The following is a 60,948-nucleotide window of genomic DNA, read 5'->3' on the forward strand; positions in this document are numbered from 1 at the left end:
TCCATCTGCATGTTTGTGCATTACCTGCAAACAGGCAGCTTTTGTAACAGCAGCAGAGATGTCATTAGCTGACTGCATAGGGGTTGAGGCAGGTTCCTCTCTCTCCATAATATTTATTCCTCCAACCCAATGGGGTTTGTTAGGAGGGTCTTGTCCAAGGTGCAAAAGGATACTCACACCCCTGTCCCGGTTTAAAGGATAGCTGCCTGCCAAGGAAGGCAGGAACTTCCCTTGGAATGGAAAATGTAGACCCCTTCCCTCCAAATTATTATAACTTTGAAATTACAGGACTTTCAGGCAAATTTATGGGAAAAGGAATAGCAATTTTTTACTAATATATATGTCTAACAAGACAGACAAACAACAACAGCAGCAACAACAAACAAAACCAGAATCCAAATAACAGCCTTCTCTCGGCTGTCAGGTACTTTCCCCTTTGGTGTAGTTATAGTTGCAACTGGCAGGAGTGCTGTTGGCTCCCAACCGGGCAAGGCAGGTGTGATGATTCCCCAGTGGCTGCAGGGGGCACTGTGGTATGAGCTCAGCCACCATTTGCCTCGCGGTTAACGGTGGGCGAGCTAGCGGGAGAAAGATAGAAGGGGCTTCCTTTACAAACCCGCAAAGGGCAGCTGGTTCTGTTGCCTCTCTGTATAGCAAAATAGACTGTAGCATGAACCTCAGAGGAGTAAGCTGGAATGGCAGAGGCGGGCACACCTGGGGTGACAAACAAAATATAGCAGAAACTCTGCAGCCATAGCAGGAGCTGCAGGGGGTCAGGTAGACACAGGGTATCAGGTTAAAGTGTAGCAAAAAACCTGAAACAGCGGCAGAAGACATTGGGGCTGGATAGTGGCAGCCGGGTTTCTGAAAGCAGCCAGGAGGCACTCCCTCAGAGAGGACTCAGGGGCTCGGGGTCCCACATTTTACCCTGAAGCATGCAAGTAGATTATGAAAATCCTTCCCAGTGAGATTGGGTGTTCAATAAGGTCCCAGTTCAACGGCCACTCATATAAGCAAAGCCTCATTCATGATAGAAGCAGTAAAAGACGAAACTCTGAGGTGAGGCCAAAGTGTCAGGAGGCGACACTGGTAATTGGGTTCTTTTCCCCAGGACTGAGTGACGAAATAAACATGAAAATATGTGAAAAGGCTACTCTCAAGGATCAAGCTAAGATCCTAGCAGCTTCCAGAGTAGTCTATGAACATATTTCCACTAAGTGGGACTTTGAAACTCAGGCAGGGGACACTATGGATCCAAACATAGGATGGGAGACCCTGATGAATAAGCCAGAGAAGGCTGGGTCTACCCTATTTCATTCCGTGGGGATCCTGGCACCCCTGACTCAGAAAACAACACCCTGAGTGTTGGAAATCCTTTCAAAGGATGAAATTACAACGGTAAAAGCCAAACAAGACACTTTATCTCCTACAAACTCGGTGGAGATGGGAGCCAAGGGCACAACTACAGCGTATACAGGCTCAGATAAAGAACAGGTGGGTGGGCTCATCCCAGCCAGCTGCAGAACTCCCACAAACCGCAGAATCTGTACATGCCTTCCAAAACTCTATCTTGGCAAAGGGCATGGCTCAGCCTGAGGACAGCCCAGTGCAACAGCCACGCAGAGACTTGGGGGCGATTTCAAAACACAGACAGCAATCTCATGCAGTTGACCCATCTCCCAAGCTGCCAAAAGGGGTTCCGACGGCTGAGACCCGTTGCAAACTTATCTGAGCCCTCTTGGAGTTGTGCAGGCTCCCAAGATGCCGCCGGAGGCAGAAGAGGGAAGGGAAAACCCCTTGCTTGCGTGCCAGCAGCCAAGCCCTTTTCTGGCCCTTGGGGGGTGGAGTGGATAAGGGAATGGACAGACCTGTCCCCCCTGGTGTCACACTATATTGGGAACAGCGAAAGTAATGACACGGACTCTCTTGTGAGTTGTACAGGAGAGCAAGTTTTATTATTCCAGATCATCTTTTATAGACAAGCCCGAGAAGGTCCGAGAGGTAAAACTTTCATTGGTCATTAAACCAACTCATCACCATCATTGGTCAATTGGGTACACCACCCCTTGACTGTTTCTTGCAAGTAAACAACAGTGATCTAAACAACACCTGCAAAGGTTGTTGTCCTTCTCCAAGGACTGTTTGGATTCCTCCTTATGCTTTCTCAGGCCAGAGTGAGAAGCTTGTGTGACTTAGTTTCACACAGGCTCTATGCTCCCTGCCTGCTTTCAGAATCTATACCCTGGGATGGCACGGGATGGTCCAACCCGCCCCGGAACAGCACGGGACCCAGACGGGCACGGCAGCTCCTACGCCCCACTTGCCAGGGGTGTGCTTTGAGCCACGGCTGCCAGTCAAAGTGACATCAGCAGTGACGACGGCACAGACAGAGCCCTACACCCCGCCTGTGCCAACGCGCCCAGCCCAGCCCTCGACAGAGGCATTCCTTCCAGCCTCTGCACCGCCTCTGCACCGCCCACTGATGACGGCAGAACCGCCCAGTACGTCAGAGGCAGGTGTGGTCCTCTCCCTCCGTGCCCAGCCCAGCGCGGGGGGGGGGGGGGGGGGGGGGGGGGGGGGGCAGACGGAGGGATGGGCGGAGCCGCTGCCCACGCCAGCTACTGTAGCGCTGCTGCCATGGCAACCACCCTCGAAACAAGGAGCAGCCGCGACTGAGCTGACAGCCACTGCAACAATTTGCCAAGCTGAGAAGCAAGAGAAACTCCTCATCACTGTCCAGTACCGGCCAGCCGCAGCATTGCAGCAGAGTCAGCTTTGCTCAGAGCCTGCAAAGTCCAGACTGCTCAGCAACACAGCTGCATATCAACAACAGCAGCTTGAAGAAACAACAGTTTCACCACCGCAGATGGCTTCACTGGATGCTACACAGAGTCAAAAAGCCTTTGACCACAGACATGCCAACACACAATTCCTTCAACGTACAAATCCTACAGCAGACATGGACCCGGGGATATGGGACATGTCAACACGAGGTCCAGTATCCCTGGAACTGTTTCAACAAAACAGCCAAGAGGCGAAAATCAAGCAATAGGAAGGAGAAAGCTCACAAGCAGATAATTCAGGCTTGTCATTTAAAGGTGCAAATGCTGAGGACATTATAAAAATCTCAGTTGGTCAAGATGTTTCTATGAATACACCCCTGTCTTCTCAAGCTACAGGGTTTAGCACAACTGCTTCAAGTGCCTGGTTTGGCCCTTCATCCATGGGACAATCAGTCAACTCCTCCTCTGGCTCAATCCCATTGGTCACATATTCAAGAGAGTTCCTTTGGAACCCCATTTTTCAAATTAAGGACTGTTTAGGGGACTTTCTTATGGCTTCGGATGGCAACTCAACTTCTGTAAATAATCCCTATACCCCACAGCCAGTGTCATCTCATGGTCAACAAGAGGTCCAGCCTCCCACTGGAGTGCCACCTGTGGTGAATCTTTGTACTGCATCCTCCATAGTATTCTCCATGCCTTTTAATACAGGACTGCAAATTACCAACAGGATGGACACAGCATTCAGGCAAGAAGGAGGAGCATCTTTGCAAGATGCAAGTAGAGTTCAAGTACCACATCCTCCAGTTGTAAGATATGAATCTAATTTGACAAATTGGGCAGATATCAGGAAAAAAGCACTGAAGGAAGGAAATTTTGACATAGCAGAAGCAGAAATCATGGCACTGCCAGTGAGATATGGCAGGCAAAATGCAAATCCTAGATGGGAGCCTTTGACTTATGATGTCATGAAGGACTTAATGCAAGCCATAAAATATAATGGATTAAATTCTCCATATTTCAAACAACTTGAGAGGCACATTCAACAATTATGACTTGGTACCTTATGACTAGATATATTGCCTCCATAATCCTGAAAGACTCGCAGTACATACTATGGGATGTGAAGTGGCACAGAGCTCTCATGCAATTGAGAAACATTTGTGCTGGAGGCCCAAATGCAGCCCTCACATTGGCTCATCTAGCAGGAGATGACCCTCATGACAGACCTGAAGATTAGGCTGCAGATTTGCCTCAAGACATGATTGCAGATATCAAGGAAACAACACAGAGAGCAATTCTGCAAATCCAGCCAGCTGGAACCCCAAATGATATTTATACAAAAATAAAACAAGGTACCTCTGAGCCCTTCACCTCATTCATCGATCATTTCACACAAGCAGTGGAAAGACAATGCAGTGATGAAGCAGCAAAACCACTCCAGATTCAGAGTCTCACTTTTGCAAATGCCAATGCAAAGTGCAAGTGCATCATCAGCGCCTTGCCTGATCCACAGCCAACCTTGCCTCAGATGATAAAAGCCTGCAGCGAGGTAGGCATGCCTCAGCACATTGCAGCAATTCAAACAAATGTCTTGGTAGACAGATTCAGCAAACTCCTCAAAGCACAAGATGAGAGACTTGCAAGAACTCTTGCAGCGCTCAATGTAACTCCTCAACAAAGCAATTCTTCACAAATCATGGCAACAGAATTATACAAGAAGCCAGTTTTCAAGTGTGGGAAACATGGACATGTAGAAAAGAATTGCCCAGAGTCTTCAGGAAACGCGAAAGCACAAGGTCTTTACCCAAGATGCAGAAGAGGAAGACATTATGCAAGTCAATGTCACTCTAAAATACATGTGTATGGAAAACTCCTACCCCTTCCAGGAAACCGGAAGAAGAGCGCACAAGTAATGGTGGTGACTCAGCAGTCCATGACCCCTCAAGGAACACAGTCTGCGGGGAACCCCAGTCAAACTCCATCTGCAGAACCATCTACAACTTCCCAAGCAACCCAGAATTGTTAACCCTAGGAGCGCAATATGAATTGGCAGCTTCCAAATTAATACACTTTATGAATGAGAATCATGCAGTGATTCCCACGGGTGTCACTGGAACATCATGGAAGAAGCAAGAATTTTTAATTATAAGCAAGGACAGAAACAGTACTCTACAGCTCATTGTCTATCCCTCAGCCATCTCAATGAACTGTGATGAGGAGTTAACAGTTTTAGCCCAGCCATTGCATTTGCCGTTGATCATTCCAAAGAATACACCAATAGCCAAGGCCATTGCTTTGCCCTCAAACAGGGCACGAAAAATAAAAGTGGATTTTTGATGGGGGTCACTACAGCACTCACCACCTTGAGATTGACTTGAAAGACAGACAATCTTGTCTGGATAAACCGGTAGCCCCTGACACAGAAGAAATTGAGTGCGTTCAAAAAACTGGTGAAGGAACAATTGTAGAAAGATCACATAAAGCTGAAAAATAGTCCCTGGAATTCTCCAGCATTTTGTCATCCACAAGAAAACCTCCAACTCATGGAGATTGTTTCACTTCAGCTTGGACTGCTCACTCTCCTAATGATTCCAAGAGATTGATTGCTTGTGATCATTGATCTGAAAGATTGTTTCTTCAGCATTCCATTTCATCCAAGATATGCAAGAGGCTCCTGACAGTGTGATTGCAGAAGTTCAAAACGCAGAATGGGAAATTTGCACATCAAAAATTCAACAAACCTCGCCATGGAAATACCTGGGATAGTTGATCACAGAGCAAACAATCAAACTGCAGAAGATAAAAGTTATGACACGGGTCCACAATCTGCCAGACTTGCAGAGACTCTTGGGAGAGATCAATTGGATAAGGCCAATTCTGGGAATCACTAATGATGAACCTCCACCACATTTCGACCTACTGAGAGGAGAAAGCAACATTAAAACTCCCAGAACCCTCATGCCTGAGGCTCGAAAAGCCCTTGAGAGAGTCACTGAATCCCCTCAGCAGAGATAAATGCATCGTTATGCAATGTCACAATGATTCTTTCTTGCAGTGTTGGGAGAAAACATGTAACTGTATGGTCTCATATTTCAATGGGACACTTCAAAGAAAATTTCTTTGTTAATAGTAGAATTAATTTTTTTCCTACAGGTCCCCCAGAAACAATTTTCACAACAATAGAAATGATAGTACAAATCATATTTAAGGCGAAAATGAGATGGTTGGCAATAACAGGTGAAAATTTTGTAACGATTTATCTGCCTTTGCAAAAAGGGTCATTTTAATTAGTCAATGCAAAAATCAGAGGCATTGCAAATTGCATTGCTGGCTAAGCCACAAGTTGTTGCAGTCACAAGCTTCAGAGAGAAGCCCATGTTGAATGAAGTGCCTTCAAAATAAATTAGAATGCTTATGGATATTGCATAATGGATTACATATAGATATTGCATTTTTGATAATATCTGCTGGTTTTGCTTTTTATAAATAACATGAAAAATTACGATTGGCATTCATATTAAGAAGTTTAAAAGCTTTTTTGTTTCAGTTTTGTTGTTGATGCAGGAATGTTTTGAAAATGTTATCTTCTTTATATATTTGCTGCTAATGTGTCATTGTACAATATAAATTTGCGGATTTTGTATGGTAAGTATTGATCATAAGGTATTATTACTGTAATTACAGCCAGTTTCTCATATGTTCTATTATTTTATTCTCTAACTGTAAAATGCATTTTTTTGAGCAGATTGCATAGTTAACCCTGTGCAGGTTTCTTTCATTCTCCTTTCATTCTTTAACCTTTTCCTTTGTTTGAACAAGTTTGTTCTGGATTTAATCCAATGCAGTTTTATGATTTTTCAATACTCCCAAAGTTAATCTTTAAAGAGACCCAAATAATAGATGTTTGATTAAATTCTAATTGTTAAGAGTTTTGTTTAAAAAAGTAAGCTAGGAGCATCCTTCCAATTTGAAGCCCAGGCCCTGGTCAGGCCTTGACTTTACCTGGATGGAAAATTTACCAACAGACCCAGAGGTTTTCTGCATCAAAACAATATTCAAGTCGGTTTGACTTGGAAATTTGACCTTATTAATATGGCAGCTGGATTGACCTTTAAAGTGAGCTTGGAAAATTGTTATCCGGATAATAATTTTCCAGTTCATCACTGATTTATCAGCTGTTGCAGACTCTGGGATGATAGTACATCTAGTACATTTAGTAATTAATGATCTTATAATTTCGCATATTTTATCAATTATGTATCTTCTTAAAAATTCCTAATTGCTGTAAGTTTGTTATTTGCTATATGTATTATTTTACTTTGATTTTTTTTCATGTTTATAATGCGAAAATGGATATTTTATCTTTAAAAACAAAAAAGGGGGGGAGGCAGAGGCTACGCCTCAAAAGCGGAAAAATCTTATATATTTTAAATTTTCTGAACAGTTCTTTCTGAACACTTCTTTTACAGAACCAACTCCACCAATTATCAGATATTTTTCTAACAGTACTCAGGCGAAGTTGGGGGAAGACCCTTTGGTTCTGATCAAAAATCCAGAAATAGGACAGATTGAAGGTCCATTTCAGTTAATAACCTGGGGAAAAGGGTATGTTTGTGTCTCCACAGGTTCAAGGCAGAGGTAGCTTCCTAGCGAAGAATATGAAAACTTATCAGCCACAGAAACAAGTGGACAACCCCAGGAGCAGAGAGGCGAGCACGCAGACGTGAACTGCATCGAAATCGCAGTTGACAATGAACATTTTTCATCCCACATGCAGAAGCAGTGAACTTTGGGTTTCACGTAAAAAGTGTAGGAAATTGTTAATATTGTAATGCCTCGTTTCTAAAAGCGTGGTGTGAATCGTGTCAAGATTCAGAATCTTGCACAAGAGATAAAGCCATTGAACATGGAGCTAAATCACGGGTTACCCTTGGGCCTTATCACTTTGTTGATCACTTTAAGTGATGCGATCTTGCCCATGAGTCAACCAAAAGAAAATGTTTGGGTGACTCTGGCCAATGCATTGGGCCTGGACACCATCTGCTTGACTGACTCAAGTCCACAAAAGCAATTCTCAACATGTTTGGTGGGCTTGCCAGTGGGTGAATGGCCCATTCCAATAAATATCCCTCCAAAAGCTTTCACGATTCATTCTAAATCCTACTGATGGATGGGGCCTCTAGACCAAATTCCTCCCTGAGGCACCCTATGAGCCTCAAGAATAGAAATTCTTGGCTCAGTGAGAAGGGATTTTTGTATAATATTAAATTTTTCTGTGCCAAAGCAAATCAAAGACAAAATTACAGATGTCACTCCAAATCATACTTTATACAAGGAGGCAACATCTTGGTGCAACTTCACCTCAGTCCTAGTCATACCACCCAACCATGTTCCATTGCAATTACCAAAAGGGGATTTCCTCATTTGTGGAGATAGAGTTTGGCCCACCATTCCATCAAATGTTAATGGTGGTCCATGCAGCATTGGAAAACTCTCTCTGCTGACACCCAACATAAAAATGATAAATGAAGTCACAGGAGGAAGTGGTTTGTCGATCAACATACACCTGATTGCAATGATGAGTTTTATTCATGGAATTTTGGATGGAGATTCATAGCAGCTCTCCTTTCACCTCAAGTAGCTTCAGCAGAAGCCTTGAAGCAATTGGACAGATTAGGTTGCTGGTTAAGCAAACAATCTTATTCCACATCTCTCGCTTTGAGTGATTTGTTAACTGACGTTCAAAGCATGAGACACGCCACTCTGCAAAACAGAGCAGCAATCGGTTTTCTCTTGTTAACACATAGACATGGGTGTGGAAAAAGAGGGAATGGCCAAACTTGAAGTTGAAAAGGGGTCATGGTTGGATGGTTTGTTTGGATGATTGAGCTTTCCACCATCGTGGAGGGAACTTACAAGGATAGGTATATTCATATTGATTGTTATCGTAATCTACCTGGTGTTTGTACCTTGTCTGCTTCATTTGATCCGACAGATGATAGACAAGGCTGCTAAGGAAGTGCTCTTGGTTCAAACAAGAGGGGGAGATGTTGGGTCAGAGGTACAGAATGTGTGCCCTTATCTGTGATGCCTGGCTCTGACACCCAAGAGAGCACTGAGTTTCACATAACACCATGGAGACAGCATTTAAAGTTAAGTAGAGAAACTGGAAATGTGAGTGTGTTAATTACAGAGTTTTCTTAAGTCATTGGGTGAGAAAGTTAAAGGTTTAAGCTATTTTAGAAAACAAGAGACAAGATGGAGGACTTAGGGCATTATCCCTTTCTCCTTCTTCCTTCTTCATCTTCTTCTTCTAAGGGTTTTTGGATAATAATGAGTAATTAGATAGAAAATGCCGCAGTGCAGCACACAGGTATCAGGTCATTGGGTCACTAAGAAAAATAATTTACTTGGCATTTGTTAATTGGACAAATATACATATAAAAGACCTTGAAGAGGTTCTTTGTTAGCCATTTTGCACCTCTATCTTAGTGTATATAGCTCCTTGTACTCTGTATATATGTAATATAGATAAGAAAAGAATAAACAACCAAGTCAGAACAAGAGAAAACTGCCTCTCTCTCGTCACTCTCAGTCCTGGGGAAAAGAACTCAATTACCAGTGTCACATGTTGCTGCTGAAGATGAATAGATCACACGGATACAGGTCGAGGTGTGGTGAAAAGAAGAGTTTATTTTTCCTCCCAGGATTTATAGGCTTCTGACCACAGCAAGGGATTGGATGGTCAAGATAACACTTTCTCACTGCACTGGCCATGAGAGATGCCCATCACAAGACGTCTAACAGAAAGAATGTACACATATCTATGTTTACAGTTACTGTCCTGGGAAAGTCTTTATAAATCCATGTCAGCAAGCTCAGAAGCTGAGTTTTCAGGACAACAGTCGCATCTTGACAGCAGCGAATTCTTCCCACAGCAACTTCAGACTGCCTGTCTCCCCTTCAATCCAAGAGCCAGAAAGAGCTCGGAGCTGAGCCCAACCCCTAACCCCCCATCCAAAATCTCGCGGTAACTCTGCCCTTCCCAAGAGAAAGACCCCCAGCTAAGAGAGTAGCCAGCACCCTTCTCCCTCCTCCCCCTCCCAGCCACATCTTTTTTTCTCTTAAGTACCAGTCATTATCATATCTTAGGCAACAAATGGAAAAAAATTCCCTGAGAGAAAGAAAAGAAACAGAAAAGGAAAACATTCCAACCTCCAAGAGCTCTCCATGTTCTTCTGTTCTTGCTGCACTGCTGACTGCAGAGGATACTGACTTTCGGGTTCAGCAGATCTGCTGGTCACCAAAAGGATGTGAGACTTACTTCAAATTAGGTTATTTGCTACTGGTATTCCTTTGTGTGTTTTGAATGTTATCTCTAGGTCTAATGAGAGATATGGGAAATGCTGGGGTGGGGGGTGTCAGCCTGAGATTGAATCTAACCCACTGCAAGGTCCTTACTGGTGGCCATAAAGAAGCATTGCTGCTTCTCTGAAAATCTTGGGCTGTAGCAATGACATATGTACGTGATAGTTTCTGGCTCTGTAGAGGAAGAGCCAGATGCTTCTTTACTTTCTGAAGTGATGGATTTATTTTAAGCTGATATGCAAAGTTACTGTGAAAGCAGCAGGTGTGCAGAAAATGTTAAAAAGGTCACAAGTTCTGTTTGGCACTCCATGCTTCACCTTGTCTCATTTGGAATTGCTAATTCTGGGAGATGCTCTCATCGGTGGAGAATAAGTCCTTTCAGAACACTGTGATAGTCTTCAGTCATTGCACTGAGTACAAGTAGAGCAGACACGTGTTCTGGCTTTGACTGTTGAATCAAGCACTCTCAGCCCTCACTAGCCCTCCTTCCTGTCGTGACATTTAGCTGGGCTTATCTTTTCTGTGCTGCATGTTGAAAGGCATATGCTGGGTTTGTGCATAGGCTGGAATACTTTCTTAAGCGTGTATTGAAAGCACAGACTTCAGAATTGTCCAGAGATGGAAATATATCATGAAGATGAAAAGCATGGCTTTGTTTTTCCAAAAATATGCTCTGGGCGATCAGTCCTTCATCAGGGACTTCCCACTCCTCTGTTCTTATGCTCCTTCTTGCTCCTCCTGCTCCTCTCACGTGTCTGGAAAACAAAGGAGGGCTCTGAGTCATCATCATTGCTGTTTATTCTTAGGCCCTAGCCATCTCTGTGTATCATCATACATTACAGAGTTCCTGGAGGGCTCCTTCAGGGCCTGATATGCGGAATAAAGGGACTCTATAACTAGCAGAGTAGTTATAAGAGCAGGTATGAATTTATTCAGTGCTGAGGTGCATGGGGATATCTCCTCTAAAAAGCATGCACACCTTTTTGATTTGGTTTTCCCTTTTTATCTTTTCCAGACTAGGTTTACACAATACGCCTAATACATATTCATTTCCTAACCCCGCCTGTCCTCACTTCATATTACAATTAGATCCATGCCCCTTTCAGTCCTTTGGCCACCTTTTGGGATTTTAAATTCGTTCCTTCCGGCTTAGGGTCCGAGGAATATCCTTTATCTTGTGGTGCCTCTTGTTTGTGTATTCCAGCTCTTTATCTTATCTTGCAGTCTGACCCTTTTCCTGTCCTTGTGGATCAGGGTGTCAGGGTATGGTTTTTGTCAAACACCCCTTTTAGTCAAGCATTTCTTTCTAATTCTTAATTTCTCTGTTTCAGGCCCTTTCCACCCTGGTATGCTCTTGTTCTCCTGACTGAAACATGTCTTGGGTACATGGGGACACATGGCTGTGCTTAATGTTTATAAGCATCTTTTAGCTGGATGTTTCTCAGTAGTCTTCTGTGAGGTGCCAGAGCTGCACACCACAGTTTCCAGCAGTTCTTGAAGTGCTGAGATGTCTTCACAAAGAACCCCATAGAGCAATGTGTTTCAGCTCTTTCATCTGCTTCACATGAGACTGAGCCCTGTTTCAGTCTGTACAACACAGTCTAAGACTGATGAGTTTGTCAGGCATCTCCTGGAACCTGCTTTGTTTTCATGGCCTGCTTTGTTGCTAGTGCCTCTACCAGCTTTTGTTTTCTATTTTAAAGAAGCTGCAGAATTTTTTCCCATGCACGGATTCCCTTTATCCTTATAGTATTTCCTTCACTGTGGGTCTTTGTCCAACTTGAGCAAAATTGATGTACCCAGTGGACAGGTATGAACTTCCCATTTCTAGTTCTGTGTGCCTGTCTGCATATGGTATTGCTGCCTGTTGGTTGAACATTTCTGTAGAGGAGGTAGACTTTGAACAACTAGCTGCATGGCAGTTAGATGCTGCAGATTAGACTCTGTGCTAATTAAGCACATACAGCCAAATGGTTATTTGATCATTGGCTGACTTGACACAGAGACCTCAAGCATAGCTGACTGATGATCCAGTGCAGCCTGCTGTATTAGATGGGAAGAGATTATAAAAACCAAAGAGAAAATTAGGAGGGTTCTTAGCTGTGGTCAAGGATCATGTTCAGCAAGATTGAATTAATGATAAAATGTCTCTTCACTGTGGTGGATGAAAGGAGGATGAATCTGTTGTCTGAAAGGTGGTACTAAGCATATGCCACTTCAAAAAAACCCCATGACTATGCTTTTAACAGCCAGGTGGATTAGCTACTGGATCAGTTGGCACGGGATACTTTTCCAATCTCAGTCTTCAAGTATAGTTTTGTTATCTTTCCAGGAGCGTGTTTCTGTTTCTCCATGTATACTGCCTCACAGAATAAACTGCTCTAGGGTTTTAATCCTGCATTAGAGGCTTCCTGCTACTCTGAGTCAAACAGAAATAATATAAGACCCCCAAAGCCATATAATTATGTCTCCCTGACCTAGGCATTGTGAACTTGGGCTATGCAATTCCTTGTGTTTTTTCATTTCAACTCTCTCTAGCAGCTCCCAATGATTGGGACATTATCTGCTGCATCACACATTTTAGCAGTCCAGTTTCTTCCCTCTCTCAGGATCTCCTGATTCCATGGCACACAAGATCCTAAGATGTAGATAGTATTTTAACAGAAGGTGGACATGATATATCAGTAAAGGCCTATCTGCACAAACCAGCCTTTGGTATAAGTCATGATATTAAAGGCTAAAGTCCTTGAAACTTTCCTGCAGGAGAGAGAATAAAGCAAAACAATATCCTTTTGTATGAGAGAAAATACGTAAACCTGTGTGTATTAGCCAATAGTAACTTGCTTAGCCCGCGGACCCTGTAAAACCCTATATGTTGGGGTTCAAGCAAGGCTGGTACCCTGGCTGGAGCCAGCACGGCAGCTATTCCCAGCTGCTCAGTCCATATCCCACTGCATCAATGTGATGGATGGCGAAAATGGCGATTTATTGCAGGGAAACTTAACATTTTATAGCTTGGGTTCACTGTGTTACTCCCATCTACATACGTCACACCTAGGTGCTATTGGCTAATTACAAGAAAACTTACTATCCTAAAAAGAGGGGTGGGTTACTAGCTTTCCGTTCCATCCCGAATTCTTCCGCAGCGCCAGGCCCTAACTACAACATATTCCCCTCTCTTTATGAATAACTAATTTGCTAAAATACAAGGTGTATTAGTCTTGAAAATGGATAATATAAAATTGTGTAACTTTTTCTAGTCGGCTCTTAACAAAGGACACAAGCTTATTTAAAACACATGGTCCAAAGATTAGCACAAGTAAAATCATCACAACTGGTCTAATCAGGGTAGACACTAGGGTGGTTAGCCATGGAGATTGATCGAACCAGGACTGGAACCAGTTTTGCTGAGCTTCTCTCTCTGTCTTTCGTTGAGACAGCCTGTCTAGAAGCTCTGCCATGGTATCTCTCACTACTCTGGTGTGGTCAGCGTAGAAGCAGCATTCTTTGTTCAGGGCGATGCAGAGGCCTCCCTGCTGCATGAATAGAAGGTGGAGACCTCACTTGTTTTGCAAAACAACTTTAGAGAGTGAGGAGATTGATTTTTCTAGAAAGGATATGGATTTCTCAATTCTCTGTAGATCTTCATCTACAGTCATCTGTAGCTAAAACAGTCTCTGTTGTTGGGTCACGATGACAGAGACACCTGTGGCAGCACCAGTTGCTCTCAGGTTAAGCAGCATCGCTATGGTTACACCTGTCACCAGTTCTCTTTTCTGAAGTCAGGTGAGTCTCTCCACTTGCAGGCTCCACTCTTCATTCAGGTGGTATAGGACTCTGGGGATGATAACAGCTAATACACAAAAGTCAACAGAGGAGTTAAAGCTTGGGTATAAATACAAGGGCTAGACTATTAGATCATGGGTTCTCAGCTTGTACCACAAGGTTGGGGCTCACTACTTCAGGTGTTATAACTATAAACAGCACAATTACTATAAACAGTTTACCATGTAAATAACACTATACTTACAAACTCACAGCTAAAACTTTAACGTTAAATGAACTTTCAAAGATACTTACACTACCTCTTAAAGGAAAATACTTATATTTTATACTAACATAATAATTTCTACACAAGCTAAACACTACCTTAAACTATTATCTAACTACTTTTAACATACGTGTTCTGGTATATATGTAATCTAAACATAAAAACAATTTGCTAAAAAGATAAGCACACAATTACAATTTGCTTTGTATATAGTTAGATGGAGTCTCTACACCTCCCAAATCTTCTACAGAATTTTTCCAACACGATTCAGTCTTGGAATGTTCACTGCTCCCGTGATGTCAGCTGGCAGCTAATCGGTGACGGAAGGCTTTGATGTTCAAGTTGTTCTTCAAATTCTTCTAAATCTTTGTCGTGGTTTTAAACCAATAACTAAGAAAATTACTTATTTCTTGCTGTGAGATATGGATTAGAACAAGAGCAAAACAGGCATAAAACTTAAAAGGGAAAAAAAAAGAAAGTTTATTGACAAACTACAATAAGAACACCAGAATAAACTTCCAGAAAAACCTTTTCATCCCCTGTCTACCCACTATTCCCTTGTTCACATGACAAAAGAGACAAAACCTTTGGAACTTTGATGGTTAAAACAGTCCCAATTCTTGCTACAGTCTTTTCACCAGTCTTTATAGAGAAACAGAAGTTTCTTCCTGTTAATTTATGGAGTTTCTCACAAGAAAAACTATTTTTGTTATAGTTTTCCATTGCTCTAATGTTAGCTGCCCAGAGCTGCTGTTATTAGAGCCCACTCCTCCCATTTTCACATCACTCTTAAGTGTGTATGGGCCATGAGTCTAGGGATGGGATTTTTAAGGATAAGTTATTCAAAGGCAAAAAAGTCTTCTTCATCTGTTTCCGTGAGCTTCACCAGAAAACAGTTTTCTCATTGCCTCTCAAGGCTTCAAATCTTCCAGCACTTCACTGTGCCATAATTACTCTACTTTTTACTCAAAATTTACACTTTGAACACTCTATTCCTCCCTATATACTGTCATGAATTAAAGGAGTGTTTTCAAGACCTTATTGTCCATTTCCATAGTTTTAACAGAAAGATATTTCAGCTTAATTAAAGCATCTTCTTAATTCTCTACCTTTTCTTTTCTTTCCTGTCACTAGTAGTTTATAAAGTCTCTTTTCATGTTGATCACTCTCTTTTCTCTGTCTGGATAAAAAAATTAATCCGCAAGTCTCATCTGGGAAATGAAAGAGTTAAAATCTTTCCCAGGCTGTTGTAGGTAGTTCTGTGGCCTCGGCCGGTGCAGGAGCTGGAGCCGTCTGCGATGGAAAGCTCCTCATGGCTGCTCTGGAGAGTGCAGTCGCCGCGCCCAGCCCGCTGCAGGCCCAGAGCCCTTCTCCTTCTTCACTCAGCAGTCTCCAGTGAATCCAGCCACAGCAAAAAAACCTGCAGCCGAGCCAGAGATCGGCTCGGCCCGGCCCGGCCGGAGCCCGGAGAAAACCCCCTCCACAGGGCCCGCATCCCCCGGCCGGGAGACGCTGGGCCCAGCCCAGTCCCCGCCCGGCCGCATGGCCTGGGCAGGGAACGGGAGGCCTGAAGCTCTGCCACCCTTCCCAGCCAGGAAACAAAGAGAACCAAGAGAGCTCTGGTTTTACACTTTAAGGTAGGGTTCACAAGTTGATCCCACTTTTCAATGGCCTAAACTGCTGTCAATTCTCAGCAATGACCAATAATTGGTCAGGAGAAAAGACGCCAGGCAGATCCCAGCAACTTAAACTTTCTTAAAGGTAAAGTAACTCCATGACAATCTTAAAACAAAGGATAACTGAAAAATTGATAGAAACACCACATCATAATAACATCATAAAATTTCTGTTGGCAACTGTCTGTGTAGTGTTCAGACACAACTGTGTCCTGACAGGTCCACTACTGATCCATGTCTGGAGTACCAAAGCTGTGTGATGACCTCTCCGTTCACTGCATCTCGTGTTCAGAGGCAGACAGTCTGGTTAGATGGGCAGGTGACCTTTTTGAACCTGCCAACAAAACACAGGCACTTCTCTCCTTGAAGTTAATGAATTACACTAATCAAATTGCTTTTAGGGTATCAATTTCCCCCGTCTTCTAAAAAATAAAAATGAGATGTATTTCTGTTCAACATTAACACAAAACCTTATATACAATTAGTAAGAACTTATAACAGTTAAAAATCAATTAATATAAAAGTATTGTTAATTATTAAAACACTGCACCAGCATCTCATAGTTAATAAACAAACAAAACGAAAAATTATCAGTGAAGGATTGGACAATCACCTCCGGAAATGATTCTCCAAGCTCACTTCAAAATTGATCCAGCTGTCATATTAATAGGGTCAAATTGTTGAGTTAAAAAGCGACTCAAATACTGATTTGGTACAAGAACATCTGGATCTGTTGATAAACACTCTGTCCAGGTAAAGTTAAGACTTGGCCAGGGCCTTAGACTTTAAACTGGAAAGATGCCTCTTAACTTATTTTTAAAACAAGGTTTTCAATAACAACAGCTATGAGATGCTTACAGCACAGCAAACTGTTAAAATGCATTTGTATAAAGCAAATGATTAAAAACTTTAGGTACCAGACTAATTAAATCATGCAGCAGTTGGTTTAATCTGAAGCCTCTTCAATGGCAGCTGATCCTTAGCAGTGGTACATCTTATTAAAATTCTGGAAATACTGAAAAATAAGAAAGTTATAGCAAACGAAACTGCAAAAATTGCAACAACTGAATAGAACTCTCAATGAAGTCTAGGGTGTCACAGACTGCATTCATTTCTGTCCACAAGCAGGTGTTCATCAGTGTCCCATCACAGTTGTTTCAGTTGTAGCTGTCTTCATATCTCTAAAAAAATAACTATACTTTGCAATTTAGACAAGTGTTTCCAATAAAACATAAAACAATTCAAATTAAACAATATTTAAACTTAACAATAACTATTTATAACAAAAAGAAATAACAAAACTTAACTTTTAAAAGGCTAAGTTATACAACTTAAAAACATTCAAGTCAACGGTAACATGGATTCACTATAAAAATTATAAAAATGTAACAAATACATCACAATTTTATGTTATCTAGCTTTGAAAATAACCCACAATAATTACAAATGTTACTAAAAACACTCATTCACAACAAGAATTTGCCTAGTATATGTTCAAATTAGTTAAAATTTCAAAATGCAGCTTCTTTTAAGAAAAGCCACAACAACACAAGATTGGGCAAGTTGTCATTTAGCTTTTGTAGCACTTTTCAAAAACATCAAGTCTAATTTTTAAACTAAAATCCAAAATCCAAATTGATATATATGCAGTTATATGTGTTTTATATAATAAAAAGATTCACATTAAAATTTCTTTATTAAAACTGTCAAAAACTCAGCAAATGGGTAATATATGATTACTAAAACAAAACAAAAATCTTTTAAGTTTCTTGGGATACAGAAATACAACATTTAAACTTTTTAATCTATTTTTAAAGGCACTTCATTCAATAGAAACTTATTTTTAAATCTCAATCTTGATTATAACACTTTGCTAATTTACAAACAATTCAATGTATAAAGCTTTTAATTTTTGAATTGTCTAATTAAAACTCTCTCTTTTTTATCCCTCTCCAAAATATCCAGCTTTTTGTTGTTTTTTGTTGTTTTATTGCTTTGCTTTCCGCGGTTTCATTGAAGTCGCTGTTACTTGTTTCACCGGTGGTTGCCATGGCAACAGCATTCGGCCGTGTGTGTTTTCTAAACTCGTCCGCGCCGAGCTACTTTTTAAATCTGAGAAAAACTCTGAAAACTCCAAATGCATAAATTCATAATTACTTAAAACACAAAATTAACTCTAAAAGGGTACATAAACACTTTTTAAAAACTCAGTAAATTCTAACTTTGTAACAAACTCGGTATTATCCCGGCGCTTCTTCCCAGGGAGGGAGTGGGGGCGGGGGGGGGGGTGAACCGCTCATATCTCAGTCAGAGTCAAAACTGGCTGGTTATTTCCTGTTTTCAGTGCCTTTTCTTCGGCCCCGGCCCTGCCAACCACCCCTGTGGGTGGGCCTTCCCTCTTGGTTCTCCACGCCTTTCGTTCCACCCTCCACTCCACCTTTTACCCCACCTTTCCCTCTGCCTTCTGCTTCTCCTTATCTCTTTGCATTCCAGTCTCTGTGTCTCTGTTCCCATTCGCCGCGTCTTATCTCTTTCACTTCAGCTTCTCTTTTTTCTTCACATTCCTTTTCTCTCCCATCCCCCCGACTGTGCCCACCTTCCAAGGCCAGCTTTAGTTCTTTGTTAGAGACATATTTTTCCCGCGCTACAACTTCTTTCTCTGCGCCATCTTTATGTCTTTGGGGGGATGCTTTCTTCTTATTTTTTCTGCCACACCTCTGGCTATTTCTACTAACTTTTTCCAAAAATCTTCTGCTCTTCGCTGTTTCTCTGATAGCAGATAAGAATTTAGGGACTGAGGGGACTCCCGGCCCCCCTCCTGGCTCAGTTGAGCTTCTCCCGTCTGGGGGCTATAAAGCTCTGACCCTAACTTTCAGGGTAGCCAGCAAACAGTTCCTTGTCGTTTCCCAAATTTCTTCAGCAAAGATTTTAGCACATCTGTCCCACACCTTAGGGTGGATAAACTTTACAAACTCATTTACAACTTCAACAACCCAAATTCTTGCAATAACAAGCAAATTAGGTTTACAACTTAGTTACAACCTAACCTTTTTGATGATTCCATCATCCTTCTGGGCCCAGGCTTTTCTCGTCAAGAATAGACGCACTATCTTGACCGCTGCTCCTTGACTCAGGGTATCCTTGCTTTTTTAATTTCTTCTCACGTTTCTTCCCGCTTTTTCTCCCGGGTTTCGTGCACCAGATGTTGGGGTTCAAGCAAGGCTGGTACCCTGGCTGGAGCCAGCACGGCAGCTATTCCCAGCTGCTCGGTCCATATCCCACTGCATCAATGTGATGGATGGCGAAAATGGTGATTTATTGCAGGGAAACTTAACATTTTATAGCTTGGGTTCACTGTGTTACTCCCATCTACGTACGTCACACCTGGGTGCTATTGCCTAATTACAAAAGGACTTACTATCCTAAAAAGAGGGGTGGGTTACTAGCTTTCCGTTCCATCCCGAATTCTTCCGCAGTGCCAGGCCCTAACTACAACACCTATAAAACGTGTGCTAAAGATAGAAATAAACGGCGTTCACTTTTACTTCTGTGAAGACTCGTGAATAGCCTGAGCGGTTTCTCAATACTAAGATGGGCATTTCTTCAGTGGGAAACCAGGAAAAATAAATTATTTCTTATTTCTGACATTAAGAGTCTGTGAAAACTAATAGGAATGCATGCCTTTATATAAAGGAGTTTTATTTATCATGTAAAATATGAAGAAAACCAGTCATCTCCTGACTGCTGTGTGTTTTTGTTGGAATAATGAACGGCTAGTTTTATCTGTTATACCAGATGTCTAACCTAAACTTCCCTGGCTGCCTCTCAGGCAGCCTATTCCTGTTGTCAGGAATGTGGAGAACAATTTGCTCTTGGCAGCAGCCTTTTATACATTTCACAGCTGCTTTTGTGCACCCTCTAGTTTTCTATAGACAAATAACCAGCTTGCTTTGCTATTTACTCTTTTCTGGTTTTCCTTGCTCTCTTTGAACTCTTACCAATTTGTCCATATAGGAGGCTGAGGCATGTACCTGTAGCAACGGGGAACAAAGACACACGGACCTCCTTGCTTTCTCCAAAGAAGATAATTTATTGTAACAAACTGAGCCCTTTTATGCTCTAAACTTAATCAAAACTAGCACACATTGGCTGCCTGCCACTGCAGTGTTGCTGCTCACATGTCCCTTTACCAAATCAGCTCTTTGATCACTTGGCGTCTATGCGTCTCCTCAACCAGTCACACACAAGGCAAGCACACACCAGCTCTACAGCTTGTTCTCTGGTTACATGACCTGTTTTTTACCTTGCTGTTAGCTGAACTTTTCCCAGAGAGCTTTCTGATGATCAAGAGTGAACAGGATTTCTTGTCTCACACATGTGCCAGTGTTGGGTAGAGGAGAAATGACTCCACGTCTTGCATGTGACATGCCTATTCATATAGCCCTACAGTGTTTGTCTGCTTCGAAGCAAAATGCCACTATTACTTAAGTTTAGCAAGTGATCTACGGTAACCACAGATCCCTTCTGAATGAGCAGGTCATACACAATGATTAAGGATGGGGATGTGCAATCTGTGCTGTGGGAGGTGGCATGGTAATGATTATAATTTATGTCAGTTTCTGGGTTTGTACAGACATTATCCCTTCAGCTAACAGTATCAGTACTACAGATGGTAGAGATGGTGCAGATGATGAATAAAAGACAACCGCTCCATCTGAGAGCCAGCAGGTTAAATGCACAAGAGGTAGATGAGGTCTCAGAGATTTAGTTACAAGCTTGCATTGCAGAGGCTTTTTAGCAGAAATTTTCAATGGTTTTCCAAGGAAAAACAATCACAAATGAGGGTTCTTCCAGGAAAGTTTCTGCTTCTGTCTCTAGTGGGCAGTTTCCCAGACAGAGCAGAAGGGCTGATCTTACTCCTGATTCCGTGGAAAGCAATTATAATCTGTTTTTACCAGAATTAAGTGGAGAATCATAAGAGCAGGACTACAAAGTTCCTGCCTCCAGCCAGGTGGAGGAGAGGGACAACTGGATTTACTGGATGTTGTGGTGTTGCCTATAATCAAAAGAGAGAAAACCTTTGAAACAGTGTTAGAATAGTAAAGAGCAGACCTTTATTTGGAAGTTTCCAGGTGGCCCAGTGGTGATGGGTACACCTGGCACCTGATTTCTACAATTTTATAAAATTAATCAATTAGGATATCTAACAGGTACATCAAATAATAGATTCAGTTTGAGAGGGATGACGGGTTTGTCTTTACAAACAAGCAGTGAGTCTGCTGATAAAATGCAACTATCACTGAGGGACAACAGAAACAATAGGAGAGATTCCACTGAAAGATGAAAGAGGCACTGAAAGAGCACCATGAATTCCACAAGAGTTAAGAATTAAGAAAGGATTATGCATGGGGGGGAGGAGGTATCCCAGGTATCAAGTGTTCCAGGAAGTCTGTACCTCTCAAATACCTCAGCCTATGGGGAAAGAGAGACGGGGCATGCGGCTGAGAATTAGGATAAAAATGAGGCTGCACCCTCCAAAATTTTGAGAGACCCCAGGGGAATGCCCCCATGGCCTCTCCCTTTATTCGAATAAAGTAAAAGGACTCCTCTGTGTTATGAATGCACTCAAGAGAGTGATATGATTCAATTAAAGAAAATTTTATTAATTATAGCAAGCAAGCAATAAGCAAAAATCAGCGCTGGGCGACAGGGGAGTCTCCGCTCCGCCAACTGCCGCGCTTCTAATTTCTGCGTTCTCCCTTTTAAGTGATATGGCTTCCGGGTTACATGTCCTTTCTCGGGTGTCTCTGCGCATGCATCTCCAGTTGCTAGGGGGTCTTTTCTCTGCCTTCTGGTGGTCGCGGGATGAAGATCAAGAGTCTTCCTCAGTCCTATCTTTTTGACCTTTCTTCGCTGTTCCCTTTTAGGGCTTATCTTGGTAACTTTCTGGAATTCAAGAAAGCTCGCAAGGCCGTAAAAGATTATGCAGGCGTCAGCAGCAGCCTTCAACCACATCCTGATTTCACAAAGCACAGTTTTGCAAAGCATCGTATCTATATGTTTAGGCGAACAAAAGGGTCTCTATTTATCACAATCCCCCCTTTTTCTATTCCTTACTTTTGTTCGCTAAATCTTTGTAGTTCTCTTTTGTTTAACTCTAAATAATCTTCTGTCTCTTCCCCATTTAAGGCTTCATATTTAGCTCGTATTAACATAAGGTGAGCTGCTTCTAACCTACCTTTCATGATGCTAATGATTTTGTTGAGAATGCAAGGGCCGAAAGTAAGTCCTAAGATTAGTAAAATTAACGGCCCCGCTATGGTGGATAAAAGAGTTGCTAACCAGGGAGAATAGTTAAACCAGGATTCATACCAATTTTGTTGCATTTCTTGTTCTCTCTTTCTCTTTTCCAGTCCTTCTCGTAATTTGGCCATGGTCTCTCTTACTACTCCACTTTTGTTTATATATACACAGCATTCTTCTCTAAGTGCAGCACATAGGTCCCCTTGCTGTAAAAATAATAAATTTAATCCTCTTCTATTTTGCAAGGCTACTTCAGCTAGCGAGTCTAGGGAGTCTGTGAGGTCTTTTATAGATTTATCAATTCTTCTTAAATCCTCATCTACTGAAATTCTAAGCTCTCTGATCCCCTGGTGCTGATTTGCTAAGGATGCTACACCTGTTCCTAATCCAGCCCCTCCTATGCCTAGCAATACGGCTACTGTTAGTGCCGTGAGGGGTTCTCGCTTTACTAAATGATGCTCTGGGTTTTGGTATTGTGTATACACATACTCTTCAGGATGGTAGATAATCCGGGGAACTATTATAACTTGTATGCAAAATTCGTGGGTTTCATTAAAGGTTGTTATGGAAACACATGGGGTTACTCCTAAAGTGTTACAAACCCATTTAGTATTTGCTGCTGGAATCAGTCACTGAGCCGGCTTGTGAGGGTCGTTAATCTGCATTTTTGTTTGACATAAATGATCCTTATTTAGGGGCACATTTCCCACACATGTTCCTTTCCCAGTGACTCGAGACAACGTTATTCCTGGGGTGTTTTCTCTTCCTTTTTTCTGTTGAAAGACCCCCAAGCTGTTCACCAGTCTTCACAGAAGTAATTGTGAATGCCGTTTATTTCTATCTTTAGCACACCTTTTATAGGGTTCTACAGGGTCTGCGGGCAGAGCAAGCTACTATTGGCTAGTACACACAGGTTTACATTTTTTCTCCTACACACAAGGATATTGTTTTGCTTTACTCTGTCTTCTGCATGAAGGTTTCAAGGACTTTAGCCTTTAATATCACGACTTATTTCAAAGGCTGGTTTGTGCATACAGGCCTTTACTAATATATAAAATACAGCAACATTTTTCCATAGGCAGGCAGTGGGATTAGTGCCGTTTACTCTTTTTGGTTCTGCTATGGAACCTATGGCCTCATAAAAGAGTGGATTAATGTTATAGCATAACCAACATTCCCTAGTTAAATTTGGGTATGTGTTATTTAACACTCTAAAGGTAGCTTGCAAAATTTTCCAAAGAGCCCCGTTTCTATATTCTTGGGGTGTCCCCACTGTGGTTGATACTCGGGACTCGTTGCTAATTTCTGGTTTTTCTGAACGGTTATTTTGATTTTTTTACTTTGGGGTCCACTGCTCCCCATACCACTGGATTTGGTCCAACAGATCCAGGATCATGGGGGACCACCTCTTTCCTTATAAGAATGTGTCCTCCCCGATCCTTTCCGGGTTCCCATATCCTGAAACCCCAGGTTCGTCCTAATAACCACCTAGGGTCTTGGGGTTGTGTGACATTGATGTAGTGAAATTTACAAGTCCCAACATATGTTACTACCCCCGAGGGATCTGTCCAGGGTTTTATACATCCATGTGGACCCCTTTCTACCTTTAGATACTTATCTGGGTTTTGTACTTTCCACCCCACGGAAATTGTCTCACAGCCCCAATATCCACAGTAAAATTCGCCATGGTAATTACAATATCCTCTGCCTGGATTAGAAGCTGGGCACATATATAGCACACTATGCCCGGGCCGGCTATAACCAGAACTCTTCCACTCAATGAGAGAGTCCAGTGTAACTTGAAAGCTGGGGGCTTCAGAGGTGATCTGTGATTGGATAACGACCTGGTCTTCCCATCGGATTAAAGACCAATTGAAAGGTTCGTGAGTCTTGCTTGTGCAAGTGTTAAATGTACTGATTAAGATTATAAATGTTACTGACTTCTTTAATGAGCATTGGCTTCCCCCGCTATAATAGAGGCTTTTCTTTTGTGAATTGCTAATTTGGATTCTCCGAAAATTACTTCGCTGGGTTGTCTCATTCCCACTCTTGTGGCATTTCCAGGACCATGACCTTTTGGTCCCATATATATTGGAGTGTTTCCCTCCACAGTTTATTACTCCTCTGCCTCTCCTGTCGACCCGGTTGCTTCGGGACACGGGGCGTACCATCTTCTCGGCAGCAAGGGTACTCTTCAGGAGGGGAATTACTCCTTCTTTTATTGATTCTTTGTATGTATTTTTCCCAACTTTTATGCTTTACTAAAGGGGTATCGCACCTCAATTCTTGGAGCCACCGTCTGCACAACCCAGCTACTATATTTGCCACAAAAGGCGCAGATTCGTTTGGATGGTAACAATAATACAAGGGATTGACTCCTTTTGAGTAGATGGCCCACCACTTCTCTGATCCTGCCTCAAATTCTCCTGCTCGTATTCTGGTTACTAGGGCCCAATTAGTGAGTCTCCTCTGGGCAGTGTAGCAAGAGCTACACACCCCTCTTGGTGGGTAGCCTCTATGACAGTGGGTCCACCAGTGTTCTTTACATATTATACATTTAAAACAAACAAAAGGATAACAATCCCGGCACAAAGTACAGCCTATTTTAACACTTCTATTATATATTTCCTCACCACTAGGTGGAGGTATCTTATATTCTATATAAAAGCCTTTATGGAGTTTATTATTCATAAGTTTCTAAGCAGGTTAATAGTTTTTGGGTGTCATTTTGTTCGGGATATTTTAAGTCTCAAGTCCCCAGCCGGGCTAACCACTTCCCAGTTATTAGCCTTTGGTGGCTTCACGGGTCCTTTTATTCGACTCGCATGTGTCCAGCTCTGCTGTTTGAACCGCAGAATCGGTTGTTAGGAGGACTTGATACGGTCCTTCCCACTTCGGTGTTAGGGGATTCTCTTTCCAACTTCTTATCAGCAGCCACTCTCCGGGTTGTACCTGGTGTAATATAAAATCCAATGGTGGTCTTTGGGCTAGCATCCCTTTTTCCCACAATGCCCTTTTGAACTTCATTAATTTTATCAAATACTCGTTGATGTATTGATCACTCACGTTTGGATGTGTTTGAACTTCCTCTATATTATAGGGCATACCGTATAACATCTCAAAAGGGGAAATTCCCAAATCTGCCCTTGGCTGGGTTCGAATATTCAGAAGGGCTAGTGGAACACACTTGACCCATGATAGTTTCGTTTCCATCACTAGCTTGGTAAGTTGCTTCTTTATTTCCCCATTCATCCTTTCTACTCTCCCAGAACTTTGAGGGTGCCAAGGGGTGTGTTGTTCCCACTTTATTCCTAATGCTTTTGCCACATCCTGAGTTATTTTTGATGTAAAGTGGGGACCTTTGTCAGAGTCTATTGTCTCTGGTACTCCGTATCTAGGGATTATTTCTTCCAATAACACCTTTGCAACTGTTCGTGAAGTTTCCCTAGATGTTGGGAAAGCTTCTACGTAATGGGTGAGATGATCTACTAGGACTAGGAGATATTTAAGTCTCCCTACCCTCGGTAGTTCTGTGAAGTCAATCTGAATATTTGCAAAGGGTCTTTTTGCCAGGGGTCTCCCTCCATACGGTAATTTTCTGAGATTTTTCCTATTCGTTTGTAAGCATGGGAGGCAGCTTCTAGTAATTTGCTTAGCCAAGTCTCGGATACCTGTGCTCATATACCTTGCAGCAAAATAGTCTGTTAACCCCTGTGCTCCCCAATGTGTCTTTTGATGTATCTTTTCTAATATTCTTTGAGCTATGGCTTTTGGTAGTACTTCCCGGCCATCTGGGAGAAACCATCTCCCCTCTGGGTTTTCTATTGCTCCTGTCTCTGGGAGTTTTAACTTCTCTTCCTCAGTAAATCTACTTCTCAAGTCACTATCCCTACTATCCCTATGTTTCAAAATTTCTTCACGCCCCCCCTTTTCTTTTAGGACCATTGTTCATAATGCCGCCCATTTTGCCTCCTGATCGGCAGCATTATTTCCTCTACTCCTCAAGTCTATTCCCTTCTGGTGTCCTTTCAAATGAACTACTGCCAACCTTTTGGGCCTTCTCAGGGCATTTAATACTGCAATTATGAGTTTTTGATGAACCAAATCTTTCCCTTGGGAGTTTATTAAACCTCTTTCTTCCCACAGTTTACCGAACGTATGCACCACCCCATAACTATATCTGGAATCTGTATATATTGTCCCCTCCTTTCCTTCTAGTAGTTTCAATGCCCTTAATACTGCATACAGTTCACAGGCTTGGGCTGACCAAGATTTGTCTAATGGACCTGATTCTAGGATTTGCAAATCAGGTCCTCGTATGATGGCATGACCCGTTTTCCTCCTCCCTTCTATTACTCTGGAGGACCCATCCACAAACAGCTTTTCTCTGCTTTCTAATTCCTCTTCTTCCAAATCAGGTCTAATTTTGGTTTGTTCCTCAATTGTGGTTATACAATCATGTGTCAAAGGTTCGCCTTCGGGTTCTCCATATAAAAATGCAGCCGGGTTTTGTAAAGCTGTCGTTTCCAATGTTAAGTTTGGGGCTTCAACTAAAATTCCTTCATATTTTAGAAGTCTAGCATCTGAAATCCACTTATCCGCCTTTTGTTGTAACACACTCCGAATGTTATGGGGGGACATTACCTTCAGATTGCTATTAAAGGTGATTTTCCTAGCTTCTTCCACCAGTAGGGCACATCCTGCTACTACTTGCAGACAAGCTGGCCAGCCCTTACTCACGGGGTCTAAGATCTTTGATAGGTATCCTACCGGCTTCTTTCTCCCTGCCCACTCCTGAGTCAGAACTCCGAAGGCAATTCCATTTTCTACATTTACAAACAAATAAAAGGGTCTTCTTAAATCTGGGAGACTCAAGACAGGAGCATGAATTAAACTTTCTTGTAGCTCCCGGAGTTTTTCTGTATCTTCCAAACTCCATTTCATTAATCCCTCCTGTGTCAGTTTATCATATAAAAATTTAACTTTGCTACTATAATTTTCAATCCACTGTCTACAGTACCCTGTTAACCCCAAGATTTGACGTATCTGTTTTTTAGTTTTAGGAACCGGTAGTGACAGAATTCCTTGTATCCTTTCAGGGTCTATTCTTTTCTCCCCTTTTTTAAGGTAATGGCCTAAATATTTTACTTCTTCTACAAATTGAAGTTTTGCCTTGGATACTTTCAATCCCTTTGAACCCAGGAAATTTAACAATTTAATACTCTCTCTCCTTACGTCTTCTTCCTCTTTCCCAGCTAAAAGCAAGTCATTCACATATTGTATCAAGGTCACTCCTGGGTTTGTCTGATAATCCTGTAAAATCTGCTCCAATGCTTGCCCAAACAAATTGGGGGATTCTGTGAGTCCCTGGGGCAATACTGTCCATCTCAGTTGTTGTCTCCTCCCCGTGTCTGGATCTTCCCATTCAAATGCAAAATAATCTCGGCTAGTCTCATCAAGAGGGCAGGCCCAGAATGCATCTTTTAAATCTATAACACTGTACCACAAACTGTCGGGTCCCAGCTTGCTTAGTAGCGTGTACGGGTTTGCAACTACTGGGAACCGTGCCACTGTACGTTTGTTAATTTCTCTTAAATCGTGTACCAAACGATAAGTCCCATTTGGCTTCTTTACTGGCAGTATGGGTGTGTTAAAAGGTGACATACATGGTTCTAATAGTCCTTTATTTAACAATCTGTCAATTTCTGGTTTCAACCCTCTTCGTCCCTCAAGTGACAAAGGATATTGTTTTATTCTAACTGGGATTTCTGGGTTTTTAATAGTGACCGAGAATGGGGTTATCCTCAACTGTCCCACACTCTCAGGTGTATACCAGACTTCTGGGTTTATTTTGTCTTCATCTTCCACTCTTAAAGGGCATAGCCTTATCCTCAACTCTTTATCAACTATATCTAAATGTATTCCCAATTCAATAATTAAATCCCATCCCAACAAATTATAATCTGCTTCTGGTACTAACAAAAAATTTCCCAACCGAATTTTTGATTCTGATTCTATCATCACGTCTTTAATAACCCCCACTTCAAAGGGTTCCCCCTTCGCCCCTACTACCATGGCAGTTTCTTTGGATATACTACATCCTTTAGGTAAAAACTGAATGGTTGATCTCTCAGCTCCAGTATCTACCAAGAAAGTTATTTCTTGGTACTGGGGACCCACTTTTAACTTTATCAAGGGCTCTTTCTGGTGTTTTCGGGTCCCTAGAATGTAGAGCCCCTGGCCCCCCTAGTCTTCTTTGAACATCTTTTCATCCTGGATCCTCACTCTACATTCTCTCTTAAAGTGTCCTTTCTTTCCACAGTAAAAACAAACTTTAACATTCTACCTTTCCTTTGGATCTTTGATCGGTCTTTGTTGCTTCCCTTTCCAGGTTTGATCTCTACTCTCTCTCACAGCAGCCACCATCATCTTAACTTGTCGCTTCTGAGCTTCCTCTTCTCTTCGAACATACACTTTTTGTGCCTCCCGCAAAAGCTCATCCAAACCTCTGTCTTGCCACCCATCCAATTTTTCTATCTTCCTCCGAATATCCTCCCAGGATTTTGCCACAAATTGTGCTTTAAGCAGTGCTTGCCCCAACTGGGTGTCTGGATCCATTCCGGAATATAGTTGAAAGTTCTTTCTTAGTCTTTCCAACCATTCCGTAGGGGTCTTGTCTTTCTTTTGCCTCTCATTAAATGCTTTATTAATATTCTGACCCCTCGGGACTGCCTCCCTAATTCCTTGAATTATAATAGTCCTCAAATCCTGCATATGTACTCGGTGCGCTGGATTTTGATGATCCCATTGGGGAATTTGGAGGGGCCATTTTACATCTGCCAGTGGTCCCTGAGCATGCTGAGCATCCCAAATGCGCATTCCTTCCCTCCTAATCATGTTTTTCTCCTCTGCTGTAAATAAAATATTCAAGATAGATTGTAATTCCTCCCATGTGTACATATTGGGTCCTAAAAATTGATCAACTCTTTCTGCAACCCCTAACGGATCTTCCAGCAAATGCCCCATTTCCTTTTTGAAGTCTCTGACATCCCCCGAACTAAGAGGGACAGATATAAACCCTATTCCAGCTTGGGGACCACTCATTGGCATCTCTCTTAATGGGAATAGGTTCTCTTGTTTCTTTCTGGATCTACTCCTGGTAACAGGCCCCACACCTGTCATGTCTGAATCCTCCTCCTCGGGGTTTGGAGGGGGAGGGGCTTGTGGTGGGGGTACATAAGGAGGGGGCATTATCAAAGTATCTTCTTTTCGGGATTCCTTTTTCTTCCCCTTCCCCTCCCCCGAGTTCTCTGTCAGTTTAAATATAAAAACCTCGGGACTTACTACCCAGATCTCTGCATAAGCACTTTCCTCTGGGCTAAAGGGGATTTTTGTGTTTACCCAGGAACTTAACTTTTGTTTAATCCAATCTTCGGTTGATCCAAATATAGGCCAAAATACATTCTTTGAAATTTCCTTTCCTCCCCATACTTCTACACAATAGTGAATCATCTTTGCCTTATCTTTATTTTCTGTTCCCGGGAAATGCTTCCAATTATCTAGTATAAAACCCAATGGACTATCTCTAGGTACCGGTGGGAGTTTAATAGATACAGGGGGCTTGCTCTTCCCCGTCCCATTCTTCCGGAGTGCCTTCCAAGTCACACAGCCTCTTTCACTTCCCCTGGTTCGTGGCCCACGCCCTCGCGGGCTAATGGGAGACGCACTAATGAGGGTCCGCATTCGCTTGGGGAATCTGGCTACCAGTCCCCCTCTCACACACACACCACTTCGCCACACTCTGGGATCCCGACCCCGACTGAATGGCTCCCCGTTATACTCACGCGTCCCGCGTCTTCGTCTGGACTCTGTGCACAGATTTTAAGGGGTCGACCGGTCTCCCTTTTGCTTATTGCCTTAAATTTAGGTTCGTCGGTCGAGGGTTACGGAGAGAGGTACCTCCAGAGGGGCCACCGTGAGTCGTCCTGTGGGGCGCCTTCCCACAGGAGGACTCTATCCACGCCTCTCGATCCGAGTCACGGCACCAAAATTGTTATGAATGCACTCAAGAGAGTGATATGATTCAATTAAAGAAAATTTTATTAATTATAGCAAGCAAGCAATAAGCAAAAATCAGCGCTGGGCGACAGGGGAGTCTCCGCTCCGCCAACTGCCGCGCTTCTAATTTCTGCGTTCTCCCTTTTAAGTGATATGGCTTCCGGGTTACGTGTCCTTTCTCGGGTGTCTCTGCGCATGCGTCTCCAGTTGCTAGGGGGTCTTTTCTCTGCCTTCTGGTGGTCGCGGGATGAAGATCAAGAGTCTTCCTCAGTCCTATCTTTTTGACCTTTCTTCGCTGTTCCCTTTTAGGGCTTATCTTGGTAACTTTCTGGAATTCAAGAAAGCTCGCAAGGCCGTAAAAGATTATGCAGGCGTCAGCAGCAGCCTTCAACCACATCCTGATTTCACAAAGCACAGTTTTGCAAAGCATCGTATCTATATGTTTAGGCGAACAAAAGGGTCTCTATTTATCACACTCTGTCTCCTTTTTGGACATAAACCTCTAGTGTTTGTGGATTAATTTTCCTGACAAGTTGACCCAGTAACCCACTCCAGGGTCAACCCCTTGGATTTTGTCCAAGAGTTTCTTTGCCCCACTTCTTGTTATGACTTCTCAAATTCTGGTTGGAAAACAGAATGCTCTTTTTGTAGGTCCTCTTCTTGACAATGAAACTAAACAGTATTTCATGAATGTATTACAAGGTTAGCTTATTGTTCTAAAATCTAGGGGGAAATGGTAGTAAAAGTACTGGAGCTACAGCTCCATTTAGCAATCTAAAAAGCTACAAATATATGAAAAATATATAAAAATGTAGGCATCAGTGGTTACAGGAGAAAGAATGCCAATATGGGTGTAGCCAAACTATGTATTCCACACCCATCTACATTATTCCTGATGAACTGTTAATGGTGGGTCGTTTGCAACAGCTGCTCAGTGCACACCCAAACCCCCAGGCTGCAAGCTGGGTGTTAAACCCTGTGGGGCAGGCAGCATTTCTTTGTCTTCATAAATTGACTCAGCTGTGATAACTACACCCAGCCTAAGGGGGTCATCTCTGCCAATGGACCATAATAGCTCAACAGCCCCAATGGGCAGCTGTAACAACCTAGGTCATCCAGGACTCTCCAAATATCCTATGACTCATAGGATTACATAATTTCATTGTGAAATACCCCACCCTGGGGGACGTACTGAACATTCCTGTTTGAATCTGATCATATATGATCTGAGGTTTTGGGACTGGGAGAGTTACCACCATGACTGGACATCCAGAGAAGGACCAGCTATTTCCACAGGACTGCTGCTTTTGACAAGACCACAACCATCATTCCAATGGGACTGCAACCACTGTTTAATCTGATTGCTACCACCACCCTGACCAACAAGGTGTCAGGTTGTACTCTGACTTTGTCATTTTAAGCCAGTGTTTCTGTATTATTGCCTTTATTGTAATTTCCCTATTAAATTGTAATTTCGACTTTAGGTTACTTTCTTCTGCTGGTTTACTTTCAAACCAGTACACTGGACTGTGTAGATCAAATGGCCTGGTATGTCAGACCGAGTCAAGATAGTTAGAAATGTAGGGATTAATTGATTAGGGATAGCTAACTTGGAAATACATATTGTCTTTAAAACCTATTCCGCTTGGTAGAAAATGTATATTGTCTCTGTAACCTCTGCTATGCTTCCAAAAGCAGGATGAACAACCATTGTAATGCATTTAGAAAAAATGGTATAATCCTGGAATGTAGCCCTGAACTACAGAATGTTAGTTCCTTCTCCTTAGCTCCTCCTCCCCAGTTTTTCCTTATTGGCTGTAAAACTGTGAGCCTTCCCCCTTTCCCTAACTTCAAAAAGGAGCACGGTACCAGTTACTTCCTCTTTTCTCTACCCGATCCCCAGAATAAAGCTGGAACACCATCCCAGGGAGAGGAGACCCTCGTTTTCATTCTTCTAGTTCTCGCTATTAATATCTTCCTCCCTCTCTGGGCTGCAGCGGAGTGGACTGTGGTCACAGAGAGGCTGGGGAACTTAAATAGCAGACATCTGCCATGCTAGCAAAACAGTGTGAAACAATGCAGGACTCTTCTGATAAGGAAGGAGTTATAACCCAAACGCAGGATGGGAGGAGGCAAGAATGCAAGGAGATTGGTTAGACCCCAAAACTGTCCAGGACTAGTCTTGCGGCTTGGACCACGACCAAGAGGCCAGGGAGCATGCGTGAAGAGGAAAGGTGAAAAGTTCAGATGTAAAGAAGAACTTGGAAACCTTCATCAAAGACCACTGACAACCTCCAAATTGGGGAGGCGCAAGCGCAGACAGGACCTGGAGCTAATTACCATATGAAGCAAGAGTATGCAGGGCTAGAGAATGAACATGTACTAGGTGCATTTTGTAATCCTAGTTTGTAGAGAATAAAAGGGAAACAATCGTTACTCTCGGCGCGTATGCCTTTGGGAATGATCCCGCATATGTCCAGCGCTGGATAAATACATATCTACTTTACAACTTTAATGAATCATGGAGTCTTTTCCGCCTATCAAGACCCACAGGATTATAAGTCTGTAGTAGATACTGGTGTACAGTGTACCCTAATGCCATCAAGTTATGCAGGGGCAGAACCTATTTATATTTCTGGAGCAACAGAGGGATCCCAACATCTGTATTGGAGGCTCACTGCGACTGGTTGTAAGAGATAGTCCGAAGATTCTCTCATCTGTCTCACAACCATCTCAAGAACAGAGACTAAGACCTTGAATATCACAAGGGACTTGGTATGAGGGTTCGGGCCTAGCTGAGGTGGATGTTTGCTAAGTGATTGTTTGCAGGTGGTTGCATGGTACACTGCCCTCGTTCCTGCTGGTGAGCAAAGACTTGCAAGACGTGGTTTGCTCTGTACCCTACACCTGCCCCCCTGCGCAATGGAATTCATCACAATGATCATCAATCTCCTCTGGTTTTGGCCCTATGCCCCTCGCTTTGTAAAAGACTATAAAATCACACCCCAAACTTACCTTCCTTTGAGATCTCCCCAATGGACAGAAGACTCTGTGTCGTTGGATGGCTGAATGGACTTAGACGTTGGTAGCTATAATCCCCTTACTCTCTTTTCCTTATGCTTTGCTTTCTCCTCTTTTCCCTCTATCACATATTAGTGCTGATGAGCACTCTATTGAGTGTGTTTTGCTATTTAAGTCCTTGGTTTGCTGATAATCTTTTGTACTCTAAGACCGAATAAAAAAACCACATCACGAATCCCACCTTCCGGATCATGACACTGGTCTAGATGCTCCATGCATCCTTGGTGTAGACTAGCTCAGGAGAGGGTATTTTAAGGACCCAAAAGAGTACAGGTGGGCTTTTGGTATAGCTACCCTGGAGATGGAGAAAATGAAACAGATGCCTACCTTGTCTGAGATCCTTCTGTTGTGGGGTTGCTGAAGGTCAAAGAACAACAGGTACCAATTGCTACCACAACAGTGTACCGGTGGCAATATCACACCAACTGAGACTCCATAATTCCCATCCATAAGCTGATTCATAGACTGGAGTGATCGGCAGGAGCCACTCACCCTTTAGTAGCCTCATACGGCCAGTGTGAATGTCTAATGGAAAATGGAGACTAATAGTAGATTATTGTGTCCTGAATGAAGTCACACCAACTCTGAATGCTGCTGTACCCAACATGCTAGAACTGGAGTTGAAGTCAGCAAAGTGGTGCCACAACTGATATTGCTAATGTGCTTTTCTCAACCTTTGGTGGCAGAGTGCTGCTATAATTTCTATGTCCCCTGCTTCCCTGTTACCGCTGTCTGCTCAGCTTCAGCCAGGGAAACAGGGGAGATAGTATAGCATAGAAAAGAAGAACTTAAAAACGAGGCCCTTTCCCTTAGCTGAGATGGAAGTGCAGCTTTATTTCTTGGGGTCCCATGGAGAAGAGCAGGAGGGAAAGAGGAAGAGGTATCGATAAGCACCCCTTTTTGAAGGCAGGGGAAAGAGGGTGGATTACACTCACACAATCAATAAGGGGAACTGGGGAGAAAGAGATAAGGGAAAGAAACTTAAAATTCTACATTTTCGGGAGTACATTCTTTGGGTCATACTATCTTTTCTAAATGCATTACAACAGAGTGCAGGTCACAGTTTGCTTTCACTTGGCGAGGTTGCCAGAACACCTGGAACTGACTGCCCCAGAGGTGGAAACACAGCCCCACCATATGCCGTGGACTGATCCAGGCTGCACTGGAAATGGGTGAAGCTCCAGAACACCTGCAATACATTGATATCACCATCTGTGGCAATACAGCAAAAGTTGCTTTTGAGAAAGGGAAGAAAACAGTCCAAATCCTCTTGAACATCAGTTTTGCCCTAAAACAAAGGTCAAGGAACCTGCACAGGAGATCCAGTTTTTAGGAATAAAATGGCAAGAAAGACATCATTGTATCCTAATGGATATGATAAACAAAATACCAGCAATGTCTCCACCAAGTAGTAGGAAAGAAACATAATCTTTCTTGGTCTTTGTGTATTTTTGGAGAATGCACATTCCAAATTACAGTCTAATTGCAAGCTCTCTGTATCAAGTGACCCTGAAGAAGAATGATTTCAAATAGAGCCCTTAAAAATGGCAAGCCTTTGAACAAATTAACCAGGAGATTGCTCATGCAGTAACCCTTGGTCTAGTTTGGACAGGACGACAGGACAAGATGTAAAAAATGTGCTCTACAATGCAGTTGGGGAGAATGGTCCTTCCTGGAACCTCTGGCAAAAGCATCAGGGGAGACCCCTCGGCTTTTGGAGTTGGGGATAGAGAGGATTTGAAGCCTGCTATACTCCAACTGAAAAAGAGATCTTGGCAGTTTATGAAGGGGTCCAAGACACTTTGAAAGTGTTTCATACTGAAGCACAGCTCTTCCTGGCACCCCAGTTACCTGGGCTGGATTGGACGTTCAAAGGTCTCCTCTACACTTCATAGAATTGATGCTACATGGAATAAATAGGTCACACTGATCACACAGTGAGCTTGAAGGGGAATTCCCAGTCATCCAGGAATCTTAGAAGTAATTATATACTATCCAGAAAGCAAAGATTTTGCAATCTCATCAGAGGAGGAAGTAATACATGCTGAAGAGGCCCCACTGCATAATAATTTGCCAGAAAATAAGAAGCAGTATGCCTTGTTTACTGATGTATCTGTGGGAAATGGAAAAATAGAAACTTCCACAGATGCTGATGGGTTCAATCTGCAGCCCTAGAAAGAGCTTGGGTTAATGTAATGATAAAGGTACACAGACATTAAGTAGAAAAATTATAAACTTATGTTCCTAAAATTGCAAGTAAGACTATTCCTTGAGTAGATAAGAAATTATATTAGGTAAAATTGTGAGAAGTTTAAGCTGTAATAATGTGACTTATAGGGTAGGTTAAGGATCTAGAAGCCATAATAGAGGTGTGCGGGGGTACGTGACCTATCAGTTTATTGGCTAAAAGACAGACACAGTGCAGCAGAATTAAGCAAAGGTGATAGGTTATTAAGTAGAAACAAGTTTCATGTTAACTGTCTATTGGACCAAAATGTTATATATTGCTGTGTGAAGAAGAAACTCGTGGCTACCTTGAGCTATGGCTGACTTGTTGCTTCTCTAAAAATCTCATGCCTTTGAGACCGATATCTTATTTGGCTTACTTAAGGAATAAATCATCTTATATAACACAGTGGTCCCATCCCTCATTTTTCATCTCAACATGGATCCTGACGTATTGTAGGAAAGCATTGAAGATGGAAAGAAGCTGTATGGAGTCTCCTATGACAAGTCACAGAAACTGCTGAAGAAGGCGAATTGAGTCAGTTTGCAGAGGTGAAAGCTATCCATCTGGCCTTAGACACTGCTGAATGAGAGAAATGGTCAGTACATTATCTCCAAACTGATTCATGGATGGTGGCAAATGCCCTGTGGGAGTGGTTGCAGCAATGGAAGCAGAGTAATTTGTAGCACAGAGAACTGGGGTGGTTTAGTCTCAAGAAGAAGAGGCTTGGGGGGAACTCATTTCTCTGTACAACTGCCTGAAAGGATGTTGTAGTGAGGTGGGGGTTGGTCTCTTCTGCCACATCTCAGGGGAAAGGATGCGAATAAATGACCTCAAGTTGTGCCAGGGGAGATTCAGATTAAATATTAGAAAAAAAATTCACTGAAAGAGTTGTTAGGCATTGGAATAAGTTGCCCAGGGTGGTGGCAGAGTTATTCTCTCTGGAAGTGTTTGAGAGGCATCTGGATGTGGCACCTGGGGTATGGTTTAGGGGCAATTATGCTGGTGCTTGTGTTAGCGGTTGGGAACACACATAATCACAGATTGATTATATGCAGGTGCTTTTATTGAAGCTCGCAGGAACTAGGGGTATTAGCAACTCAAATCTAGCTCCATCATCTTTGTTCAAAGTGCACATATTTATACAATTTCAGCCGTAGCAGTAATCACTATAACAACCTTATCAATATTGCTTCATTAAACCTTATCAATATTGCTTCAATAGAGCTTAGCCCATGCTTGTACGAACATGTATGAATCTTATCTCTAGGTATCTTGGAGACCCCAAGTACCAATTCCTGTTACTATAAGCATCTTAGCTTGCTAAACCATCCCAAATACAAAGCATACTTTTACATGATTTTCAGAAACATTTAACCCTATACAAACATTTCCCCCTGTCTTGGTTTAGGGCAAATTTGGGAGAAAACTTATTGCTAAAACTAACATATTTTAACTCTGCACACATATACATACATAAAAACTTCTCTCCCATTCTACTTAAAAAAATGCAAGCAATATATCCGTCATGCCCCTGTCACGTCCCACACCAAGCTACTGAATCCAGGCTTCACACTGAAGAGCTGCAGGATTCTTCACTCCCTCATTTTATTCACTCAAAACACTATCTTTCACTTGCTCATACCTTCAACACTTACACATTTTTTTCTATTTTATGTCTGTGTGGTTTAATGTACAGACAGTGGCAGTAACTTTTTACTCAGTGATCAGGTCTCTCTGAGGTACACACCATGTTGTTTCATTTCTCTGCATTATTCACCATGTACAACTTGGTCTTTGAGCAAAGACAACCCCACGAATGGGTTTGTCTGTACTCGAGGTAGAATTGACTTAAACCGTCTTCCTTAAAATACTTCTGACATGTACCACTGGGACTTTGTCTTTATCTACTACATGCAAAGACTCAGACTGGGCAGGACTTGCTCGGTTGGTGGAACTTCTGGTGTCGAATAATCAGGTGGCCTTTGCTAGATGTTGCTCCCAGTTTTTAAAAGATTCTCTACTCAGTGCTTTTAAGGTGGTTTTTAACAGTCCTTTGTACTTCTCTACTTTTCTAGCAGCAGGTGCATGGTGGGGGATATGGTACACTTACTCAGTGCCATGTTCTTTAGATCAGTTGTTTATAAGGCTGTTTTTGAAATGAGTCTCATTGTCTGACTTAATCTTTTCAGGGGTGTTATGCCTCCAAAGGACTTGCTTTTTAAGTTCTAGGATGGTGTTACGGGCTGTAGCATGAGGCACAGGGTAAGTTTTTAATTATTCCATGGTGGCTTTTACTATTGTGAGCACGTAGCACTTGCTTTGGCGGGTTTGGGGCAGTGTGATGTAGTCAATCTGCTAGGCTTCTTCATACTTGTATCTGGACTACCGCCCACCGTACCAGAGGGGCTTTAACCGCTTGGCTTGTTTGATCGCAGCACACGTCTCACAGTCATGAATAACTTGAGAAATGTTGTCTATGGTTAGATCTACTTTTCGGTCTCGTGCCCACTTATAGGTGGCATCTCTACTTTGATGACCTCAGGCATTATGAGCCTATCAGGCTAGGAACAACTCTCTCTTATGTTCTCAATCTAAATTTATTTTTGACACTTGTATTTCTGCAGCTTGATCTACTTGCTTATTATTTTAGTGTTCTTCATTAGCTCTATTCTTGGGGACATGGGCATCTACGTGGCAGACTTTCACTGGTAGTCTCCCTACCCTGGTAGCAATATCTTTCTACTCTTTAGTAGCCTAAATTGGTTTTTTTCTACGCTGCCAGTTAGCCTCTTTCTACTTCTCCAGCCATCCCCACAGAGCATTGGCTACTATCTATGAATTTGTGTAGAGGTAGAGCTTTGTCTACTTCTCTCTTTCAACAATATCTAAAGCCAGTTGAACAGCTTTGAGTTCCGCAAGTTGACTTGATCTACCTTCTCTTTCAGTGGCTTCTGCCACCTGTCTTGTGGGGCTCTATATGGCTGCTTTCTACTTCCAGTTCATCCCTCCCTACGATGCGACAGGAACCATCAGTGAAAAGAGCGTAGTGTGTTTTTTCTGCTGGCAGCTGATTATATGGTGGAGGTTTTTTCAGCTCTTGTCACTTCTTTTTGTTCTTCATTTATGAGACTAAAATTTTCACTTTCAGGCCAGTTTGTAATTATTTCTAAAATCTTAGGGCGATTCAGTTTACTAATATGGGCACGCTGCGTGATAAGAGCAATCTACTTGCTCCATGTGGCACTGGTTGCATGATGGGTGGAGGGAACTTTTCTTTTGAACATCTATTCTAGCACCGGTTGTTGGGGTGCCAGGAGGAGTTGTGCTTCAATGTTAATCACTTCTGAGACAGCTTGGAATCTTTCATAGGCTGTTAAATTTTATTTTTTTGTTGGGGTGTAATTGGTTTCAGATCTTCTGTAGCTTCGACTCTAAAATCTTAATGGTCTGCCTCGAGTCTCACCAGACGCTTTCTGCTAAAGGCTCTAGAACAGACCATGGCTCTCGGCTGCAGAGTAGAGCATGTTCTTCACATTTGGTCTTGTCCTGACTGGGCTAAGGGCTACCGCATGAGTGATCTCCTGCTTGATTTGAGCAAAGGCTTGTTGCTGCTCAGGGCTCCAGTGGAAATTATTTTTCTTTCAGGTGACTAGGTAAAGAGGGCTCACAATTTGACTGTATTCAGGAATATGCATTTTCCAAAACTTTATGGCACTTAAGAAAGCTTGTGTTTCTTTCTTATTAATTGGTGGAGACATTGCTGTGATCTTGTTGATGACATCAGTAGGAATTTCACGCTGTCTATCTTGCCACTTTACCCCCAGGAACTGAATCTCATGAGCTGGTCCCTTAACTTTGCTTTTTTTGATGGCAAAATTAGCTTTCAGGAGGATCTGGATAATTTTCTCTTCTTTCTCAAACACTTTTGCTGATGTGTTTTCTCACACAATGATGTCATCTATGTACTGTAGATGTTCTGGAGCTTCACTCTTTTCTAGGGCAGCCTGGATCAGTCTATGGCAAATGGTGGGGTTGTGCTTCTACTCTTGGGGCAGTCGGTTCTAGGTGTACTGCATTCCCCTCCACGTGAAGACAAACTGAGGCCTGCATTTTGCTGCCAGGGGAATGGAGAAACATGCATTAGCAATATCAATAGCGGCGTACCACTTTGCTGCCTTGGAGTCCAGCTCGTACTGGAGCTCCAGCATGTCCGGCACAGCAGCGCTCAGCGGTGGAGTCACTTTATTTAATGCACGATAGTCTACAGTCAATCTCCATTTTCTTTTGGATTTACGCACAGGCCAAATGGGGCTGTTGAAGGGTGACTGGGTTTTGCTGACCACTCCTTGGCTCTCCAGCTCTCGAATCATTTTATGGATGGAGATCACAGCATCTTGAGTTGTTCTATACTGTCGATGGTGCACCGTCGAGGTGGCAATAGGTACTTGCTCTTCTTTCACTTTCAGAAGTCTTACTGTAGATGGATTTTCGGACAGTCCAGGCAAGGTGTTTAGTTGCTGGACACCTTCTGTCTCTACAGTTGCTATCCTAAATGCTCACCTGAGTCCTTTTGGGTCTTTGAAATACTTACTTCGGAGGTAGTCTATGCCCAAAATGCATGGGGCTTCTGGGCCTGTCACAATAGGGTGTTTCTTCTACTCTCTTCTGGTCAGGCTCACATTTGCTTCTACTTAGGTAAAATCTTGCGATCCTCTTGTCACGTCAGCAATAGAAACAGATTCTGCCCTCACATGTCTTGATGGGATTAATGTGCATTGTGCACCAGTATCAACTAAAGCTTCATATTTTTGTGGTTCTGATGTGCTAGGCTAATGAATCTACACAGTCTAAAAACCACGGTTTTCCTTAGCCTCTACTTGGCTAGAGGCAGGGCCCCTCTTAAGCCTGGTTATCTTTTTTTCTTTGGGTATATGTTTTGGAAGTTCTTTTAAGGGGATCGGACATGTCATCATCATCATACTTGGGAGTTTAGTTACAGGCAATTGGAGCTGCTTCTTTTTTGGTGGAATTTCTTTTGTGACTTTTCTTTCAATTCACGCACCTGTTGTGCCAGACCCACAGTAGATTTCTCATCTCATCTCATGTTTTCTCCGCAATCACGCAGGAAGAACCACAGCTCAGCTCGTGGGGTATACCTTCTCTCCCGATCTGGGGAACGTCTGCGTTGAGTACTAGGACTTCTGATCTGTACTGCCGAGATTTGGAGAAGGTCTTCTTTAATTTTATCTCTACTTTTTTTGTGATTCTCCTCTATCTTATCTTCTAATTTCTGCAGACATGTTTCTACAGCTGCAATTCTTGCATGTGTTGGGCTATGCACGACATCTGCATATGCTTGGAGCTTCTTCACTATATTCAGCACGGTCTCATTCCTGTCATCCCGCTTCGTCATTGCTAAAGCAGATGCATATTCTTGTGGCTCAAGTTGTACTAATTTTCGTCACATTACAGATGTACATGGCACTAAGTCTGGATTCTTAGATGGTATGTTATTTGAAAAGACAATTCCTGCTACTGCCATTTCTCTCAGGCGTTGGATCTTTTGTTTGATGTTTTTCTACTGTGTTTGCTGCATGTAGAGGTCATCTACAAGCAGATATCTTTGAGCTACACTTTCCAGGACCTGTGCCCAGAGACTGTGAGGGTTAGCCCCCCTCATCATCCCCTGGTAGATAACCGGATCGTGTGACAGGGATCCCAGATGCCTTGCTTCAGTACCATCCAGAACTGTAGCCTCAGCTGCGGCGTCCCACAGACGGACTAACCAACTAATTATAGATTCATCAGGTCATCGAGTGTAGTCCTTCCTCAGGCCACGAAGGTCTTTCAGGGAAAAAGGACTCAATATTAGCCTCTGATCTCGTGCCAGTTGCTTTGACTCTTGATTTTATGTCAGGAGGAGTTGAGGGTCCTTCTCCTGCATCATCATCATCATCATCATCATCATCATCCACCGGTTGATCGGTTTTGTCTGTGCACTTTCCGCTTCTCGTGCTAGTAGCAACAGCCATTGGTTGAGGCTTGCTGTCTGGTTTAGCTACCAGCTTTGTAACTGGGAGGTTGGCTGCAGCCTGAGTAACTGGGGTAACTGTTGATTTATCTCCCTGTCTCCTTTCTCCTGTTTGCTGCCCTACATTATCTAGCAATGTACGATAAGCATATGCTAGGGCCCAGCTTACTACAATGATCTTTTTTTCCTTGGAATCATCATGACGCTTCTCTCTCAGCTATTTCCCCACCTCAGCTGGGTTCTGAATTTGTTCATGTGGAAAGTCCCAAACTATAGGGTCAGAAAATTACTTCAAAATTTGGCTCATATCCTCCCATTCTCCACACCACTCAGGATTTTCCATGCCTGGTTCAGGGGTCTTATCAGTCCCTCTAGAAATCTTAGCCCTCATTCTAGAGAGGCTGAAGACTGTATAGAGGAAACTTACCAGATTAAATGCCAGAAAGATGGTCTCTTTAACATTCAGGGGGAACTGAACGCTCTCCAATAGTGATGTAACAGATTCAGAGGAGAAGAAGGAAAGGAAAGGTTGAAAAGCCTCATCCCCTGCTCCTCCTCTAACAAACTGGGTGCATAACCATACCCATGAATCCTTTATATTTGGAACAGACTCCAGCACCTGAGTAAACTTCTTGGAAATCATAATCACTAGGCCCAGCCCAATAGCTATTCTAATTCGTGCCCCTCTACTGTAAAAGCTATGTGTTAGGGACAATACCGGGACTAGTTCTGGATAAGAAAATAAACTAAGGGATCATAAAGGTATTAAAACCTCAAAAAAGCCTAGCGACCAGAAACACATGAAGGCCTGCACCCCAAAAGACATTATTAATTCAAGCAGCATGGCTGGATGGCTAGGGACTGCTTTATCTTATCCCAATACAGAGTAATTGCCACTTCAGTACAATCAGTACAGGGTTTTTCCACTCTCTAGTGGCATGCGCTGAGCACCAATAAATGTATTTGTCTTGGTTTAGGGCAAATTTGGGAGAAAACCTCTAATGGGCCCCCCCCCGGGAAGCAAATTCACGTGGCCCCTCTCTCCCACCCCCCAACCGGTTCGGGAAGAGATTTTTCTGAGAAAAGTGGAAAAAACCTGTTTATTTAACAGGCACAGCACTATCTAGCACAAGAATGAATATCAAATTACAAAACTTCTCGCCGCTCTGAAGAGATGACAAAATTCAGAGGGTCTCTTTCCTGTGGGTGTTCACTCTGTTATCAGTCCCTCTGGCACTGGAAAATGCTGCTGCCCAGGTTGGGCTCCTGGTAGTCCACGGATGCAAGCTCCTGGTGCTCCCCCGAGTCCCCAGTCCAGAGCAGGTTTGATCCATTTCAAAGAAAACTGAAAGAAAACAGTCCAGGAAGACCTCTGTGCTTCAGCTAGTTGGAAAGCCAAGGCAATCTGTCTTTTGTTGTCTGTCTGTGCTGTAGTCAAAACCTCGTCCAGGGATGCGGGGCGGGGGGGAGCAAGTACAGTCTCTGATAACAGACTCGGTGCTTCTTTTCTACTCACTTTTACTCTTACATGAAGTTTTAAGAATACAAAACTTATGTCTGGGCTAGGTGGACAAATGGGGATACAATTTAACATCATAATCAACCCAGGACACCCCCCTTTGAAAGTATTTCACTTTACTACAATAAGTGTAGTAAAACTGTAGTAAAGTGTAGTAAATAAGCTTTCACTATATACAGTCCTTTAGCTTCTGAGTTTATACTTGATGTTCGTCATCAAGTCCACAGTTGCCATGACTGTTGTTGCACACTGGAGGACCTGGAGATGATGAATGCAGATGTAGATCTCCATCTCGCGTCAGTGCCTTTATTAACTTCTGGTTCCAGGATACTCTTTATCTCTCAGAACGGCATAGATTAACCAAATTGCTAAAAACACAAATCAGTTGGATTATCAAACTCTCAATAACAGATTTGATCCATGAGCTCACATTCCATCCTAACCTTTCAAAGATTTTATTTAACATATTTGTGGTCAGATCTTCCCATTCTTTCTTTGCCTCGTGTTTTATTTGTTTCAATTAATTAATGTCATGTTCTACATCTGCAGTTACATTTGGGATGTGGATGCAGCAGTGATCAATTTGTCCTTTTAGGTATCTGCATATGTAGATAATATTTTATATATTAGTAAAGGCCTGTCTGTACAAACCAGCCTTTGGAATAAGTCGTGATATTAAAGGCTAATGTCCTTGAAACCTTCCTGCAGAAGAGAGAGTAAAGGAAAACAATATCCTTTTTTATAAGAGAAAAAATGTAAACCTATGTGCATTAGCCAATAGTAACTTGCTTAGCCTGTAGACCCTGTAGAACCCTATAAAAGGTGTACTAAAGATAGAATTAAACGGCGTTCACTTTTACTTCTGTGAAGAGTCGTGAATAAGCTGGTGGTCTCTCAATTTGCATACTTCGTGTTCTTTCAAAAGTAACAAATCTAAAGCCAATCTGATTTGTAAAGTCATTTTAGTAGTGTCTTGTAATTATACATTTAGTTCTCTAAATCTTTCCTTGGTGACTCTTGCCAATCTTTCTACCTGACCTGTAAGTTTGTACAACATTTTCCTATTGTTGTAATTTGCTATTGGACCAAACAACGATTCCAGGGCCCACCCAAATTTTACACTACTAGAGGGTTCCTGCCATCTTTCTTCATCTTTGATTTCATTTTCCTCAACTTCCCATCTTGTCCTTATTTGCAGAAGTTCATGTTTTCCCTTAAATGGGGACTTTTTACACATTGGGCATAAGGTGTGGTGTAACTCTGAAAATCAAGCTTTCTGACATCGTTTTCATAGTTCCTAAACACTTTCTCAGGAAAGTTACTATAAACATTGATGTTTATACATTCCATTAAAGATATGTCTTTTGATGGACGTTTCTTACGACCAGTGTGGTTGGGAAGGTGGTAACCTAACTATCCAAACCCTGGTCGTTGTCAAGAATCTATAAATACTGAAACGACAGAATAAAGTTTCTTCTTCCTCTACGACACATCGAGCAGTGTCTGTGTAAATCATTTTGTGTCCGACAGTGACAGTGGGGAGGCCTAAAGTAATTTCTTTTACTTTTCCATCTATAGGCAGGTGTGTTGTCCAGGTGCCATCAGTTGCTGCCCATACAAATTGACCTGGACTCTGAATTGTACTTCTACTACATACTACTTTCTGGATCACTTGTCCTATTTTATAATTTATTTCGCCTAGTTTATGTTTGATTACTCTGCAGGCACATCCAACTTGCAGAGCTACCACCAGTGGTGGCATTTGTCTTATTTCTTCATCATCAGAAGTAGTCATAGGTTTTGTTACATGCCCACCAAGTCACTTTGTTTTTATTCTACTACTGGTTGCAACGTTCCATACCCCTGGATCTGTTTCATTTTCAGAGCCTTCCCAATTAATGCACCAAGGTGTATCTGCCATATATTGGAATTTCTGAAGCACACTCATTGACCATGCACTGTCCCAAGCCTCAGTTCGATCTTTCCCCTCCTTCCCTTGATACCTCCATACAAGAATGGTGTCTGAAACATTTTCTATAACCTTTCATATTTTGGCAAAATACATTCCCACCTTTCCTCGTCATCATTTGAAGTCATGGAAAGGTCCCAGTCTATGATTTTCCCCACTTTGCCTTGGCTTATAGCACAATCTTGTTTCTTTAAAGGTTTCATCCATTCTCCCACTACCTTCCAGGTATCTTTACTTGTCTAGTCTCTGATACCTGCTTACATGCAATTGTTTTGTTCTTTTGTATTTCGGGTAATTTTGATGTTATGATTCCCCAACTGATTGGATCTCCTGCTGCCTTTAGTATTGGCAGACAAGCAGTTATTCTGCTGGTGTTCTGCATATTGGCAAAATCTTTAACTAATCCAGTCATTACATTTTCTGCTTGAATTGTGTTGGAGACTTATCACTTACGTTTCTGTCTGCACATCCCTCCTCATTCTAAAATGAAGAGTTATCAGCTGCTCCTTTTGCATTTCACATCCCAAAGTAACATTAATTCTTACTGGTGGCACTAGTGTCCAGAAAATGATCACCACTACCATTACTAACAACCCAGACATTTGAAACAGTTAAACACGTTTTATCTGCAGCTTTTTTGGTCCTACGGTTTGTGCAGTCCACTGTCGCTATAGGACATGCAATGACTCCCACGGACATGGTTCAATGTATGATAGGGAAAAAAAGTACTTTTATTTTTCCAACTCCAGTATTTATAGATTCTCAACAATGACCAGGGATTGGATAGTTAGGTTACCACCTTCCCAATCACACTGGTCATGCAAAACATCCATCAAAGGACGTTTCTTAGAAAGAATGTACAAACATCTATGTTTATAGGTGCTTTCCTGAGAAAATGGCTAGAAACTATGAAAACAAGATCAGAAGGCATAATTTTCAGGGCGACATCTCACCCATTCTTCTTTAAAAAAAGAAAAAAAGAAAAAAAAATGAACAGAGAAAATTAACAATATTTTAAACAATCAAAAAGGAAAATAACAGAGAAAATAAACAATGTTCTAGACAATCAGAAGGCTCTAGTTTCAGGGTGATATCACACCCTTTCTCCATTACAAAAAAAATAAAAATGAAAAAGTTTTCAGAATCAGTGTCTGCTTCTGGATGGGCCATCGTGGTGATCACTCACGTCATCTGCATCTGAGTAATCATCCGATGGTCCATCCATTGGATGACTTTCAATTTGGTCACGGTCTCCAACCCGCTCATCGGCCCGATGCTGCCTTTGCAGCCACAGGTAAGGACGAATGCACTTTGCAGGTACCCAGCGTACCCCAGTATCTGGGGATACACACGCATACCCACACCCCAAAGCAATAAGGTCAAAAGGACCTTCCCACTGTTTGGTGACTAAATTCCTCACTCGAACCTTCACCTGAGGCTGATGCATCTCATCCGAAGCCCGCAATGAAAGGTGATGGTTCAACATGACCAGGTTACTGGAGTTCTGTGGCACTGTGAGGTGATTGATGGTATATAAAGCTTTTTCCAACCAACTGTGCGGGGTTTTACCCTGCATTCCCCATTTTTGCTTCTGTAGAACTCATTTTATTGTACCACAAGCACGTTCTACAATAGCCTGACCTGTCAGAGAATGAGGGATACCAAACTTGTGTGACACACCCCACAACTGCAGGAACTGCCACACCTTCTGAGGGGCGTAAACAGGACCATTATTGGTCTTCACAGCAGAAGGTATGCCTAAAACGGCAAAGGACTGCCTCCAGTGGGCAATGACATCGCGGGTCTTTTCTCCTGTGTGAGCAGAAGCCCACACTGCAGACGAGAAAGTGTCCACACTGACGTGCGCATACCGGAGCAGGCTGAACGCAGCAATTTGTGTGACATCCGTCTGCCAAAGCTTCAAGGCCCTAAGGCTTTTGGGGTTTACCCCTGCTGGCAAAGGCACAGCAAGCATATGACAGTCGTCACAAGACTTGACTATGTCATGGGCTTCAGCTGACGTCAACTGAAACTGCCTCTGCAAAGTATGTGCGTTCTGGTGGAAAAACCCATGCGATGCTTTGGCCTGCACAAGCATATCAGGCTGAGGTGCCACCCACACTGGGTTAGCCAACCTGTCAGCCCTTGCATTACCTTCTGCAATGAACCCTGGTAAACTTGTCTGACTCCTCACAGGCAGAACTTAGTACAGATGCACCTGGGACTGAATGGCACACCACAGGGCCTTTAGTAACTGAAACAAGGCAGGATTACTGGCCTCCTTCAAAACCAAATAACCCAACTGCTGGGCTATGTCAGCCACATAGGCGGAATCTGTGACCAGATTGAAAGGTTCCTGGGAAAATTTCTGAAATGCCATGACAGCAGTCCGTAATTCCACCAATTGGGCTGGCCCAGCCTCATGACTCTCCAAAACCCGCCACTCAGATCCATTCTTCCAGGTAGCAATGGCCTTCCCAGTCCTCCTTGAACCATCAGTAAAGACGATGGGTTCTTACACAGGCTCCTGACTATTTTTGAGCCGCAAAGAAATTTCAGTGAATATTGCCACTTACAATAGCTTGTGGCTTGGGAGATGATTAGTGATCTGCCCAGAAAAATTTTCCAGAGCACTTTGCATGGAAATACTGTTCGCAAAGTTCCAAAGTCCTCCCGTGGTACCGGGAGCACAATCTCTGCGGGATCCACACCCATCAATTGCAAACAACATTGCCGGCATTTGATTATCAAGTGAGCTATCAGCTCAAACAATGCAGTTGCCGTCTTCTGTGGCTGATGGGGCAGGAAGACCCATTCCAGGACATGCAAGGGATCGGACCATTCATCATTCCATTGGCCAATGATACCTGTGGGATGCAAATCTGGAGTGGTAATGAAAACATCTACATCAATGGAAGGATCAATGTGTTAGACTTGTCGAGCAGAAACTGCCCACTGAACCTCCTGCAGCAACTGTTGTGCCTCTGAGGTCAGCATCCGAGGCGACTTCAAATCAGTGTCTCCCTTCAACAGATCAGACAAGGGAGACAGCTGTGCTGTGGTCAGTCCCAAATAGGGAACAACCAAGTGACGACACCCACCATGCTTCCCACTGGTTGGCCAGTCCTCATTGTGGATCTGAAGGATTGTTTCTTTACAATTCCTTTGCATCACGATGAGAGACCAAAATTTGCCTTCTTGTTGCCAGCTGTCAATAATGCTGAGACCACACAGAGATATCACCTCGGGGTAATCAGATGCTGCTGTTGCACATGAAATGATTCACACAGACACAGCTCAATGTGTGTGATAGAAAAAAGAGAGCGATTTATTCTGTCATTTCAGTATTTATAGATTCTCGACAATGACCAGGGATTGGATAGTTACATTACCACCTTTCCAACCACACTGGTCGTGAGAAACGTCCATCAAAAGACATTTCTTTAATGGAATGCATAAACATCTATGTTTATAGTTACTTTCCTGGGAAAGTGGCTAGAAACTATGAAAACAAGATCAGAAGGCTTAATTTTCAGGGCGGCATGTTCCTCCCCCATCTCCTGGTTCTGCCATGTTCATAGGAGATACCGTGTCTTGTGTGGCTTTTACCACTGTAATTTCATCCTTTGAAAGGATTTCCAACACTCTGGGTGTTGACTTGTGAGCCAAAGGTGTACCAATCCCCATGGAATTATAGAGGGCAGGGGCCAGCCTTCTCCAGGATATTCATCAGGGTCTCCCTTCCTGTGTCTGGATCCATAGTGTCCCCTGCCTGGGTTTCAGAGTCCTACTTAGTGGAAATGACTTCATAAATCACTCTGGAAGCTGGCAAAAGCTTAGCTGCCTGGTCCTTAAGAGTGGCCTTTTCACATATTTTCATGTTTATCTTGTCCCACAGGCTTGGGGTAAAGATTTTCTCTGGATCCATGTTAGGAAATTCTGCCCATATCCAGGATAAAAGGCTTTTAAGCTCATCCACGGACACAGGGATCGGGTGCTCCTTGCCTGTATTTTTCAAGAGAGCCAAAACCTCCCTCTCAGGTTTGGACATAATATCTCTCATATTTCTGCTCCCTTTTGATGGCTTACCTGACCTCAGTGTCAGCTTATCTCTCGGCTCCTCTGTCCATGGACTGTCCCGCAGCTCACAGACGTCTGGCTCTGGCATTCTCCTGCTCTCACCAGCACACAGGGATGGCCAAGTTCATCTTTCTTTTTCTCCCCTCTCCTAGGAGTTCTGCAGCTTTTGCTGTCTTTTTCAAAAGGGGCATTCAGTCCAAGGTGCCACACATTGGGTGCCACACATTGGGTGCCACTTTGTCCTGATGGGACACTTGCGGCTGAGTTCTTTTTCCCGCTTGGACTGAGACTGATGAGAGAGAGGCAGTTTTCTCTTGTTCGGACTTAGTTGTTTATTCTTCTCTTATCTATATTACCTATATACAGCGTACAAGGTGCTACATGCACTAAGATAGAAAGGTGCAAAATGGCTAACAAAGAACTTCTTCAAGGTCTTTTATATGTCTATTTATCCAATTAACAAATGCCAAGTGAATTATTTTTCTTAGTGACCCAATGACCCAACACCTGTGTGCTTCACTGCAGCACTTTATATCCTGTTACCCTGAAGATGAATAGATCACACAGATACAGGTTGAGGTGTGGTGAAAGAAAGAGCAGAGTTTATTTTTCCTCCCAGGATTTATAGGTTTCTTACCATGGCCAGGGATTGGATGGTCAGGATAACACTTTCTCACTGCACTGGCCATGAGAGATGCCCATCACAAGACGTGTAACAGAAAGAATGTGCACATATCTATGTTTACAATTACTGTCCTGGGAAAATCCTTAGAAAACTATGTTAGCAAGCTCAAAAGCTGAGTTTTCAGGGCGACATCTCACCCTTTTTGGTTTAACAAAAAGAAAAGGAAAAAGAAAAATGAACAAAGAAACTAGCAACATTATAAACAATTAAAAGGATAAATAACAGGAAAATACAATACTCCATACAATCAGAAGGCTGTAATTTCAGGGTGATATCTCACCCATTCGTTATTACAAAAAAAAACCCCAAACAAACAAAAAAACCAGAAAAACAACAGAAACCCCCAAAAAATAAATGAAACAAATGTCCAACATCAACACCTGATTGTGGATGGCTCTCAATTTGGTCACGGAGGCAGAATCCATGGCCAAATTGAAAGGTGCCTGGGAAAACCTATGAAATGCTATGACAGAAGCCTGTAATTCCATCAATTGGGCTGATCCAGCCTCATGACTCTCTAAGAAAAACCAAAAAAACAAAACAGCAACATCAATGGAAAGATTATTGTAATAAACTTGAGGAGCAGAAACTGCTCGCAGAACCTCCTCCAGCATCTACTGTGCCTGTGGGGTCAGTGTCAGAGGTGACTTTAAATCAGAGTCCCCCTTTAATAGACCAAACAAGGGAGACAGTTCTGTCATGGTCAGTCCCATATAAGGACACAGCCATGTAAAAGTCCATTAATATCTGGGCATCATTCATGCAGTGTCTGCACTGAATGCAAAAAAATAATTGCACCTCCCGATGCGGGACTGTTCGTCCCAAAAATTATTTTTGACCCTCAAATAATTTCAGGGAGGTTGTAGAGACGAGCAGCAGGAAACTGCTCACAAACTCCAGAGAGGGCTAGAGCCCCATATCATCGGCAAATGCCGGCAAATTTTCACAAGCCTTATGACAAAATCTCCATTGATATCTCTGTGTGGGCTCAGCATTAATGATAGCTGGCACCAGAAAGGCAAATTTCGGTCTGTCATCAGGATGCAAAGGAATTGTAAAGAACACAATCCTTCAGATCCACAATGAGGACTAGCCAATCAGCAGGAAGCATGGCAGGTGAAAGAATGCTAGCCTGCAACATCCCCATGCTTTCCATCATAGCAGTAACTTTCTGGAGGTAGTGTATCAACCTCCATTTCCCAGACTTTTTATTGATACAGAAAACAGGAATGTCCCAGGGACTGGTTGAAACTCCAGATCACTGTGATCCAACTGTTTTTGCATCAAGTCACAGAGGGTGACTAGTCTATCATGAGAAAGGAAAAAAGAATCTGCTGAACAAAGAATCAGTCTCAAGTTCTTCTTTGCGTAGAATGTGTCAGCATCAGGTCCAAGGGTCACTCCGGGGCCCATCAGCAAACCTGACAATCGTGATGTCCATGCCACTGTCAAGAACCCGTGGAAGCTAATCTCTGACAGCATCTCACCAGGGATGGACAGGGTGCAGACCCGTTCAGGATGATCCCTGGCTGTCAGAACAGCAGACCAGTGACCCAGGGAGGTCCAGGGAACCCGAAGCCACCATCTCCCCACAGCTGGTTCTCAGCTCTGCGAACATAAAACTCAAAAGGCACAAGGTGAGCAAATCCAGGTCCTGCAGAGATAGGAACAGGAGGGGTGAGTGTGGAACCCATGGCAGAAATGCACCCCAGGAAATCCGAATCAACGTCCCCTAGGTGAGCAATGATGCCTTGAGCAGTGGTATTCAACCACGCCACAAGAAGAGCACTCATGCCCTCACCCACCGGACCAAAGCATTCGGAAGCGCATGGAATGCCTGATACGCTCAGCTGCACAGTCATTTTACAGGAGGACTAAGTCCACAGGCCAGCTGAAGAGGCTCCAGCAGCCTGGGACCCTTTGCCTGTGGATGCCACCGGCTTCTGTCCCGCGGCAGCACCACCGGAGCCAGTGATAAACAGCACAGGACCTTGGTCTGCCGCGGCCGCAGGAGGCGACGGGGAAGGGCCAGCTCCAGTCGCAAGCTCGGGCAATGCCCGGGAACCCAAGGCAGGGTGGGTCGGAGCCAGCTCGGCCCGCCTCCAGCACTGGGAGGGACCGAGGTGCCGGTAGAGGCACAGCCTGCGAAGCTGCGGCACGGTCCTGCTCTGCTGCCAGGGGACAACCCGGGCTCACAGGAGGGGAATCCGGCAGGATGTGGCTGGCAGAACCACTCGCAGCACCCGCCCCCACGCCCCATGAATCCGGTGCGGGGGGGGCAGTGCTCGGAACCGCCCCTAACAGTGGTCCTTCAGGGGCGAAAGGCCTAAAAAGCAGTGCCGGCCGCTCCTCCAGTGGAACAGCGTGCGCTGTATGACGGACATAGGACCGTCCCTGAGGTATCCCTCAGGGGCGGCACCACCCCCCGTTCAGGCAGCCCCTCATCGGTCTGCGCCGGGAGGGCACACGAAGGAGGCAACCCCGACCCGGGCTTCCACCGCCGGGGCACCGGCCGAGGCGGGGTTACGCCCCCCAGGTCTGCGGCGCCCCCGACAGCCGGTTGGCAAGGATCCGGGGCGCCGGCCGAGGTGGGGTTGCACCCCCCGGGTCCATGGCGCCCCCGACAGCCCGTTGGCAAGGATCTAACCCCGCCTCAGGCTTACACCTCCGGGGCACCGGCCGAGGCGGGGTCATGCCCACCGGTCCCGCGGCACCCCCGTTCAACCCACCGGGGGCCCCGGCGATCCCGGGGGAGCCGACCTCACGACCCGACCTCAGAACGCCGCCACACCTTCACCAGATCCCCAGCAGCCGAAGCACCCAGGGCTCATAACCAACCAGCAGAGCCTCGATCAGGGAATCACCTAAAGCGTCCCAAGCCAACTGCGAAAAAATCGCTTCAACCACAGGGAAAAACCCCTCAATTCTCCCATACTCACACAATCGCTGAAAGTCAGCATACAAAACATCAATCCCTCTCTGATCAAACACCGCATGCCATATTTCCATAACCAGGCCCTCCGTAGGAAAGAGCCCAAAACCATCCATAGCCACAGGCTAGATAGTACCCTTTAACACACGTGCAAGACACGTCGGAGGTCACCAGATGACCCGCTGAAGATGAATAGATCACACGGACACAGGTTGAGGTGTGGTGAAAGGAAGAAGAGTTTTATTTTTCCTCCCAGGATTTATAGGTTTCTGACCACGGCCAGGGATTGGATGGCCACGATAACACTTTCTCACTGCACTGGCCATGAGAGATGCCCATCACAAGACGTGTAACAGAAAGAATATACACATATCTATGTTTACAGTTACTGTCCTGGGAAAGTCCTTAGAAAACTATGTTAGCAAGCTCAGAAGCTGAGTTTTCAGGGCGACATACATATGTACATGCAGATACAGATACAAGCACAGTGTCATGGGTAGTTCAACCTAAAACAAGGTCCCCTTGAGGTATGCACTGGGTCTCTCCATCCTTTTGCATCACCCACCCAGTGCAACCCAGACCCTGAGCAAAGACAACCCCTCGGATGGGATTGTCTTTGCTGGAGGTAGAATTAACCCAAATAGTTTTTCCCAGCATACCTCTCATATGTACCACTGGAACCTTATCTCCATCTGTTGTTCCCAAGGGCTCAGATTGGGCAGGGCTTGCTCGGTTAGTGGCACCTCAGGTGTTCACTAACCATGTGGCCTTCTATAAATTTATCTCCCAGTTCTTGGAAGTCCCCCTACCCAGTGCCTTCAAGGTGGTTTTAAGCAGGCCATTGCACCATTCAACTTTCCCAGCTGCTGGTGCATGATAAGGGATATGGTACACCCACTCAATGCCATGTTCCCTAGCCATGCTTCCAAAGGACCTGCTTTTCAAGTCCCAGGATGGTGTTACAGGCAGTGGCATGAGGCACAAGGTAGGTTTCCAACCATCCAGTGGTGGCTTCCACCATTGTGAGCACGTAGCACTTGCCTTGGCGGGTTTGGGGCAGTGTAATGTAGTCAATCTGCCAGACCTCCCCATACTTATATTTTGACCACCACCCACCATACCATAGGGCTTTCATTCGCTTGGCCTGCTTGATCGTGGCACACGTCTCACAGTCATGAATAACCTGAGTAATACTGTCCATGGTTAAATACACCCCTGGGTCTTGTGCCCACTTATTTCTACTGATGACCTGAGGCATCATGGGCCCATCGAGCTAGGAACAATTCTCCCTTGTGTTGCCAATCTACGTCTATCTTTGACACCTCTATCTTTGCAGCCTGATCCACCTGTTCCCCAACATCATGGTTTCGGTGCTCTTCATTAGCCCGACTCTTGGGGACATGGGCATCTACATGGCAGACTTTCACATGTAGCTTCTCTACCCGAGTGGCAATGTCTTTCCACTCATGAGCAGTCTAGATTGGTTTTCCCCTATGCTGCCAAATGGCCTTTTTCCATCTTTCCAGCCAACCCCACAGAGCATTGGCTACCATCCATGAATCAGTGTAGAGGTAGAGCTTTGGCCACTTTCTCTTTCAGCAATGTCCAGGGCCAGTTGAACAGCCTTGAGTTCAGTAAGTTGACTTTATCCACCTTCTCCTTCAGTAACTTCTGTGACTTGTCGTGTGGAGCTCCATATAGCTGCTTTCCATTTTTGTTTCATCCCTACGGTCTGACAGGAACCATCAGTGAAAAGATCATAACGTGTTTCTTCTGCTGGCAGTTGGTTGTATGGTGGAGCTTCTTCAGCCCATGTCACTTGTTCCTGCTCCTCTTCAACAGTGAGTCCAAAGTTTTCACCTTCTGGCCAGTTTGTAATTATTTCCAAAATCCCAAGGCGATTTGGGTTTCCAATATGGGCATGCTGCGTGATGAGGGCAATTAACTTGCTCCATGTGGCGTTGGTGGCATGGTGTGTTGTAATGCAGTTAGGAAAAATGGTATGACCCAAAGAATGTACCCCCGAAAATGTAGAATTGTAAGTTTCTTTCCCTTATCTTGTTCTCCCCAGTTCTCCTTATTGGTTGTGTAAGTGTAACACACCCTTTCCCCTGCCTTCAAAAAGAGAGGCTTATCTATACCTCTTCCTCTTTCCCTCCTGCTCCCTCACTCCGTAGAATCCCAAGAAATAAAGCTGTAACTGCCATCTCAGCTAAGGGAAAGAGCCTCGTTTTTAGGTTCTTCTTTGGTAAGCTAAAACTATCTCCTCTGTCTCCCTGGCTGCTGTGGGTCAGACAGTGGTGACAGGGGGGCAGAGGACACAGAAAAAATATAGCAATGGTGGGTAGCAGGAGCCTTTCCTTTAAACATCCACCCCAGCACCGGTAGTTGGGCTGCCAGGAGGAGTTGTACTTCCATGCCAATCACCTCTGAGGGGGCTTGAACTCCTTCATAGACAGATAAGATTTCCTTCTCTGTGGGACTGTAGTTGGCTTCAGGCCCTCTGTAACTTCTGCTCCAGAATCCCAGTGGTCGACTATTGAGAGACCACCAGTTTATTCACCAGCCTTCACAGAAGTAAACGTGAACACCGTTTATTTCTATCTTTAGCACACCTTTTATAGGGTTCTACAGGGTCCGCGGGCAGAGCAAGCTACTATTGGCTAACACACATAGTTTACATTTTTTTTCCTACACACAAGGATATTGTTTTGCTTTACTCTCTCTTCGGCAGGAAGGTTTCAAGGACTTAAGACTTTAATATCACGACTTATTTCAAAGGGTGGTTTGTACATACAGGCCTTTACTAATATATAAAATATATCAACAATTCTCCCTTTCTCTTTTTGCACAAACCAGGCTTTGGATAAGATAACATCCCAATTAACATTATAAGTAAAGTCCATCCCCCTTCTAGCACAAGAGACCTCAACCATCCAGTGATGCCCCAGCTGGCAAACCAACTTCCAATGGGGTCACTACCTTCTTTCAGGGCATGTAACCCATCCTGTAGCTGTTGTAGTTGCTTATGGATGGAAGCTGAATGATCAGTAAGATTCAAGCAGCACATGCGTTCAAATTCCTCACAACCATGTCCTTGTGCTAAGAGTAAAAAGTCAATTGCAGCTCGATTTTGTAATACTGCATAACGTACACTACTCACATCGGCTGAAAGCTCACTTAACATTGTGGATATTAAGTTCAATTCTTCCTTAGTCTAGCAAGCGAGCTTTTTTACAGTTGCTAAGCCTTAATTCATTCAGGCTTCACTTTGACTGTTTGATGTTTTTCATTTTGCTAGCTATATTCAACAATTGATGTAAGCTTGGGTGGAACAAAGTAAGTTTCCCAAGATAACAGGGTCTTCTATGTGGACTAGCAGGAATCTAATTCCATGCTCTATCTCCACAGATTAGGAATATGGAACTAGGTAATTGCTTTGGTAATTGTTCTGTGAGACTGCACCACAAATAAAGGCTTTACTTTCAATGGTAGTAACGAGATCAGCTATAGGGTTGACTGCAGCGCAGTGCTGCATTACTTTGTTGGAATGACTTTTTGTTGGGGGTTCAAACATTATCCATCCACCTGAGGTATTGGTGGAACTTAACAAGTCTAATTCTTCTGAGGGCTCTATGGTAACATTGAGAACTTTGGTAATTTTTGCTTGCCAACAGGCTTCAAGTTGTCTTAATGTGAAGCCAACAGTGCGACTGCACTCTTGCAACATTGCCAATCAATTCAATCGAATCTCATTACTAACTAAACCATTAAATGCTTGAGGATCCCACTCAGGGACTCCTATGAGATAGGTGCGAAAGGATCTCCAGGGGTGGCTAGGCTCAAACACATTGACCTTTGGCCAGTTCAATGTGCCAGAGTGACCCATATGTTCTGTCGCTTTTGGATGTTAGTTAGCAGACAGTTGGTCAGGACTATATACAACACAATTACCATACCTTACACTACCTCTTGAAGGGGGAATACTTATACTTTATACTAACATAACAATTACTACACAGGCTAAACTCTTTATCTTAAACTAGTATCTAACTACCTTTAACACACGTGCTCTGGTATATATGTAGTATAAGCGTGAAAGCAATTTGCTGAAAGGGTAAACACACAACTACAATTTGCTTTATATACAGTTAGATGGAGTCTCTACACTTTTCTTAGATCTTCTACAGAATTTCTCTAACACAATTCAGTCCTGGAACGTTCACTGCTCCTGTGATGTCAGCTGGCAGCTAATCGGTGACTGAGGGCTTTGATGTTCAAGTTGTTCTTCAGATCCTTCTAAATCTTAAAACAAAGGATAACTGAAAAATTGGTAGAGACACAACATCATAATAACATCATAAAATTTCTGTTGGCAACTGTCTGTGTAGTGTTCAGACACAACTGTGTCCTGACAGGTTCACTTCTGATCCATGTCTGGAGTATCAAGGCTGTGTGGTGACTTCTCTGTTCACTGGATCTCGTGTGTTCAGAGGCACACAGTCTGGTCAGATGGACAGGTGACCTTTTTGAACCTGCCAACAAAACACAGACACTTCTCCCTTTGAAGCTAATGAATTACACTAATTAAATGCTTTTAGGGCATCAATCTCCCCCGTTTTCTTAAAAAAAAATAAAAATGAGATGTACTTCTGTTATAAACATCAACACAAAACCATATACACAATTAATAAGAACCTATAACAGTTAAAAATCAATCAAATCTTGAACATTATTAATAAAATATATGTAATACAAAACTACTATTAATTACTAAAACACTGCACCAGCATCCCACAGTGAGCAAACAAACAGAAACAAAAAATCATCAGTGAAGGATTGGATAATCACCTCCGGAAATGATTCTCCAAGCTCACATCAAAATTGATCCAGCTGTCGTATTAATAGGGTCAAATTGCTGAGTCAAAAACTGACTCGAATACTGATTTGGTACAGAAAACATCTGGATCTGTTGGCAAACATTCCGTCCAGGTAAAGTCAAGGCTTGGCCAGGGCCTTAGGCTTTAAACTGGAAAGATGCCTCTTAACTCATTTCTAAAACAAGGTTCTCAACAGTAGCAGGTATGAGATGCTTACAGCACAGCAAACTCTTAAAATGCATTTGTACAAAGGAAATGATCAGAAGCCTTAGGTACCAGACCAATTAAACCATTCAGCAGTTGGTTTAATCTGAAGCCTCCCCCATGGCAGCTGATCCTCAGCAATGATACATCTTCTTAAAACTCTGGAAACACTGAAAAATAAGAAAGCTATAACAAACAAAAACTGCCGAGATTGCAACAACCAATAGAACTCCTGGTGAAGTCAAGGGTGTCACAGACTGCATTCACTTCTATCCACAAGCAGGTGTTCATCAGCATTCTGTCACAGCTGTTTCAGTTGTGGCTATCTTCATATCTCTAGGAAAATAACTATACTTTGCAGTTTAGACAAGTGTCTCCAGTAAAACATAAAACAATTCAAATTAGACAATATTTAAACCTGACAGTAATTATTTATAACAAAAGGAAATAACAAACTTAACCTTAAAAGAATATCTAAGTTAGAAAACTTAACTTAAAAACATTCAAGCCTAAACATAATAAACCTTGACTATTCTTAATTCTATTAACACTTAATCTATACTAAATAAAAACATAACTTAATCTTATTCTGTTACTACAAAAAGCAGCTAAAAGTTTGATATATACCTTTTAAACACAATATAACAATAACATGGATTCACTATAGAGATTATAAAGATGTAACAAATACATCACAATTCTATGTCATCTGGCTTTGAGAATAACCCACAATAACTGCAAATGTTACTAACAATACTCATAACAGGAATTTGCCTAGTATATGTTTAAGTTGGTTAGGATTTTAAAGTGCAGTTTTTCTAGAGAAAAACCACAGCAACACAGGATTTGGCAAGTTGCCATCCAGCTTTTGTAGCACTTTTCAGAAACATTAAGTCCAATTCTTAAACTAAAATCCAAATTAGTATATATGCAGTTCTATGTGTTTTATATAACAAAAGGACTCACATTAAAATTACCTTATTAAAGTTGTGGAAAAAACAAGCAAATAGATAATATATGCTTTAACTTAACTTTGTCTTGTACAGTGAAGTTCTCTTAACTAATTATTTTTTAAACCACAAATCTCTTCTGTAGATAACATTAATTGGAAGGTTTTCCTAGTTGCTGTAAATCACACCATATTTTACCCTTAGGTTCTGAAACCAATTATTGCAAGGCAACTTCTGTTAAACACTTTAAACACTTTTTTTTTTTTTAAACGTTCAAAGAATCACAATAACTTCTCTAGTAATATCCTAAAAACTGCAATTGCTTAAACTCATAATTACTTAAAACACAAAATTAACTCTAAAAGGGTATATAAAAACATTTTGAAAACCCAATAAATCATGACTTTTTAACAAACTGGGTATTATCCTGGTGCTTTTTCTTAGAGAGGGAGCGGGGGGGTGAACTGCCCACTCTGCTGCTGCTCTCTGCTGCTGTTATCTTCTTTCACATCCTCCACATACTCTCGCAGAGAGGAAAAACCCTCACAAAGTTAACTTTAACAAATGCAGTTTTTTGTCTCAATTTCTCTCTCGCTGTTTGCAGATAGAGGAAAAAAGGGCACGATTTTACAAAAACAGGCGATGTTACACGAAAAGTCTCTCACGGCCAGGTGCTAACAACGGTGATCATTGCAGCTTATCAGCGTGGCCTTGGAACTTTTCTTGCACTGCTTCTACCCCCAGGGTGCCTTTGTTCTCTGCTCACACCTCAGTGCTCCCCCATGTCCCCCTGGTTCAGGTGGAAACCAATCTAAGTTTGGCTTCTTTTCTTCCAGCATAGTAAAGATGGAACTTAAATAAGATTGTAGTGTTAAAAGTGACTCCAAAAATGAAGCAAATAGTTCCGAATGTATCACATCCTGCCATAAATGAACAGATTCTGTTCGTTGTTTCAGCGTTCGCTGTGGTACTTCCTTCTCATTATTTTCTTCTCTTTGACTCTCCCTCCCTCTCTCCAAGGGCAGCATAGATAGGAGTGCTTGCCCAGCAGTGGGAGGTGAAGGCATCTGCCGCTGTGACGCAGGTAGAATTACGGGGCTCACAGCCTCAGCATATCTCGCTTTTCTGGTTTTTAAGGTATTAATTACAATCTGCCGAGTTCGACCGAGAGACAGTGTCCTTGCTCTTTTTCGTGATTGCCGTTTCCCATATCAGTCCGTTCTTTCACTGCAAAGAGCAGTGGTGGCACTACTAAATGCCTGTGATAATTAGCCCATATAATGAGCATATCCTAGTCCTTTTCCCGGGCTGCTTCGCCTCGTTTAACGAGGATGCTAAGAAGCAGTTTATCCGCCGCCGCACATTCCACTTCCATGCTAATGGCAAACCGCGGGAGGGAAGGTTGCGACCCTTCTACTACGCCCCCGCCTCTCGGTCTCCCCTAGCAACCTGAATTTCCACGTCCAACCACACCGCGTCTCACTGCGCTCAGGCTGCCTATCCGGTGCTGATCTGTGGCTTCCCGCTCCCAGATCCGCTCCGCTGGCTCCAAAGCCCCTCTGCCCGCAGGAGGTCCCTGGTAGGAGCGCGAGATATTGAGACCACCAGTTTATTCACCAGCCTTCACAGAAGTAAATGTGAACACCGTTTATTTCTATCTTTAGCACACCTTTTATAGGGTTCTACAGGGTCCGCGGGCAGAGCAAGCTACTATTGGCTAACACACACAGTTTACATTTTTTCTCCTACACACAAGGATATTGTTTTGCTTTACTCTCTCTTCGGCAGGAAGGTTTCAAGGACTTGAGACTTTAATATCACGACTTATTTCAAAGGCTGGTTTGTGCATACAGGCCTTTACTAATATATAAAATATATCAACAGTCAGCCTTGAGTCTCATCAGGCATCTTCTGCCAAAGGCTCCAGGACAAGCCATTGTTCCCGGCTGCAGAGTAGAGCACATTCTTCACATCTGGTCCTGTTCTGACTGGGCCAAGGGCTCCTGCATGAGCGATCTCCTGCTTGATCTGAGCCAAGGCTTTTTGCTGTTCAGGGCCCCAGTGGAAATCATTCTTCTTGTGGATGACCAGGTAGAGAGGGCTCCCGATCTGGCTGTATTCAGGAATATGCATCCTCCAGAAACC

General features: G+C 43.1%; 1 protein-coding gene across 1 annotated transcript; it reads right to left on the reverse strand.

Annotated features, from left to right (window-relative positions):
* Nucleotides 1–23,506: 23,506 nt before the first annotated feature.
* Nucleotides 23,507–49,240, reverse strand: LOC148183465 (uncharacterized). The gene is made up of 4 exons (XM_088061492.1): nucleotides 49,162–49,240; nucleotides 46,778–46,905; nucleotides 46,259–46,410; nucleotides 23,507–24,098 (listed from the first exon to the last, which is right to left on the reverse strand). The coding sequence occupies exons 1-4, from the start codon at nucleotides 49,238–49,240 to the stop codon at nucleotides 23,507–23,509; spliced, it is 951 nt and encodes a 316-aa protein (XP_087917618.1).
* Between the last annotated feature and the right edge of the window lie 11,708 nt (nucleotides 49,241–60,948).

This window comes from Pseudopodoces humilis, chromosome 12 (genome assembly GCF_049639895.1).
Source record: "Pseudopodoces humilis isolate 2021_Gansu_Grassland_sample_001 chromosome 12, ASM4963989v1, whole genome shotgun sequence".
Lineage (NCBI taxonomy): Eukaryota > Metazoa > Chordata > Aves > Passeriformes > Paridae > Pseudopodoces > Pseudopodoces humilis.

Bases quoted from the DNA above. Each gene is read 5' to 3' on its own strand.
- LOC148183465 (XM_088061492.1), bottom strand. From the start codon at position 49,240: ATGCCAGAGCCAGACGTCTGTGAGCTGCGGGACAGTCCATGGACAGAG. The intron at 46,906-49,161 runs GTAAGCCATCAA...TCTCGTCTGCAG, and splicing joins TAAGCTGACACTGAGGTCAG to TGTGGGCTTCTGCTCACACA. The intron at 24,099-46,258 runs GTGAGTGATCAC...AATCTTAATCAG, and splicing joins ATTACTCAGATGCAGATGAC to TACATTTAACACTTGCACAA.